Source organism: Lynx rufus, unplaced genomic scaffold, assembly GCF_022079265.1.
Source record: "Lynx rufus isolate CCGP_SWC_20201006 ecotype Redwood Valley unplaced genomic scaffold, mLynRuf1.p SCAF_7, whole genome shotgun sequence".
Lineage (NCBI taxonomy): Eukaryota > Metazoa > Chordata > Mammalia > Carnivora > Felidae > Lynx > Lynx rufus.
This window is the reverse complement of record NW_025814889.1, coordinates 48,686,961-48,747,908: the sequence shown is the minus strand read 5'-3', so window position 1 is coordinate 48,747,908 and position 60,948 is coordinate 48,686,961. Positions and strand designations below refer to the sequence as shown.

At 40.6% G+C, this 60,948-nt stretch overlaps 2 protein-coding genes across 2 annotated transcripts; both read left to right on the top strand.

The window, feature by feature from the left end:
- The first annotated feature begins 430 nt into the window (after positions 1-430).
- Positions 431-20,132, top strand: ARHGDIB (Rho GDP dissociation inhibitor beta). Its single transcript, XM_047065246.1, has 6 exons — positions 431-477; positions 10,700-10,883; positions 11,537-11,620; positions 14,417-14,493; positions 17,611-17,674; positions 19,431-20,132. Exons 2-6 carry the CDS (start codon positions 10,706-10,708, stop codon positions 19,628-19,630), a joined length of 603 nt encoding a protein of 200 aa, XP_046921202.1. The 5' UTR covers positions 431-477; positions 10,700-10,705; the 3' UTR covers positions 19,631-20,132.
- Positions 20,133-21,114: 982 nt separating this feature from the next.
- On the top strand, positions 21,115-44,653 carry ERP27 (endoplasmic reticulum protein 27). The gene is made up of 7 exons (XM_047066729.1): positions 21,115-21,488; positions 21,869-21,969; positions 23,850-23,987; positions 36,809-36,925; positions 40,921-41,046; positions 43,138-43,335; positions 43,738-44,653. Exons 1-7 carry the CDS (start codon positions 21,395-21,397, stop codon positions 43,783-43,785), a joined length of 822 nt encoding a protein of 273 aa, XP_046922685.1. The 5' UTR covers positions 21,115-21,394; the 3' UTR covers positions 43,786-44,653.
- Positions 44,654-60,948: the final 16,295 nt, after the last annotated feature.

The following is a 60,948-nucleotide window of genomic DNA, read 5'->3' as shown; positions in this document are numbered from 1 at the left end:
CAAACTTTCAAGATATCTGGCTGATGAGAAAGCTGGCAGAGACCATATAGGATGAGACGTCAGTGCTATGAAGTGACGCTGGTGCGAATTTATTGCCACTGGTTTCAAGGATACTTGCCTCAAGAAGCTTATGCACTGAAATGACTTGATTTTTAGACACACCCACACAATTATTCGTAGTGCTCAAGGCTATGGCCTCGATGCCCTTGCATGGACACTCATGCATACCCGAGTTCACACTCACACGGGCAGTCATGCTCCCACATGTCCCATTAATTGACAAGAACACTGTTCAGTTGACTGATCGAGAGATATGCAGTCCAAAGGAACAGAATTTGAGACAGCCCAGGGTTTCCTCTTCTAGTAGGTTTAAAACATTTTTTTTCCCCTCACTAACTTCCTTCCTGTTCTAACTGCCAGTACTCAGAAGTCAGAGTAAGAGACAGAGGCACCCCAGAGAGCTGTGAGCCACTGAATGTAAGTTGAAATACCTCGGATGCGGGAGGCTCTAGGTGGGCGCAGGGAAATGTGGTAAATCTCGCAACTAGGCTACGACCCTCTCCAGTTTACTATTTTTTTTTTTTAGAAGGGCAATTCCTCTTTAAAACAAACTTTATGATAAGAAAGTACCAAAGAGGCTGTTGGAACAGTTCTGCAGAGAATGGGGAAGTCAGAGCAGGGAATGTTAGCAATGACTCAGGGGAGAGAGCCCCGTGAGGGAGGGGAGGGTGTGCCCTGCAGCCCTGGGGATGAAATCCTGTGTGTCTGGGGAAAGGACTATGAGTGTAACTGCTGCGGAGTGCCCGGAGGGGTTTCCTACAAGGTAGGACTGGGCATCTAGCCGAGTTCAGAAGCACAAAGACTGTGGACACAAACTGGTGTGGAACATGCTGGTAGATGATGGGTTGCTGCTGGGGTGGAGATGTGTGGTTTCCTGTTTTTAAGTAGATTGAAAGAGACTGATTGCAAAGCAAAAAAGATAAAGACTCAAAGCTGTCAAACATTAAACTCGTTGCCACTAAAGAACTTTTCTGGGGATAGGAGGGAAACGCATAATGAAAGCCTCCCTTGGAGTACGGTGGGATTTAATAATCGAAGGGAAAGTATGGTAGAACATATTGTTATTTACTTATCAGTCATATAGAGACAGATTTCCACCATGAACAGAAACCGTTTATTAAATGCCTGCAGTCAGACGGGGGGAAAGATAGTGGGTATTGTTGCCAAAAAATAGCTCTTTACATCCAAGAGAACTGAAGGCAGACATGGAAGGCACCAAATAATTTATTAAGAGATAGATTCTGGGGCACCTGGATGCCTCAGTCAGTTAAGCGTCTGACTCTTGATTTGAGATCAGGTCATGATCTCACGGTTTGTGGGGTTGAGCCTCGTGTCAGGCTCCTGTCAGTGTGGAGCCTGCTTGGGATTCTCTCTCTTCTTCTCCCTCTCTCCCTCCCCCGCTCATGCATGTGTGCACATTCTCTCTCTCTCTCTCTCTCTCTCTCTCTCTCTCTTTCTCTCTCTCTCTCACTCTCCCTCTCTCCCTCTCTTTCTCTCGCTCTCAAAATAAATAAATAAACATTAAAAAATAGAGGTTCTACAAAAATCCAAATAGATCTGTTAGGATACCTGATCTGGGAAGCCACTAAATTTGGAGACCATTAGAAAGAAGTGTTTTAGGCATGACCTGAAATGCTTTCTTCCCTTTAGAGCACGCTCCAGTCAGCATGTCTTATAGATCTTGTCTGTAATTAAACTCTAGACCTAGGGTAATTTATCCTGGGTCTGATAAGTCCTAGGGAAGGCAGACTGCTTTCATAGAGAGGTCCCATAGTCACCCCTTCACGTGGAGACCAAGAGCCACTGAAATCGAGGTGAGCGTGTTGGATCCTCACTGCAGGAACGATCAAGCAAGGGAAATCAAGAGGCCGGTGTTGGCCCAGGAGGTTCAGGCACAGGTAGACATCCTTGATCATTGCCATTGCTTTGTTTTGTTAAGTGGACAAGAAAATATCCCTCCCAAATCCAAATACGACACAAGCATAGTAGTAAGATCATCTTGCTCTCTTGTAAGATGTGTAGAATTCTGAGAGAAGAATTCATTCTTCATGTATGCTACACAGTCCCAGCACTTGTGGAAGAGCTATGTCACAGATGTACAGAAGCTGACTGGAGTGTTCCAGGGACTGGAATTTCGTCCTTCCTTGTTTGGGAGAGCATGAATCTGTCCCTAGGGAAGTGTGCTGTGAGCAGCATCGAGGTTCTGTTTTCAGCAAAGTCACCCTGACAGAAAGATTGGCCTGGGAGCACAAAATGTAACAAACTGCAGCTAGCAGGGAGAGAAGCCCCAGGGAGGAAAACCTAAGCAGATAAGCAGATAGAGAAAGAACCAGCATCTGTCAAGTGCTTTCTTGGTAGAAACTCAACTCTGAATCCTGAGAGGACTCAGAGGAGACAGTAAGGCTCAGAAGTGTTAAATTATTTGACTAAAGTCACATACTGGTGCGAAAAAAAAAAAAAAAAAAAAAAAGAACCAACAGCTACAATGCCTTAGAAGGACATTTTAAGAAATGTCTCATGGGAGAAATTGTTTTTAATCCCTTGTTTGTAGGTCAGTGTTATGTTGTCAGGGACCCTGGATGAAAGTCCATACTGGCATACCTGGAGATGGGTCTCACGTTGCTCCCGAAACTTCAATGTTTATCCCCTCAGCAAGCACTTACTGAGTCCCCTGTACTCTGGTCACCATAGCCAGAGCTGGTAAAACGTCAGTAAAGCTTTCTTAAAGGGCCTGATCTTGTCGGCACAAGGGATTATAGAGAGTGTCTTTACTTATTGTCATGCTTAATTTAAAACTTCTGTGACTGTATTGAGTTATGGCAGTGTAGTATTTTGCTTAATAACAGCTTAATGCAGTTTTTGTTGAGGATCATTTAAAGTAAATATTTGCAGGGGCGCCTGGGTGGCTCAGTCGGTTGGGCGTCCGACATCGGCTCAGGTCATGATCTTGCGGTCCGTGGGTTCGAGCCCTGCGTCGGGCTCTGTGCTGACAGCTCGGAGCCTGGAGCCTGTTTCGGATTCTGTGTCTCCCTCTCTGACCCTCCCCTGTTCATGCTCTCTATCTCTCTGTCTCAAATAAATAAATGTTAAAATAAGTATTTGCAGAGGTGCCTGGGTGGCTCATTTGGTTAAGCGGCTTACTTCGGCTCAGGTCATGATCTCACAGTTGATGGGTTCAAAACCCATGTCGGGCTCTCTGATTCAGCATAGAGCCCGCTTCAGATCCTCTGCCCCCGGCCTCTCTGCCCCTCCCCTGTGTGTGCACGCTCTCTCTCCCTCTCTCTCCAAAATAAATAAGCCTTTAAAAATAATTTAAAAATAAAATAAATATCTGCAAAAATACTGAGCATAGTAACTTCACAGGGTAGACACCCAGAAAAGTTGAATGGGTCCACTGAGTCCTTTCTCCTTCCATGTATGAATCTGGGTTAGAAGGATGTATTGTGAATACACAGGGAAGAAATTATGTATTGGTTCTCCCACCAAGGAAAATGTTAAAGAATTCTGCATCTAGTAATATGTCCCCTCCTCTGGATTGATTTTAATGTTTACTGACCCTAATAGGGACTCTCAGGCATTTAGTTGATTCCCCTCATCCAGCTTTGCTCTCTTGGATGCTCTTCATAGAGCGAAGATGGTAGAAAGCAGCCCTGAGGAGCCTGGGAAGCACCAATCCCGCCATGGTGCTATGGAATACTGAGAAACCACAGAGGACTCCAGAACCCAGAGAGCTTGTGGTGTCCTGAGGGATGACCTTGGATTCCCCCAGATAAGCCAAATCACCAGGCAGCCAGGAAAGCAGAGCCGAACCCTTGACCAGCTCTGACATGTGGACAGTCCTTCAGGGATGGCCCAACTCTCCAGAGCTGGGGAAAGTGGGACGTGTCCTGGTCAGCAGGGAAGGGACAGAACACGGTGACAGAGAATGCTCATACTCGCATAGGTACTTCTCTGATGGAAATCCCCCTACTTCTGGTACTTCCCTCTCTCATCCCCACCACTTCTATCTAATAATATTCATGGCCTGCGCGTCTAGATACGTGAGTGATCTGGCAACTTCGGAACAGAAGTTAAATCTCCACAGTGTTTTGCTCCACAGCCAAAGGAAGTTTTCTCTATTGGCCGCCCCTGTGTCTTTTATCAGTTCTCATCATTCACAGAGTGAACTCTGGCTTCAATTATGAAAGGGAGCAATAAATAGAATCTAAAATTAAATTGCCCATGAGGAAGCTTTTTTAAAGAAATAGAATAGTGACAGTCCCATTTTCAGGTTGATCCAGTTAATAAACAATCCTTGCGATTCCCAGAACTTCTTGTCTCTTCCGTACGCCTCAAAGAAACAAAATCTATTTTTAAGAAGGAAGGAGTGGACGTTGTCAACACCGCAGATCCAAGGGAAAGCACTTGGTGCCTAGGCAGTCAGTGACCTCACTTTGCTGAAAGTGTTCAGCAAAACAGATGGCATCGCTGGGAAGGGAGCAGAGGATGAGCATGGGTCCTTTATTCAGCATCTACCATTGGCCAGGACAGCCGGGAACTTTTCATGTCTTTGTTCCAATTCTTCAACCCCATAAAGAAAGATTATTACTCCCACACTACTAGTGGAAAATCTTGGGCTCAGCTAGGTTGATAATTTACTTGTGTCATGCAATAATTCAGTGCAGACCCACATTTTGTTTTTATTTTACTTTTTTAATGTTTATTTATTTTTGAGAAAAAGAGAGAGAGAGAGAGAGAGAGAGAGAGAGAGAACCCAAGCAGGGGCAGGGAGATGCAGAATCTTAAGCTGGCTCCAGGCTCTGAGCTGTCAGCACAGAGCCCAATGCAGGGCTCGAACTCATGGACCATGAGATCCATGACCTGAGCCAAATTTGGATGCTCAATCCATTGAGTCACCCAGGTGTCCCGCAGAACCGCGTTTTGAATCTCCGACCCATCAGACTCAAAGTCCGTATTCTAGTAGGCACTGAGGATCACCTTTCTTTGACATAACGAGGTGATTTGTTTTATCTAAAGTCGAGTTTCACCTTTTCTGGCCCTCGGCTTATTTAGAACTGCATTAGTGAACCAGACAAGGGTGCTCTATCCCGAGGTGGGTGCAAATTCTTAAGGGTATTTCACTTGCGAGGTCTTGGAAATTTCACTGAATTTGCAAGCAAAACCACCAGTTTGGTGCTATGGCATTCTTGCACCATGAGGAAGCATCCTAATTTAATGTGGCATTTTAATTGAGCCTGAGAGGACTAAGTTCCTAACTCAGCACACCCTTCGTGTTTACACTGCTTTGCTGAGTAGCAAACATAAGGGTGTGAGGGTTTCACTGTGAAAACTCATCTGTGGAAGCATCAGTGAAACAGAAGATAAAGATAATGAGTAGTAAGCACACACACACAAAACCAGTATGTGCTTCAGGGCCTGACGGAGCCCACGCTAACCTCGTTAAACATGTAATTGTTCATTGTCCATTCCAGTTTTACTGTTTAAAAAAGCCAAAGTCAAAACAACATACAAACAGCAACAACGACAAAAAAAAAAAAACCCAGCTCTGCTCTTTGTGGAACAGTGGGTGAGCTGCAGAGGAAGGTGAGAAAAGACCAGCCAGAATGTTCTACACAGATGGACTGGGTTCTCCCCTACCCCACCTCCACTTCCTCTTTTCTCGTTTCAGAGGCTTCTGTAAATTAAGGAGCATTCGAGCATTCATTGTATTAGGAAGAGGTTTCAGAGACCCTTCCAAGGCAATGATTTCATTCTGCAGAGGACAAAATCCGGAGCACAGGGAGGTTCGGTGACCTGTGCCAGGTGACTTGGGCAGAGTTGCAGGGAAACCCTCTTTATGTGACACTTCCCTGCCTTGCTAAAGCCTGCAGAGTTTTGCAAAGAAGCATTTACCGCAGCCTGGGCACCCTCAAGATAGATTCCCAAGAAGACTAATGGGTTCTATAATTTTATCTTTACTTCTTAATAAAGACGGCTGAAGCAACAGATCGTTGCTCCTGGAAGCCAGACAACCTGGGCTCAGATATAATTCTGCCCCTTACACAGCATGTCATCTTGGGCAAGTTACTAACCTGAGCTTTAGTTTCCTGAAGAGAATGATAATACCCGTCCTCAAGGCTGTCATGAGGATGATGAGATAATCCTCAGGAAAGCATTTAGCATTATGTAAGTTAACTATTATAATTATTACCATCAATAAGAGAACCGGTTTTTCTTTTTTTTTTTTTAATGTTTATTTATTTATCTTTGAGAGCGCAAGTGAGGGAGGAGCAGAGAAAGAGGGAGACACAGAATCCGAAAGCAGGCTCCAGGCTCAGAGCTGGCAGCACAGAGCCCAATGAGGGGCTCGAACCCACAAACCATGAGATCATGGCCTAAGCCAAAGTCAGACGCTTAACCAACTGAGCCACCCAGGCACCCCAAAAATCGGTTGTTCTTTAGATGATACTTGAAGATAGTCTATAGAATTTCCATGACATGCTTATTCTCACTTTAGCAAGCACCCATAAAATGGGGGGATAGAAAGAGAAAACGGATATCTGTGGTTAAATATATGCACACGTATAATTTGGGAAATCATCATCAAACTATATGAGCTATTGTGGCTGAGGCTTTGGCAGAATCTGAAGTTCTGCAGAGATGAACTGTGAAATGAAAAATGCAGTTCCTTTTGGGAATTCATGCAAATCTGAAATAGTAAAACAGAGATAGATAAGTCTCTTGGGTACACAAGTGAAATAAGGTAACTGAATGACTGTGGCTTAGTGGACACATGACTGCAGGGCAGGAGAAATCTACAGATGGAGACCTTAGGAAAGATACCCTTAGAGGTTGTGTGCTCCAGCCCCCCAAACCTCAAGATAAGGAGAGTAAGATCCGCAGTATTTGAAGCATCTTCTTAGGGTGTTACAGCTGATCAGTAGCAAAGCCAGAACCAAAATCCACACGTGATGAAGTCCTAGTTCAAAGCAGAGATAATTATCCAAAATCAAGTATATTGAACAGAACTCTTCCCCTAAAGAGCTGTGCCCTTTGCACTTTTGCTCCTCTGCCAGGCTTTGTGTCATTCCCTCAGATATAGACATTACCCGGTATCTCCTTCTGCTTCTACATAAGCCAACATTTGGGGTTTGATACACATGATTCTCAGCTGAAAGCTAGGTGGAGTCAGTGACCCAGCCAGGCAAGCTTCCATTGTAACACTCAACTCTCTCTGCCTCATGTTTCCAAGAAGTCACAGTGTCAAGGTCATGTTTCTAATCTTGGACTCCAGTAAAGCCTAGGAGCCTCTGGATTGCAAGCACAATCTCATAGGTGTATTCCTTTTTTCTAAGTTGTGACTTTCACCAGATTTGTCAAGAGACCTACAGTTTCTGAAAAGATGAACCAACCAAACCACTGTGGTTGTCCATCCCCCAGCCCTCTCCACTTTGGAGAGTAACTTAAACACCAGTATGAGTGTGCTAAAGCACTGTGTCTTATAAATAGTAGGTGCTCACCAAACATTATGCTTTAAAGAAGTTTTCTTGAGAATTGCTTTTCCAGTTCTTTATTTCTTGTATTATTATGTTTTCATCTTTTTCTACTCAGCTTTCCAGATTAAACTGGTTTGTGACCATCTAGCTTCATGTCTCCTTTTTATATGCTATGTGATTAAACCAAATTATTTTGGGGCGCCTGGGTGGCTCAGTCGGTTGAGCGTCCAACTTCAGCTCAGGTCATGATCTCACAGTTGGTGGGTTCAAGCCCTGCATCAGGTTCTGTGCTGACAGCTCAGAGCCTGGAGCCTGCTTCGGATTCTGTGTCTCTCTCTCTGCCTGTCCCCTGCTCACACTCTGTCAATCTCTCTCTCAAAAAATAAATAAACATTAAAAAACAAACAAATTATTTTGATGTGGTCCTGAATTTTCTCCTCTTTACTACAGCAATTTTATACAGTAACCTCATACTATCCTCTGCTCTTACATTTCTTTTAAACAAATTTGTTTCATTTTTGTGAAGCAATTATTGTATACCTGTTTGCAATGAATCAAGCAAATTTAGACTTGACGTAAGTCTCAGATTTACTAGTAAGAATATCAAGATCTAGATGACAGATAAATTGACTTGCCAATGATCACACAGAGGTTGTCAAACCCTGCCTGAGATCAGGTCTTTGTCTTTGTCTCTCCCTTCTTCTCTCTCTCTCTCTCCCTCTCTTTCTCCTTTCAAAATTGAGATTTCAGCCTGCAAAATAATAATTCCCTGCAGGTTATGGAAATTACCTTGGGCTAGTTAGTGGGTACGTGTGATATCTTTTGATGGTCAGACTTCAAGCAGATGATTTGTTAGAGCCAAGCGATATATTCCAGAAAGGCCTTTTGAAGAGGGCCAAGATGTCCTCATCTATAGATAGGCTTCCTGATGACCTGTCCACAGGTTTGTTATGTGACTTCCATTCTGGGTATCTAGTCAGGCTCCTGGGTGTCACCAGAGGAGAGCCTGTCTCTTCTGATTAGTCTTATCTGGTTTGCTCTTCATCTCACTGCTTCATGATTGTCCTCAAACTACCTACAATCTACAATCTCGACCCACTGTGCCCTTCATTGTTTTTCTAACCCATTCATTCAGTTTCCCTGAGTGTTGTTTGGAATATGAGTTGAGCTGGTCATGATGTTTATTGTGCTGTGAGAGGCTCAGCTTTGAGTGGTGCTGAATCTTGGGCTGAAGCAAGAGTTGCCATAGGAACAAGCCTGCCTGTTTCCTTCCTGCACAGGAAGTGGACCTGGGCATTGCAATGCTGTTTGCAGACTTGATCAAGCGCATGGTGTTTGGCTTGTTATTTTGCTAGCAGAGGATCGATGAGCCAAGAGATAGTGTTTCTTTCTCTTCTCTTTCTTTTCCTTCATTTTCTCTTAAAATTGTTTTTGTTTGGCTTCACTTCCCAATTATTTTCCTTTCTGATGCCAATGATGGAGACATCGAAACTCAAAACCATAACTGGTTTTGGCCAGAGATAGCTTCATCCCCTGGGGGACTTTATAGAGGTTTGCAGAGTCATTTAAGATGAGATATGCTAGATATTGTCTCACAGTTGTGCCACTCAGGAACAATGTAGCCTTTAACATGGCAGGGAAGAGACATACTCTTGGGGGAGGACTGAAGGAAATCAGGAAATTATCTCCTTGCCCAAATACCTCCTGTGTTTCCCCCAAATAGCTCCATTGCTGCCAGCCATGGGCCTGAAATTCTTCCAGCACAGACTTCTTCCTCTTTATTAGGACACTGCATTTCCAGCTATAGGAATTTGAGCATTTCTCTTAACCTCTGACTTTCCATTTTTTCAATGATTCAATGAGGGGTTGGAATATATCACCTCTAAGTTTCCTTTCTGCTCTGAAAATCTCTGACTACACATGCCCTAAAATGGGCAATTTTTTAAAAATCTATTATTCAGTCACTAACAATTAAGTGTGAATAATTTAATTAGAATCATGCCTCAGGGCACCTGGGTGGCTCAGTCATTTGGGCATTTGACTCTTGATTTTGGCTCAGGTCATGATCTCATGGTTCCGTGAGTTTGACCCAATCTGCACTGGTGGTGCAGAGCCTGCTTGGGATTCTCTCTCTCCTTCTCTCTCTCTGCCTCTCTCTCTCTCTTTCTCAAAATAAATAAATCAATTAAAAAAAAAACAATCTCCCCTCACTATTTTAATACACAGCAAGTAAAGGTAGATTATAATGTGATAATGGAAGAAGACAGACTCCAGAGTATGCCCAGATGAGGCCTTAGGGCATAAAGTCACTAGAAATCTGGGTAGGGGAGGTACTAAAAGGGAAGGGGATCCAGAAAGGGGAGATCAGTGGAAGGTAAAAGTAAAGACATACTAATCCTTACCATTTCGTCTGGAGGAATTTAATTTTGTTATTTTATGTCATTTCAAAAGAATAGAAGATCTTTAGCTATAGAACCAAACAAATCAAACAATGGATGTTTATAAAATGCCTCCACTATTCAATTATTATGGGAGATTCAAGAGAAACACAGAACCTGGTACCCGCCCTCAAGGAGTGTTGGATGGGAACCATTCCTACACGTCAGGCAGGTATCATAGGGGTCTACAACATTGCATGACTTACCTTTGAAGTATTGCAGGAGTTCAGGGAAAGATTCAATTAATGGGAAGATGCCAACTCTTTCTTTGGCTCCCTGTGTTTTGAAACCATCATAACCGAGACTGTACAATGTTAAGAGGCTTGACACTGCAGGGGTGGTGGCTGGATTTAGAGAACTGTGGTTATTTCTATAATTATTTGAACTGGGGCTCTCTGCTCATTATTTGGGGCTGCCTGTGTTATGTTGCTTCGCTTACACATTACTCACAAATGAGCTATTTCTTTCTTGTCAGTTTTATTCGGTGAACAGGAGACATTTGTCACAGTGCAGAGAAATTCAGGAAGATCCGAGAAAAGACCAAATGCATTATATTCTCATTGCATAAAAATATGAGATTAAATTAGGAAAAAATATCCTGGAAAATCCCTGACAATGACAAAAGTCCATTAGGGCAAGGATGGTGTTACCAGTAGCCCCACAAACATTTTCCATATCTGTGAACTTTTGGCTAATGGACTATCATCCTCTCTGTCTCTAAAATAGATCGAAATGACTGAAAAGGACCCAGAAGCACACCTGGAGGAAGATGTTGATGAGCTGGACAGCAAGCTCAATTACAAGCCTCCACCTCAGAAGTCGCTGAAAGAGCTCCAGGAGATGGACAAGGATGATGAAAGCCTAATCAAGTACAAGAAAACACTCCTGGGGGATGGCCCTGTGGTGGCAGGTGTGTGTGTACAGGGGGATGGGGGGAGGTGGGAGGGCCCCGATCAGGCATACATTTTGGCAACACAGGAGCAGGTGCAAAAGAAAGAATGCCAAGTGTTTCCAGGGCTCAGTGAGTGAGGCACGATCTATATATGCTGCATAAAGTGACAACTGCAGGATTAAGTCCTTTTTGGAGATAAAGTGCAAGTTGGCATTGAAATAGGCAAAAATTACACATAAGGAAGATTTAGAAAGAACTTCAGACTACCACTCAGATGGCATTCTCTCCATTCTCTCACATTTTCTTTCCTTCTTCTCTTTCTCTTCCTTACTCCTTACTTAACCGTTCCTCTCTTCCACATACACAACAGCAGAATTGGATATAGATGGGCACTGCCCATCTAGCAGAGGAACTTACCCACAGCCACTCAGGAAATGTTTGCTGTTGATAACTAAGATGGGCCTCCAAAAGCTTGACACAGAAATAGTCCTGCTCGAGTTTCTGAGGCCATTAAGGCCAACATAGTGAACCTGCCACTTTCATCTGTATATTCGCTCCACATTAGAGATATCACTTTTCTTTTTATATTCCTTCTCTCCTACTTGAAATGTACACACACTGCACCCGCATGTTCTCTTCCCTAAAATTACATTCTTTTCTGAATCCTGCAGACCCAACAGCCCCCAATGTCAAGGTCACCCGGCTTAGCCTGGTTTGTGACAGTGCCCCAGGACCAATCACCATGGACCTCACTGGTAAGTGGACACATCTGTTCTGTTCAAAGGCGTCTAGCGATATCGCAGGGAAAACTTAGTCTCCGCCCCCTCTCCCAGCAAAAGGAAATGCCGGCAAGGTGAATGCCAGACACATGTATGCTGGCATCGGTTCACAAATCATTGCTCTCAGAGTGCAGTATTTACCATGCTTAATGAAAAGCTCAATCTCTGTCTCTAATTAATTGGAGGGACTGCAGTCATAAGCATTGGATGTATTTACTTGTATCATAATTACTTCAGAATTTTATCTCTACACAGTACCAGGGGAATTACTACCCGTATAAAGCGACTGATGATGGAAATATTAAGAAGCAAGCTGTATGCTTCTGAAATGTAATATTTATACATTGTAAACATCAGAGAAAATATTCATCTTACATCACCTAGAGACCTTACTTGAAGGCAAGAAGCAATCTAAAATCTTTTATTAATTTTTTAAAAATTTTTATCTTTATTTTTGAGAGAGAGAGACAGACAGACAGAGCAAAAGCAAGAGATGGGCAGACAGAGAGAGAGGGAGACACAGAATCCAAAGCAGGCTCCAGGCTCTGAACTGCCAACACAGAGCCTGATGCAGGGCTCAAACCCACGAATCACGAGATCATGACTTGAGCTGAAGTCAGACGCTTACCCAACTGAGCCACCCAGGCACCCCTAAAATCTTTTAAATAGTGCTGGAAATTCTACTGTTAAATACATACTATTTTAGCCTAAAGCTCTGATTCTTGTATAAGCAACCTCCCCCACTAAAGATGTACCAATTAAGATGTTATTTCTTTTCCCCTTATTGTGACAAGGGTCAAGTCCTTTCCTGGAACTTAAATCTTGAGGAGATAAAGACAGGCTGAGAAGTCAGGTATTATGGGTGATGTGTGCATCCCAGGGTAGAGAGGGAAGAGCCAGGAGGTTGAGGGTGTCCAAGGTAGATCTTCAGCAAAAAATAAAATTACCAGATTCAAAAGGTGGACTCATGAGACAGAGCAAAGCATGATTCTAGCAGTAGGCTCAGCGGCCAGGTGGCTCCCTTCTCACAGGACACATCCACTCTTTGCCTTATATGGGCTTGTCTGAGGGAGGAAATCAGAGGCTGAGAAGACACACTTCCCCTTCAACTGAAATCATTACAGCAGACACAAGTGCAGCTACCCCCACATTCTAGCATCTCTCTAGGAGAATCTCTCTTTCTCTTTCTTTCTCACCAGGACTCAGGCCTCTTCCTGTGTGAAATTGGGTAATGTTACCAGGTGCAACTGTCAATTTGTTAGATGGGGTCTGAATTAGCTCTGAGGAAATCTAAGGGCCTGATGGTATTGCAGGGAAAACTCAGTTTCTTTTACTTTCCTAGCACTGGGATGTCTAAGTTTGGTTTTCTGTCACAAAAAGGCTATTGAGGTGAATCCCAGTATAAACACACACACACACACACACACACACACACACACGTATATATAATACCCATAATATAGAGTATATATAGAAAACAGTGTGTGTGTGTATATATGTGTACATATGTACAATATACATTATATATATATATAGTATATATACAAAACTGTGTGTGTATATATATATACTATATAAATGTATACACACACACACACACACATATATATACTATATGGTATATGTATATGGTATATATACTATGTAGTATTGTAGTATATATACTACATGGTGTGAAGCACACGCACAGAGCTATGCAAAACAGCAAAACACACACACACAAACACACACTTACCCCTGAAGGTCAGATGACACAGGATCACATTGGGAGAAGAACAGAGAGTGATTATCTCCATACCTAAAGTACAGGAATTAGAGTCAAATCCTGGTTTTATGGGTCCTGAAGCTTTTATTACTTAAGGGACTCTCCTTAAGGAAAATAATATGAAATTACAAATGCAAAAGCAAAATTAAGTACAAAGTGAATATATATCTAGAATGATAAAAGGGAAACCAAGAGAAGTAAATTTTTTTGAAGCTAGAAAATGCCATAAACATCACCAAATCTACAAAAACAATTAGGAGGTACTACCATATAATATTTTTCTTATATTTATCTATTTGAGAGGTAAGGGCATATTCTTTAATCATCTTTTTGTTTGGCCACATGTGTGATATCATTTTCAATAGAGAAAATAGCAAGATCATTCAGATGTTCCTCTAGGATCACTGATTAAAACTTGTTTTTATTATTGACAATTAGAAAAGACATTGTCAGGGGCGCCTGGGTGGCTCAGTCGGTTAAGCGTCCAACTTCAGCTCAGGTCATGATCTCACAGTTTGTGGGTTTGAGCCCCGCATCAGGCTTTGTGCTGGCAGCTCGGAGCCTGGAGCCTGCTTCAGATTCTGGATCTCCCTCTCTCTCTCTCTGCCCCTCCCCCACTAATACTTTCTCTTTCTCTTTCTCTCTCTCTCTCTCTCTCAAAAATAAAGAAACATTAAAAAAGAAAAAGAAAAGACATCGTCACACACAACTCACTGTTGTTAATACCTTATATATTTTAGGGTTGTCATCAAACTTGGGGGAAAAGTACTATCACATTTCTTCCATATCTAGCTATAAGATTTCAGCTTTTCAAGTGTGTGTGCATGTGTGTGTGTGTGTGTGTGTGTGTGTGTGTAGCAACTAGTCTCAAATATTCTTTGAATTGAAGGCCATGAGGACTGTGTTGCTCTGATGAGCCCAGCAAACAGCTCCGGAGTTTAAATCATTCATCTTCTTGTGTTTCTCCTTCTGAGGAGAATAATCTCTTTCTAAATCTACTTCTACAGGGGATCTTGAAGCTCTCAAAAAAGAAACTTTTGTGCTAAAGGAAGGTGTTGAATACAGAGTCAAAATTAACTTCAAAGTGAGTATCTTTCCCTGAATGTTTTTATAAAGCTTAAATTCTTCCTATAATCAGAGAAGGAAAAAACCCAAATGCCTTGCATTAACATGCTGTCATAGTTTTTGTGTTTCCTTCCCCTTGACCTCCCCTCTCTAGACTGTCCTCTCCCCAACTCTGAGCTCTACCTGCTGAGGCCCACCCTTGCTTCATGCCTTTTCCCAACCAGAGCCCTCACCTTGAACTCTCCATTGATAACTCAACCAACAGGACTGTTCCGTGAACTCCCAACGCTCCCGTCTATGAAGCACACCCTATTTTGTATTGTACCATTTGTGGCATTTCTTCCCTGTACAGCCCAAGCGCCCTGAGAAAGGGAGAGATTATTTATCTCTTGTTTCCAATATCTTACCCGAAACTTTGTAAATGATATTTAGTGAATACTTATTGAGAAATCGATAAATGAATGAATCAATTATTAGTAAACAATGGAACAGATGGAGCCACAGTTCTAATTGCTCAATGGTTGTATAAATCCAGGAGTATGGACCTTGGAAAATAACTGGAAACTACAATTATAGTTGTGGAGCAAGCAAACAGGTAACAGCAAAAACTGAACAGGAATTGACATATAAAGAATGAACGCATACCCCATTGAACAGCCAAAAGCAAGAAGAAAAATAATCTTGACTGAAAACAAATAAGTCAGAGATGTACTGTTTGCTCTCAGTTGCTTATATTTGCCTTGGTTGCCCTTCTCAGCCATATCCTTCAGGGACCTTTAGGGCCACCAAGGAAGACCCCATCTGCCCTCTGTGTTTGCACACTGGGCTCTTCTTTCCCCTCAATGCAGGGTTGATTCAGGGTCTGTGGACAATCACTCTGTACCACGTATAATTATGCCTCAAAATAATTTGATTCTGAAAATACTTGTTGATGCCTACTCTACAATATGCACTGAGCCATGGTTCACTTGCTTGTTTCGTGTAGTATTATTCATTATCAAAGCACCCGAGAGTTTGGCATTGTATCTAAATACGCCTAGAATTATATCTAAGGCATTGCATCCGAATATGCTTAGAAGGGGTTACACATCGGTTGAATTTTTAATCATTAATGCTATTGCCTTAATTTGTCAGTTTAGTAAGCCCATTTGTACCAAATGAAGGAGGTAAGGTAAATTTTGATGGGAGTAAGATGAGAAGGAAAGGTCTGGAGCATAGGCCTCTGCTGTGGTGGGAAAGCCGAAGAGGATGCAGTGGTCGGGGTTACACATGAGGGTGATGCAGGAGGAGGGCACAGAAAGGAGTTTTCAGGTCCCACCCGCTTCAGATACTTAGCATTGTCTCAAGCAAGAGAAAACCATTCTCTGTGTGCAACCCACACAATGTTAACCAACCTGTGGCCTGTCCCAGCGTGGGGCTCCAGTTAGAAGAAATAACAGGTCAAAACTGGAAATAATTGAGAAGCGTTTTAAGTCTTTACTGACATCTGCTGAAAAGTATCCAAGAAAGTTTGCATTTATAACACCAGCAACACATTCCAAAAGTCCTCTTGCATTATCTGTCTTTCAATGGTGTTCAGTGTTCTTCTCTTTCTTCCCCCCAAAACCTGGCCTGGGGGGCATGGTTCTTCTAGTTTCTCCCCCTTTTCCTTCTGCTCCCAAGGACATGTAGTGTCTCTGACTTTCACAGTCCTCTGGTCACCAAGGCTTCTTCCTCTGGAAGTGGAGAGGAACAATGGGAAGGCGTGCAGACAGAGCAAGAGAGTTCTATGAATATTCGTACTTCTCTATTACCCATCTCAAACATATTTATATTAAATGAACCCTCTATGGAGCAGTAGAAAAACAGGAGGCTCCGTTTTGAAGTCCTTATTGGTGAGTAGCAATCACCATTCCTGTTTTTCAGTCTTTTTACCACCAGACCACATCTCCTACAAAGACCAAAGGACTAGCTTAGAGACTTCTAGAAAAATGCATTCACTTTTTTCTATTTGTATGAGCCACATCTGGCAGAGTGATCAGAAAGTTAGGGCATCACTTTGTCACAATTTCTTCCATGGAGTTGTTTTCATTCTGTATGCTTTTGATAGATTTGTATGACAGATTTTACTGAGTGACCATCTAAAACCTAAGCTAGGGTTCAGGGCTGAGCTACCTCATTGCCAATAAAACAAAACATAGCACTGATAAATTGGTTTAATTATTCTGTCCAAAACAGGAAGGCAGCCATAATTACTGTTGGAAGAAATTATTTGAAGATGCCTTCCTTCTTCATCTTGGTGAACAATTAACCAAGCCCTCCAGCTAATGACGCAATGTCCACTTTATTTGTTTGTATGAACATGAGCACAGTATAAAATTAATGGGCAATGCAGTTCAGTCCTAGGCAAAATGAATCATGGAAAAACAAAGTGCTTGGGCTATATATATTTTCATCCTACTTTAGTGAACTTTCTCTGAAAGGCTTGGGAAAGTGGTGACATCTCAGACAACATGTGAAAATAACAGACATCCAAAATGCTTGCCAAACACGAGTGGATTTCACCCATTATTTATCAGTTTAGTAAGCCTATGTTTCCATGAGGCCTATCTCCCCATCTTTAGACTCCAGTCTCAGTGACATTACAGGCACAACCATCTTTTAAAGCTGATTTTCCATTACCGCTTTTCTCCTTGTTGTTTGTTTTTCATGCTAGATAGATCATTTCTGAGGTTAGGGTTTTCAGGTATTCACATAATATTTTCCATTGGTACCTTTGTAGCCTTTCCTAAGACAAGGACAGTCTTCTGGCCAGTAGTATCAGGGAGGGGAAGCTCAAGACTGTTCTTAGGACCTTCGGAGGAAGGATAAATGTAATGAAGAACACTGAGACAATGTTTTAATTAAGCACCCCCCTCCCCCAAACCAAACAGCACAGTATTCCATGATTAGAACCAGATTGGCAACGTTGAGTCTTGTGATCTCTCCAATCTCTGCCTCACCATCACATGAAATGATAATAGTAACACTTATTCTGAATTAAATCTCAATCTTCTTCCGTCCTCAGAGAAGACTGCTAGGTAGGATAAGCATGAAAGATGAGGGAAAATGAAAGACCTATTTTAATCTGAATTGCTTGGATCCTTCCCACCTACAGGTGAACAGAGATATTGTGTCAGGCCTGAAATATGTTCAGCATACCTACCGGACTGGGGTGAAAGGTAAGGGACCCACACTTTACATTGTCCCAAACTCTGCTCCCCACTGATACTTAATCTTCTGCTTATTAACAATTTTAATCATAGGCTCATGTAAGAATCTGATTAAAAGCTATGGGCGCTCCCCCTAGGAAAAAGCACATATGTACCTCTGACCTCGACACCAGTGGTAAGGCCTACGTCCAGAGATCCAGTTTAGACTGGGTCCACCACTAACCTTCAGCATTCAGTTTCTGGAATTTAAGCTTATTATTCATAAAGGGGAAGAGTAACCAAGATAAGTTTGAATAAAGATGGAGTATATTAAAATACTCTCAAAAAAAAAAAAAAGTTCACAGGTATACATATGTCAGAGAAATCCAAGACCAGAAAGATCTATCTAGTGGTATGTGTTATGTGTGTCTTTTGGAAATGGGAGACGGAAGTAGCATGTGGGCAGTTGTGGAGTGGAGGTAGGGGAGCAGGGAGCAGCACTGAATTTTTTAAATGAAGAAATAGAATCTTTCTAGAGTTGAGAAAAGCTGTGATTGAGACATAATGTGACACTACTTGATCTGCAGCTGCTCTTGACAAATTGTACCTAACCTGTACATGCCTTGGGGAACTGCTTCCAGTTTCCTTCCATTATTGTGGGCAGGGAGAAATGACACTTGGAAAGATGACAGAAGTACTTTTACAGTTCCATCTTACCTTGGGGACTGTCTCCTTCCAGGGGTGTGAGACAGTACTGCCCAGATCAGTTCCACCGAATTAATACACAAAGGATTAGGAGAGAATTGTCTGATAAATTTGCAGGACACAGACAACCACTCAATGACTCAAACCCCACAGAAGATTATTGACCTGGAAGATCTTAACTGGTCTTTCCAATACCAAGTCTCATGAAAAAATAGTTCTGTTTCCTATTTTCCTTGGGTATAGAGACTATGTTGCCTCAATTAGGCAAGAGGACGATCATATGTCTGTAGCTGTTCCTCTAAGCTTCTTCACAACACTTTACAGCTAACTACACTTTGCCTGCCTGTCTATCTACCTAGCCTTAGTTACAGTTTCTAATGCTCTACTTAATATATATCCCAGTTATTCACCTGTTAATAATTTGGGTTGGCTATTTTCAACATTTGTGAAGACTTTTTCTTTTTTTACCAAATTATTGATTTTCCCCATCCATCCAACGATTCCATCCATGAGTATTGTTCATTCTGATCACCCTCTGTTACCTTGCCTCCCCCAACTGATATGTTCATAGAACGATAGTTTGTAGATTAGAAGAAGTTAATTGCATATAGGAAGAAACAGAGGCCCAGAAATGTTATGTGACTTAAATAGTTGCAGAGCTAAGATCAGAACTCAGGTTTCCGTTAATGTGGAGTTTTTTTTTATGGTATAATCTGCTACATCTACCATAAAAGAGTCTTGATCCCCATAGCTTTAAGGCACAGATTTCCCAACTCTCCTGATAGTATCAGCTGTGATGCTTTTTAAAACACTGATTCTTGGGACCACCCATGGAAGATTACTTGTCCATAGTATCTAAGAGTGGGTCAAAGAAAACTGTATTATTAAAAGGTACTCCGATAAAAAAAAAAATATTTTAAAGAAAATAAAAAGGTGCCCCATGTAAATCTGACATTTTGCCAGTATTGGAAACTGTGGCTCTTGGCGTTGATCACTGTGAGCTGTGCTCCGAAATTTCCAGTTTGCTGTGTTTGTTTTCTCTTTCAGACTCTTACCCTAATGAACTTTCCTTTCTTCCTAGTGGATAAAGCGACATTTATGGTTGGCAGCTACGGGCCTCGGCCAGAGGAGTATGAGTTCCTGACTCCGATTGAGGAGGCTCCCAAGGGTATGCTGGCCCGAGGCACTTACCACAACAAGTCCTTCTTCACCGACGATGACAAGCATGACCACCTTACCTGGGAGTGGAACCTGTCTATTAAGAAGGAATGGACAGAATGAGTGCATCTGCCCTTCCTTTTCCCCACCTTGCCACTCAGAAGTACCCTCTCTGTCATATTCATCACCCTGTCCCTCCTCCCTGTTCGGAGCTAGGTCCTTTCCCCAATACTCCCCACATTCTGTTATCAATGCTTCTTGTCCCGCAATGTCTCTCAAAGTGGTCCCTGGCACAAGATGCTTAACACCCAGACTTTAATCCTGCCCATTCCTTTCAATCCTCATCATGGCCAGAACTTCAAAATTCTTCATTTCAATACATGGTCATTTAGTATTTCCTTCTATTTTTCCCATGTGAGCAACTAGAGGCCAAGAAATAGGCAAACTATCACTAACAGCCCTTTGCCTTGGGTTCCAGTAGCTCATTCCCATCCCTGCATTCTTCTGTGGTTGCTGCTGGCTCAGTGAAGGTCCCTAATCACGTTGCCTACCAGTTGGGGTTCTTCTTTTATGGGAGACACTGTAAACAACACAAGAGAATAAATAAAACAGTTGTATGATCTGACTGAGACCCTCATTTCCCTGCCTTCTTTCTTTGAACAAATATGATAACTACATTGTTTACATTTGTGAGTTTCCTCAGAGCATATGTGTGGGCTGGACACAGTAGAGACGGTATTTACATCACAAGGAAATGTTTAGTCTCCCTGTTCTAGTGCAATGAGCAATGAATATTCAGAATGTGAATAGTAGAAATCCTGAGATATTTTATTTTATAGTAGTACCATATGGAACTTTCTCCTGAGCTTGAGACCCATATATCCTACTACCTATGGGAATCCTATCTTGGATTTCAGAGGGCACATGTGGGCCAAATCAGCCACTGCTTCTCTCCTGCTTACGACCGTCCAATATAATCCCAGTTGCTTAGAGAATAAGATCCTACACTTATTGTATAATGCCCCCTACAATCTGGCCTAAATTCAATTACTAATAATTCTCTCACACATTACATTTGCATCTCCGTGTTTGGGCTCTTTACATGAATGGGCTCTTTACATGAAACTCTCCTTCCACCTCTGTTGCCTGGAAAAATGCTATTTACAGGGGACTCTGCTTAGGCATCCCCTGTAGGAAGAAAACCTTCACTGAACCCCACCATTGTGCTAAGTGTCCTTAAGTCTGTATTTTCATAGTATCCTATGAGTTTCTCAATTTTTAATCACCTCCCATTTTATATTTAAATGATCTGTTTATTTGTTCATCTTTCACACTAACAATCTGGGAAAGGCTGGATCAGATCATACTTATCTTCGTATCCCTAGTACTTAGGTCAATACCTGCAGAGAATATTTCCTTTTTATTTAATCTAAATGAACAGACTTGGGGCGCCTGGGTGGCTCAGTCGGTTGAGCGTCAGACTTCGGCTCAGGTCATGATCTCACAGTTTGTGGGTTCTAGCCCCCCGTCAGGCTCTGTGCTGACTGCTTCCTCAGAGCCTGGAGCCTGCTTCAGATTCTGTGTCTCCTTCTCTCTCTGCCCCTTCCCCGCTCACTCTTTGTCTCACTCTGTTTCTCAAAAATAAATTAAAAATGTAAAAAAAAAAAATTTTATAAATGAACAGACTTGACTTTCTTCTGGCCGGTTATGTTCTGAGATCTTGTCACTGAACCTGGTCTTTAATCTCAGAAGTTGAAGGTTCCCATAGAACCAGCTGCAAAGTTCCCAGAACACTAACAACACTATGGCCAGTTAACTGGAGTAGGCTGCTGTGAATTGGCCTCCCATAACAGGTCCAGGGCTTGGAGCAGGAGCAGAAAAAGAAGGATGGAAGCTGACCAATGCAGATTCCTGTTTCTATTATTTCTGTTCATGTGCCAACTATCTCCAGAAGTTGCTGCAGAAGTTCAGGAATCCTCAGGTAAAAGAAAAAAGCACTTGGGTGACCATAGGGCAAAAGTATTGTGAAGGAAAGGGAATATGGTAGTGATCTGGGTGTTGTTCCTCCCAATGTAGAACATCTTCTAGGAAATGCTGGATAAAGATTTGTGTTCCATAGTAGAGACAAGAGAAGCCTAGCATTATTCTTCAGAGAGAGACCATGAGGTGAAGTCACCTTCCTTATAAAACAATAAAGCCTTCGGATGATGACAGTGCCCCTAGAGACTGTGATCTCCTTGGCCTTAGTATGGAGAGAAAAAGTATGGATACCCTCAGCATTTAGAACTGTTTCTTCTGCATGTGATACCCCAAAACCTTCTGCTTCTCCCTCTCTCTCTCTCTCTCTCTCTCTCTCTGTAGATGATCCTGGTGCTTCCCGGGAAACTGTGCAGCTCACAGATGTCCCAGCTACCATGGAATTCATTGCTGCTGCTGAGGTGGCTGTCATAGGTTTCTTCCAGGTTTGTCCAGTGACCCCATTTCTGTTCCCCCAAAGAACTGGAAACATTCTACCTCAGAGCAGACATGAGAGTCATCTGCTGGCCACTGCACTAGAAGTCAAGGGGCACAGACTTCACTTTCAGCTTATCAATCTAGACCTCTCAATTTCAAGACATTCCCAGTCTCTGAATTATGTCTTTCTCACACTTGATTCAAGACTTCTCAGTCTTGGGGTGCCTGTGTGGCTCAGTCAGTTGAGCATCCAACTGTTAGTTTTGGCTCAAGTCATGATCCCAGGGTCATGGGATCAAGCCCCTCATTGGGCTTCATCACTGAGTGTGGAGTCTTCTTGGGATTCTCTCTCTCTCCCTCTCTCTCTCTCTTTCCCTCTGTCCCTCTCTTCCCCCCATCCCCCCCAAAAAAGAGTTCTGGATCTTCTCATCTATAAATGCTTTCAATGTTAAGTCAGTGTCTGGATTGCTGAGGCAGAGACCAGAGTAAACCCAACCTCTATCATCCAGGGAACACATAAGTCAATAGTTAATCTCTTTCTAAAGCCTTACCAAGTAGGTAGTCCCTCACTTGTCTTTCTCTTTGTTTGTTCCGAAATGTTGAAAAAGGATGACATTTTGAATATTTGAGGTATTAGCCTCCATCTTCCAGATTGGCTGCCTGACTAATGAAAGCAGCCATAAATGAAAGGGCACCATTCCAGCATTTTTATCTTTCTTTGAAGGTAACATCTGGTTATTCTCACAGATCAAGCCCCTACTCTTATTGCAGACCTTCTTATCTATTTCCACTAATTAGTCACCATCACCCTGTCAATTCTGTGTACACAGCTGGAAATAGCTTCAGTGAGATGCATGTGGGGAAGGAAGACAGGGGAGCATGTTTCTCAGTGATGAGAGATCTGAGCGGTAGACAGAAACGGCCACCTTCAGAAAGGCAGGGAGAGGCAAAGAAAGTGGGAATAGAGGAATTTGCAATAACTTAAACAGCCACCAGATGCCGTCCGTCATTTGATCCATGAGTAATTCCACTCTAAGGGGAATTAAAAAAGGGCAAGCCTAGATTAGCAATTGTTCATAGCCTCGGATGAACTCCACACACCCTGTCCAATTACCCCAGACGCAAGGTTAGTCAGCTTCTTTCTTTTTGCACATCTCTTCCTCCAGACCAGAAAGATGTCAGAAAAGAATATGCTCCCTCCTGTTTATTGCCTGGAGCTGCTATAGGCAAAGGTCCTGTGACAGCAGGGAAAATGATGCCAGCTTGCTATAGAAGGACTGGATCATCACTTAGATGTGGTTTCCCTGCTGTCTGCTGCAGGCCTGAGTTCTAGAGTTGGAACAACACAGAAACAGTATCTTCATGGGCAATACCTCAGGCTCAATGCAGGGGAAGAGGATTGTTCTTCCACATCCGGCACAAACTTTTGTTAATAAAACCTCTAAGTTCCATTTTAATTTCCTTTATTATTATTATTTTTTTCCTTTCAGGACCTTTGACAGTACCTATTTATTTCTGCATTCCTTCTTTCCTCCACAAATTGTTCCCAAGACATTTGCCTCCTCGGGTATATCAATGACAGTGCAGCCAAACTCCACAGGCATCTATGATTTTGAGGCCCTTCTCTGCTAATAAACTGCAAGTTTTATGGTAAGGCCAGACAGGAGTTTCAGGCTTACCTACAATTTTGTAGTTACCTATTAGCCCACCAAGCCTGGAAAATTCAACAATACCACTGCAAATTTAGAGGTAAATGTTGTTTCACTTGACACTAAATCAAGTCTATTATTTTTTTATATGAGTGAGCACGTTTCTACTCCCTATTCTATTTCTATGTGTCTCCTCTCCAAAGTAATCTCTGTGGGTTTTTTCCCCCTCTTGTTTTCAGGATTTAGAAATCCCAGCAGTGTCCCTATTCCACAGTATGGTGCAAAAATTCCAAGCCGTGTCATTTGGAATCAGCACGGATTCTGAGGTTCTGGCCCACTACAACATCACTGGGAGCACCATTTCCCTCTTTCGCCTGGTAAGTTGGGTGGGCTGCTCGAGCCTTCTTCCAGTTTTTCCTTTGGTTGTGGATTCACAAATTTGTGCAACTAGGAAGGGCTCTATGACTTTAACACTAATGATGGTGCCAGGGACCATTAAGTCAGGGACGATAATGACAAAGATGGTGGATCAACTCAAGCTTCCCAAACAGGTGCTGTCATGAGTTGGAAAGAAGACTGGACTGAGAGTCAAGAGGTAGGATTATAGCACTGCTTTGTCACTGACCAGCCATGCGACATGGGCAAGTCACTTAGCAGTCTTTAGTTTCAATTCCTTCATCTGTAAAATAAAAGAGTTTGACCATATCATCTCTAAGGTCATTTTGAGCTCTAAAATTTTATATATCACTGGGAGTTCACTTACATTTACCAAACATGCATTAAACAATATCTGTGTCATCTGCAAGATACGGATAATAAAAACATGTTAAATATGTCCCCTGCTCTCAATAGATCTTAAAACATAGTAGAGAATGTAATCATAATTTATAAGTATCTACAATGCAAAAAACATCACTGTGGATAAAGTATTATAATGGTTAAAAGGATAAATGCAATGCAGGAATTCTGACAAAAAAAAAAATGAGGAAGGAGGGGCACCTGGGTGGCTCAGTCAGTTAAGCATCCAATTTCAGCTGAGGTCATGATCTCGCATTCACAAATTCAAACCCCACATTAGGCTCTGTGCTGACAGCTCAGATCTTGGAGCCTACTTCAGATTCTGTGTCTCCTTTTCTCTCTGCCCCTTCTCCACTTGCTCTGTCTCTGTCTCTCTCTCTGACTCTCTCTCTCTCTCTCAAAAATAATAAATAAACATTAAAAAAAACTTTTTAATGAGGAACTGGACTGAACTAGAATTTAAAGGGTAGATAAAATTTGGACGAAGTAGAGGAGCATTCACGTCCAAGGTGGGGAAAAAATTAAACTTAAGAAACAATGATCAAGCCACTTTGGATCTCAGGGTACAAGTTTGGAGAAAAAAAATATAAGACAGAGAAGTTTGATTGAAACCATATTATGGAGAAACTTGAATACCAATTTAGTGGGTTTGCATTTAACTGGGTTGGCACTAGAAAACCCTTAAAGCCTTGAGATCAGGAGAGTAACATGAACAGGAATGTGTTTTTAGCAAGATGATTTTGGCAGTGATGGCTGGGATGGATTGTTAAGCAAAAACACAAGAGTTAGAGAGGACTTTGGTTAGGTTGACAAAATCAATCATGTACTGAGGGTCTGCAGTAGAGAGGTAGCAATAGAAAGTGAAGAAAAGGCAGGTCCTGCTGCTGATTAAATATAAAAATTGTGGAAAGGAGGCAGTTTAAAGGCAGGGTATGTAGAAATAGTGAGGGCATACACAAAAAATTGGGTTTTCTGATGCTTTAGTTAGTTGTTGAGTTTGTATTGTTGGTGGCATATCAAGATAAAGATGTTCAGAATCCACTGGAAATGCAAAATTGGGACAAAAGATAAAGTTTTCAAGACTTCTGCACAAATGGCCTTCTCCCTCCAGCCTCCATCCTTATAGGATGTGTTTTTTATTCAGTGTCTTTTAAATGTGTTTTATATTCAGTGTCTCCAATTTTCTTTAAGCTCTTAAATACACTGCTATCTTATCTATGCCCCACACCCCCTCAAAACTGCTTTTACTGAGGTCAGCATTGCTTCCATATTTCCAAACCCAATGAACATTCTTTAGGTCTTACTTAAGTAAACATCTCTGCCATGTTTGACATTGTTGACTGTCTCTTCAACATTCTTTCTTTCCATTACTTCTAGGAGCCTACTTCTGGTCCTCTTCTGCTTTTCTTAGTCTCCTTGAGACCTTCTCTGCCTCCATCTACACTGCTTTCTGACCCAGTGCTCTTTCTAATCTGGTTTATAGAATTCACGTTCTGTAGAAGCAGAGACTATTTTGTCCATTACTTCAACCACAGAGCCCAAAAAAAGTGTCTGTCATATAGCAGGTGCTCATTAACTGTTTGTTGAATGAATGAATGAATGAATGAATGAATGAATGAGTTTTCCTTAGGTAATACAATTCTTATTGTTGACTATCATGGGTCTGCTGAGGATTTGAAGTGCTTTATCTCTAGCCTGGACCTCTCTCATGATTCGAATGCTTGTTGTATATAACTATTTGGATACACTCATAAGCACTACCATCCCAACATGTTCAAAACTGGATTTATCATCTGCACCTGCTAAATTTTATTTGTTCCTCTAAAACAACTGTATTGAATGGTTATGTTCATTTGGTCTAAGTTTTGCCCATTGCACCTCCAATCTTATTGAATCTATATTCCCCTTTACTTTTTCTACTTTATTTCCTAGTCTCTTAGCATCTTTGACATAAACAATTTCGATAGCTTCTTACTCTCCCTTTGTTACTTCATATCCAGTTTCTAGATTGGTATCACAATGCTGTATTTCAAATGGAAATTGGGCCATGGTACTGCCTTCTTAAAACCTCTTCAACATTCCCCATTTCTTACAAGATGAAAAACTGGCATATTTAATGTTACATATAGTCTTTTATGACCTGGCCACTATCTGCTTCTCTAGTCCCTTTTCCAACATGCTCCTACCATAGGCTTTATCCTCTCACTTCCCAAGTATACACAGTTTGATGATACAACTCCATGATTTCACTCACACAGGCTGTTCCTCTGCCTAAAAGGCCACCACCCTCAATGCCCCCTTTCACCTAGCCTCACCCAGCTAACTCCTCAGATTCCAGTAAATGAGTTCAGACATTGTATCCTACACAAAGCCTCCAAGGAATCTTCAAATTGGCCCGCCTATTCCTCTATACTTTGATATCTCTATTTATATTTATCACTTTATAGTGCATGTCATGTATCTTTGTGTCTGTCTCACCTACTACTCCATTAGACCATGAGCAGTTCAAGGGTAGGAACCACGAATTGTTCACATTTGTTTTCCAAAGCCCACAGTATGCCTCTGGTCACAAAGACCCTCAGAAGTACTTGAGAAACTGACTCACCTCCAAAAGCACATCGGAGTCCCTTCACCAGTTCTTTCCCACTTGGACAGTAGTTGCAGGTGTGCATTTCACCATTGTGAAATTGGATTAAATGAAGCTCTTCCAATGAAAAGCTTTGGTAGGAAAGATGGAAAGTTAGGCTAATGTCTTTTGCGTGACTGTTGGACCACTGGTAGTAACCCTACAATAAAAAAATTCTAATCAGCTACATCTCCACAAGTACTTCTCTCCCAGTTTGTTATTTTAAGTCTCATAAAGAACAGATTTTTTTATTTGTTTTTAATGTTTATTTATTTAAGAGAGAGAGGGAGTGGGGGGAGGAGCAGAGAGAGAGGGAGACACAGAATCCGAAGCAGGCTCCAGGCTCTGAGCTGTCAGCACAGAGCCTGACTCCAGGCTCGAACCCACAAACTGTGAGATCATGACCTGAGCCGAAGCTGGACACTTAACCGACTGAGCCACCCAGTGCCCCTCATAAAAAACTGATTTTAAAAGTCTTGGTACTAAAATAAATAAATAAATAAATAAGTAAATGTCTTAGTACTACCAAGATACACATGTGGGAAAGAAAAAAACAAGTGCTGTTGCTTCCAATGTCTCTACAGATTTTATAACCCCTAATAGGCACATTAGCTTTGCTTACAATCTATCCTTTGTGAAGCCCCGTAGATGACTTCCCAGAGCTGTTCATGCTCCCTTAGCATCTGCTTGTTGTTTACCGCGAAGGGCAGCCCCACTCTGAATGAACTCCTGGGAACCCTGTGGATGAGATTATTGCTGTACCATACCAAAAACAAACACACCGGTTCCGCCCTACTCCACTGGCAGGTCTGGGAGAGGTTCGGCTTGTGCTGCGCCAACTTTTAGATAAACATATTTTTCTCAGTTTATACTTTCAAAAATTTGGTCCATATTTTAACAGGATTATTATTCAGGAGTTTGGGATGACTTTTTTTTTTTTTAAAGAACATCAAGACCATGCATTTTTCAATGAGGAAATGGGAACCTGTTGCAAATTTCTTGGTACCTACCTTCATCTTAAATGTATAGTTCATTCTGTTTGTTTTTATGTTTGTTTTTAGTACCTAATTTATCATAGACACTATGCTAGGTGTTTTTCAGTGTTCTACCATTTAATTCTCGCACAAATCTGACGCAATCATTATTATGGTCCCTGCATTATCAAGAAGGAAGCTAAAGTTCCATGAGATCAATTCAGTTGTCAAAAGTGTATAGAGTAGGGGCACCTGGGTGGCTCAGTCGGTTAAGCGTCCACTTCAGCTCAGATCATGATCTCACAGTTCCTGAGTTTGAGCCCCACGTCAGGCTCTATGCCAACTGCTCAGAGCCAGGATCCTGCTTCAGATTCTGTGTCTCCCTCTCTCTCTGCTTCTCCCCTGCTTATGCTCCCTCTCTCTCTGTCTCTCAAAAATAAATAAACGTTAAATTTTTTTAAATAATTAAGAAAAAGTCTATAGAGTAAACAGACATCTGATTCATACCCAGCATAGCTGTCTCCAAATCATGCCATTTCTGTGATACTAGAGTGACTTTCCAAAGTACTTAACCCTGACAAAAACCTTTGTTTTTACTCCTAGATTCTATCTATTCTAATGCCTCTCATGCTAAAGCCTACTTATTTAGAGCACTTGCTCCTAAACGATTCCTCAACCCCACCCCCACCCTTGCCTTTGCACTACTTAAACCCTAGCATCATTTCTCCAGATTTACTCTAGGCATTACACATTTTGATAAAGAAATCTCAGGATTTAGACACAGAGTTTTCAATGGTAAGAACATATTTGGAGATAAACTGGAATAATGATAGGTGAAAACACAGTAAGACTGCAATGAGTTGACAGGACTGGGTGCTTTGAAATGTTTGAGCAATAAGAAGCCAGCAACTGTTATATTCATGGAATACACCACTCTCCAAAAACAGGCAGGACAACTATACGAACGTGATCAGGAAGAATTGAACTAAGTGGAACAATAATAAGTTGTGTATGACAACTTGTTTAGTGTGTACGACAGCTTGTCTTTTGTGAGGGTGACTGTAGGGAGACCCTCTACACTCTCTCAAGTGCTCTCATTGTTGCCCTAATGGAGGTATAATCCTGGGTTGAATAAACCATGAGCCTGTTCTAAAATGGAATTTCAGATATTATTTGAATGTTTATCCCGCTTTGGGTTTCTTCAATCACCTCTATTTTAAGAAATATAATTAGCCTAACTTTGACCCAATAGGATAGTAATGGAAACACAGTAAAAGCATTCTTCCATTCCTTACATGGTTATGTGCTGGCTGCTTATTATACGAAAAGCACCTTGGGGCACTGGGTGGCTTAGGTCAGTTAAGCTTCTGACTTGAATTTGGATCAGGTCATGATCTCACAGTTCATAGGATTGAGTTCCATGTTGGGTTCCATGCTGACACTGCAGAGCCTACTGGGGATTCTCTCTCTCTGCCCCTCCTCTTCTCTCTCAGAGAGAAAGAAGGAAAGAAAGAAAGAAAGAAAGAAAGAAAGAAAGAAAGAAAGAAAGAAAAAGGAGGAAGGAAAGAAAGAAAGAAGGAAATGAAGGAAAAAAAAAGGAATGCACCTTTCCAAACAAAGAGAATCAAAAGGAATGAGTGCATAAAAATAAACTAATAAATGCAGGAAGTAAGGTATGTCAAATTATTAAGTTTTTTTTCTAAAGTATAGTTTTATGAACTATATGGCAAGCTAAATGGTTCATAAAAACAAACCCAGGGACATGAGGGATTTTGTTTAACAAATGATTTCTCAGTGTTATTCAAGATATTTAATACTGTAACTGTGGTGTAAACTACGACAACTTTAATATATTTTATGAAGTGCTGGGTTGTTAATTAAAGAAATACATAGAAATTCAAAAGAATATTGCTGAAGTACTAATGAACAGAAAAAAAAAACCTGATTAATCTTTTGGTATGATAGTAGTATCTAAAACAAAATAATCCACTTCAAATATTCTTTGGGGAGTCTCAAAATTATATTGTAAGGTGGAAACTCTTCTGGTTTACAGTTTCTGTTTTTCTTCTGGTGCTTCTTTCTTGGGGAAGAAAAATAATATGATATCTCAAGTAAAATTCTTTCCAAACACTGGGGAAAAAAATATATTAAAAAATCTTTCCCCAGCTCTTGGTTTCAGGATCAGATTTTCTGTCCAGGGCATTATGCAAATACTTCCCTTTACAGAGGGAGATTTCCTGTTCGAATATTGTTTCCAGGAGCCCTACACATGATGTTCCAGAGTTTATTAGCTTAAGAAAGAGTGACCCAGTCGGCCATGTTTTATTAAAAGAAGCACTACAAACTGGAGAGACTTCAGGAGAGTGGTTTTTATTAAAACTCTTTGCTACTTCGAGAATGTTATCACCACTTAACATCCTCCGCCTCCAGTATGCTGCATTCCTTAAGCCCAGAAACACCTGGAATAACTGGGCTTCCTGCTCTCCCTGTTCTGGGAAATGGGAAGGACTGCCTGGAAAAGAGCAGAGAGGGAGGGGCTTCCTTACCGCAGCACAGCTCTGTTAGGTGAGGCCCAGCTGCTAGAGTTCCTAGACAAATAATCAGGAAGTAGTCAGACATATGAAATAGTAAAAGGACCCTGATTGTGATTATAATAATGATGAGTTTGATGTTTGCAATTAGCAAAGGCTTAAGTTCGAAGGACACATGCCAGCTGGCAAAGCAGGCCTTAAGCAGCCTCAAAGATCCTGTGGGCTCGTTTTCTTTCTTTCGTCACTCTTAGTGCCCTGGGAAGGAGGATAAGAGAGGCTGGGCCAGGACTCCCCCTAGGAAGACTTTTCCTTTTGCTTTTATATTTCTGCCCCAAACCTTCCCCTCAGTTCCACTTTGTGAATATTAAAACAATTAAATATACAGAGAGAGAGTTCACATTTTATTTTTATTTATTTTGAGAGAGATAGAGCATGCGCAGGGGGGAGGGGCAGAGAGAGAGAGAAGAAGAGAGAATCCCAGCAGGCTGTGCACCAGCAGCAGCGCAGAGCCCAACTCCGGGCTCAAGCTCACAAACCATGACATCGTGACCTGAGCCAAAACCAAGAGGCAGATGCTTAACCGACTGAGCACCCAGGTGCCCCGCGACTTCACATTTTAAAATATCCTATGGTTTGGGGGCGCCTGGGTGGCTCAGTCGGTTAAGCGGTTGACCTCAGCTCGGGTTATGATCTCAGGGTCCATGAGTTCAAGCCCCAGGTCGGACTCTGTGCTGACAGCTCAGAGCCTGGAGCCTGCTTTGGATTCTGTGTCTCCCTCTCTCTCTGCCCCTCCCCTGCTCATGCTCTGTCTCTCTCCGTCTAAAAAAAAAAAATTAAAATATCCTATGGTTTTGATGAATTTTTTTCAAAACTCTTATTTTGAAATACATATTTTTGTACCTCAGCATTTATTTATTTCTTAAATTTGAGTTGTGCAAAACAGTCATAAAATAATGAAATCGCTATCTGAGTGAATGTCAGCACTCCTGTGCCTCAGTGCCTAATATACAACAGGCACTCAACAAATGATTCATTTGCAAATGTATTACAGGATTACAGAATTAATAATAGATTACAGAATTAATAATATTAACCATACTGTGCCTTGGACTTCTTAAAGGTGCATATTACTTTTAACTAACCAATGGGAAACCGCCTTGAACAAAAGAAGAGAAAAAATATGCAACTGGGAGTCATCATGCGAAGGGCATAATGAGCAATCTTGGATTCCTAGTGTTTAATTTACCTTTAATTTACCTTTAAATGAATTCCTTCCTGCATAAACTAAAACGACACTTATCTCTGACTTTGCTGGGTTGACTCAGAGAAAGGAGCTTGGGGGGTAAAAGGATAGTTCTGATCCAGACCAAGAGCAGATTGGGTAGGACCTATATGAGAAAGCAGACATAAGGGAAAGGGGTTGAGATGTCCAAGGGTTGGTAGTTCAAGGATCTCAAAAGTGATTCAAACTATTTTAAGAAACAGAACTGTTCAGAAGCTAGCATTTGTCTGTAGGCATAGTTGCTCTGGGTGATGGAAGTATTATCTTGTGCTTTATGGACAGGAGTAGATTGGGGGAGGGGAATGGAAAACTCTGGGGATAAGAATTGACAGTATGAAGTCCTATCTTTTAATGTATCTGAGTATGGTGGAAAGGTAGCTCTAAAATGCTAATCTGGGATTACAGACTAGGTAACCAAATAATCCCTTTCACCAATAACAATTTATTTTAAAATCCAGGCAAATAGTAAAGGGGGCAAGAGTCTTTGGAGAACTAGCAAGAGAGACAGAGTGAGAGAGAGAGAGAAATAACTAGACTAAGATCTAGAAGATAAAACCCCAAAAGGAAAACCCTGTATTGGGACCGCTTTTTGTCTAGGGGGCTCTTCTTACCAGTTTTTGAAGAAGCAGTCAAGAGTCTGAGAAGTGTAATAGCTTTTTTGTAACACTCAAGGAACCTGAAAAGTAAATGTTGAAATCCAGGGCCCAGATGAGGAAGTAGGAGGTAGATTTAGTAAAAACAGCCTTTGCCCCACTTTGAACCCTAAAGAACGGTACCCTAAGAACAAGGATTTACCATAAGTAAATCATCCTTCCCAAGGACTACAACAAATCATCTCAATCCCTGAAATTGGATTAGGATGATCGTATATGAATATAATATATATACACATACCCATGCACATAGATATACACACATATACCTCTACACATATATAATTATACATATGTATCATATATATAATCTACCCTTAGCCATGCCATAGTATAATAGCTGACTCAAAGAAAAAGAGAATAATTTTATTTTATTTTTTTTAATGTTTATTTATTTTTGAAACAGAGAGAGACAGAGCATGAATGGGGGAGGGTCAGAGAGAGAGGGAGACACAGAATCTGAAGCAGGCTCCAGGCTCTGAGCTGTCAGCACAGAGCCCGACGCGGGGCTCGAACCCACGGACCGTGAGATCATGACCTGAGCTGAAGTCGGACGCTCAACCGACTGAGCCACCCAGGCCCCCCAAAAAAGAGAATAATTTTAAATCAGAGAAAAGAGGTTGCCCTCAAAGCAATATCAAAAAGGCAATACTAAATTTCACTGATGACTTCTCAGTGGAAAGAATGGAATGTTACATATAAAGAATTATATCTTGCAAAAACAGAAAGAAAATAATTGTGAACATAGACTTCTACCTCCAGCAAAAATAGGCTTGAAAAATAAAGCTGAAATAAAGATATTTTCAGAAACCAAACTGAGAGATTATGTCGCCCAAAAGATCTGACTCATACTAAAAGGTGCTTTCTAGACAGAGGGCAAAACATCCCAGATAGAAGCTCAAAAGTACAGGAAGAAATGAAGAAATCTCACAAAAAAATATGAGATTTAAAATTATAATACACAATAATAATCATCTGTAAGCCTCGAGTGTGGGGTCAGGGTATATAGTTGGATGGAGGAAAACTGTATTAAATTGTTCTAATCTCTACATTGTGCAGGAAGAGACAAAATTGCCAGCTAAAATTAGACTCTGACAACTAAAGAATGCATGTTGTGTAGTGCATGCTGGTTATCTTCAAAAGAATGATCGTAGCTTGTGTAACTTCTAAGCCAATCAAGGGAAGGAAGGAATAATATAAAGTGCTCAATCAATTCAAAGTAGTCCAGAAATGGAAGAAAGTGGGATTTGGAACAGGCAGAAACAATGGGAAATGCATATGGAAATAAATATATTAGTAATTACATTCTATAAAAAATAATGCAATGCAAAGACAAGGATTGGCAGGCTGGATTAAAAAATACAACTCTGAGCTTTTTACAAAGGACATATTTTAAAACATAAGGACACATGTAAAATAGAAAGATAGATTGAAAGTAAAAGGATAGAGTCTAATACATGGCCTAAGAATATATAAGCAAATCTAACAGGGTTATAAGAAAAAATGGTTAAATTCACAATCATGTTGGGAGATTTTAATACTTTTTTTCCCTAAAGTTAATTTATTTATTTGGGGGTGGGGGAAGGACAAAGAGAGAGGGGAAGAGAAAGAATATTAAGCAGCCTGCGAATTGGCTTTCAGAGCCTGACGCAGGGCTCGAACTCAGGAACTGTGAGATCACGACCTGAGCCAAAACCAAAAGTCAGTCGCTTAACAGACTGAGCCACCCAGGCACCCCAGAGATTTTAATATTACTCTCTTGATAAAATAAATTGGTTAAACAATTCAATAAGAGTATAGAAAATTTGAATTATAAAATTAACCAAATGAGTCATTAGTTTATACAGAATACTATGTTAAAAAACTGCAGATTATGCATAATTTTAAGGACATATATAACACATGCAGAAGTTGACAAATGCTATAAATAAAATGTAGAAATTAAGCTACAAGGTTAATACTGATTACAAGATTAATATTGATTCATATCAATACAAGATTAAATTAAGTTCTTAAGAGCCAATAGGTTAGAGAAGAAATAAGAACAGAAATTGGAAAACATTTGGATTGAATGATAGTGAAATCTACATATAAAATTTATGGATACATTTATAGCCCTGTAAGGAGGAAATGTGTAGATTTTAATATATATTTTAGAGAAGGATGATGATAAAAATCAAGGATCTAAGCATCCATTTTAAAGTGAGAGAAATAAGTTCCAGGTAGATCTTAGATCTATTGTGAAAGATAAAATAGTAATGTTTATGGGAGATAAGGGAATTTCTTCATGACTTTGGTGCAAAGATTTTTAAACAAAACAAAACAGGGGCGCCGGGGTGGCGCAGTCGGTTAAGCGTCCGACTTCAGCCAGGTCACGATCTCGCGGTCCGGGAGTTCGAGCCCCGCGTCAGGCTCTGGGCTGATGGCTCAGAGCCTGGAGCCTGTTTCGGATTCTGTGTCTCCCTCTCTCTCTGCCCCTCCCCCGTTCATGCTCTGTCTCTCTCTGTCCCAAAAAAATAAATAAACGTTGAAAAAACAAAACAAAACAAAAATACACACTAGTTACCAAGGAAAATATTGATAACCTCAACTACATTGAAATTACCTTCCGTTCATGAGCAATAGCCAACAAAAGGGAAGGTCCCTGTGAAGGAAGATATGCCATACAGAAGCAACAAAAGCCTCACATAACAAAGTGTATAGAAGCATCTTCAAACCAGTGAAAGAAAGATAGCTCAATAGAACAATAAGCAAATGATTTGAATTGACACTTCGTAAAAGAGGACATACGAGAGGTTACTCAGGGAAATGCAATTAAAGCCACAATAAGACATTACCACACATTCAACAGAATGAATAAAATTATAAAGGCTGGTAATACCAAGTGTTGGACCAATGGGAGCTTTCAAACAATATAGGTGTAAGCAGAAATTATTATCTACTTTAGAAAATAGTTTGGCATTTTTTTAAGTTTATTTATCCATTTTGAGAGAGAGAGAGTGTGTGTGTGTGTGTGTGAGTATGGGAAGGGCAGAGAGAGGGGGAGAAAAAGTATCCCAAGCACAGAGCCCAAAATGGGGCTGGATCTATGACCATGAGATCATGACTGAGCCAAAATCAAGAGTTCGATGCTTAACCAACTGAGCCACGCAGATGCCCCAATAGCTTGGCAGTTGTTGTTAGTTGAAAATACACACACTCTCTAATGAAAAATCCCAATCCAAGGTATATGGACAACGGTTATGTCCCATGAACAAGAATGTTCACTGCAGCATTATTTTAATAATCAGAAACTGGAAATAACCTAAATATCCATCAGTGTAAAATGAGTAAGTTTTGCATATTTATACAATGGAGTATTATATGCCAAGGAAAATGAGCAAATTTCAGCTACATGTGATGACATGAATGACTATATACAGAATGTTAAGCAAAGAAATGAGATATGTGTACATAAAATATACTGTTAATTTCTATTTTCATGAAGTTTTAAAAAATAAAACTAAACCATAGGATTAAAAAGTGCATCTTTAAGTGCATCTAAAGCTATAAAGAAAAGGATGAAAATGCCCACCATAAAAGTCAGGTAATGGTCAACTTTGGCAGAAAAAAGAAAAGGGCAAATTATGGATTAGAAGGGAAGACAGAAGGCATCAGGAGTTCTGGCAATATTCTACTTCTTTACCCAAGTGGTGGCTCCACAGTTGTTTGCTCTGTGATAATTTTTTAAACACTGAGTTTTACATTTTATGTTTCATGCTTTTCTCTGTATGTGCATATTATTTCACATTAAAAGGGTACATACATAAATCTGATTATGTAAATGTAAACCCTTGACTTCAGGTTCTTAGAGTGTAATCTATTTAGCTTGACTTCAAGGCCCTTCAGAAGTTTGCCCCAGCCTACCCCACTAACCTTGTCCCTCTGCTACTCATACTTAACTAGAATTACTGTTATAGTTATGACAAACTAACTGCAGCTTCCAGAACATAGGATCTCTCATCTTTTTGTCCATTGTAAATACTGTTTTTCGAATTAAAACTCTCTCTCCATCCTCATTCATCTAACCAAATTTTAGCTATTTTTCAAGACTTACTTCCTCCTGGAAACTTCTCTGCTCTTCCTTTAGGTGATATATGGGCCCATGATTCCCCTGTGGTGACATTTCTGTATCCCACAGGACAGTGTGTTCTTTGAAAGTGGAGAATATTTCTTATTTCCCTTTATGTCTTTTGAGTTTTAGTGCCTGACACGTGGTAGATAGTCCAGAAATATTTATCAATGAATAAATAAAATCAGAACAGTGACAATTTTATCCTTTTTGTGTTACCCAGGTGGATAACGAACAATTGGATTTAGAGAGCAAAGACATTGAAAGCATTGATGCCACCAAATTAAGCCGCTTCATTGAGATCAACAGCCTCCACTTGGTGACAGAGTACAACCCTGCGGTAAACAATAGTCCTTGGCTCCAGACCCTTAAGTCCCTATGTCAGGGAGGGTACTTGTCTCCATACAGAGATCTCTCCTTCCAGGAGTTGTAATCCTTTGACCAATAATAACAGTAACTGATATTAACTGAACACTCAGCTGTTTATGTTGCAAACTTTACTCCAACCCTTTAAGTTTGATAGACTTGTCCCTCCTCAACAAAGAAAGAAACAGAGTTAGAAAACTTAAACACTCATCAGACGACTAGTAAGGAAGAGAGCCAAAATGTAGAGTCAAGGTGACCGAGTCAAACGCTTCTGAGCTTTGCTGTCTGAGAGTGTTCGCTAAAAGCAACTCATCTAAGCAACACTCTAGACCACACTTCTCAAACAAAATTGTAATCGATGCTGAAGATCCACTTTTCCAAAGGCATCAGGGACCAATCCACTTGCAAAATACAATTTAATAGAAAAATTAAATATTAAAAAATAAAGCCCACTGATCACATACTTGGATGTTACAGCAATGTAAAATTTCTACAAAAGTTTTTAAAACTTCGTCCTACCTCCTTGTGGACCTGTAACTAACAATTCTTGGTCTGGCACCCCCTACACATGCCTAGACCCTCATGGTGACGTAGCTTTCTTTCTAGGTTTATCTTCTTATGGTGTTGCACACTGCATGCCACCTGGGTGAAGGCATCAGCCCACCCATTCCGATCATCTTCTGGTCGTCTAACATTCTACAGCGTACACAGTGAATTAATTACCTTCTATGTCCTGTCTTTTCTTTTCCCTGGTGTAGCGTATTAATTTCCAGTGATCTCATCAGTTCTGAAATGCTGTGCATTCTCTAATAATGGTACTTTAGAGCACATCATGGTTTTTAGAACTCACAAAGCCAATTCACACCCATTTTCTCACTTAATGTTCACATTGATTTTTTGAGGCCAAAGAGAGAAAATTACTATGCCCATTTTATCAAGGAGCACATTTAAGATCCAAGTGACTTATTCAAGGTCACTAAGTCAGAAAGGTAGAACCGAAGGCAGAAATTTTAACTCCTGATGGATTAGCTCATATTGTCTACTCCCATTTCACAGGAAAGAAAAGAGAGTTCAGAAAAGGGAAGTTCCTCAAGGCCATATGACTAGCAATTTGAGCTTCCGAAACAGCTCTCTGCACTTGTCCCTGCTTTTTTTTCATGACTAGTCTGACAGAATCCTGTGGTTTTTCCATTGCCCCACACAGCCTTCAATAGGAAACACCCCTTTTCCTGTTGACTAAATTCCTGTCCATCTTTCACACCACGTTTGTCTTCATAGAGTGGTGACTCCATTTCCACCTCTGTTAAGATTCCAAACACACGCACCCCAGGGGTATTGGCAGCAATAATCAAAAAGGCAGTTTTCTCCTAGACATCATCATTCTCATGATTATATTTGTAGAGGTCAGGAGTGCTTGTGGGAAAAGAAAAGATGATCTTAGAGTCCCTAGGTTTATGGCCCCAGGGTCCTGGAGTTCTGCAGGCTAACTAAACAAGGACTGGCCTTCCTGAGTTCTTGTGCCTAGTTCATCTCTTATCTTATAAAGTAATGGCATATTACTTTAATGACAAGTACTTTAATTACTTTCACTCCACATTAGTAGTGAAGGCAAATCACATCAAGAAGAAATTAGGTAAGAATTTCTTTAGAAAAGCAAGTTCACCTTTTGTTGTGACTTCTACATTTCCCAAAGGTGATATTTTTCTCATTTGGAGACCTGCCTCCTCTACTATAGCTATTTCTCATCTGCTGTTGATGCAGAGGTTTGCACCAGTAACAATGAGGAGGCAGAAACTCACAATCATGTATTAAGCCAGCTGTATACGTTTAATGCCCACACTTGATACTTAGCTTCAAGGTGGAAAATCAGACTGTCTGTTAAGATTAAATTAATCACTTCTGATATACCCAAGACAGCTGGGTATACCCAAAAAGTAAGACAGCTGTACTTTTTGACTCTTTAGCTTTGATTTCTTGACTTCCCCAAAATTATTCTCCAACTCAGCTCTAGGAGGATACATGCATGCTTTAAGTTTAGGTAGCAGGATCTAGTAAAACAAGAGACTCTTATTTAACATCCAATCTCCCAAATTTAAAATCTAAGAACTGGCTTTAAACTCCAGGTAGAGGGGCGCCTGGGTGGCTCAGCTGGTCGAGCAACCTTCAGGTCAAGATCCCAGGGTCATGGGATTAAGCCCTGTGTCAGGTTCCATCCTAAGTGTGGAGCCTGCTTAAGATTCTCTCTCTCTCCTTCTGCCCCTTTCCCCTGCTCATTCTCTCTCTCTCTCTCTCTAAAATATAAATTAATTAATTCCAGGAAGAAAGTTTTGGAAAAGAGCTCATTGAACACTCCTTGCCTACTTGGCCAATACTGCTGGAAAATCTCTACGGAGTAGTGTGTAGTTTCCAGAAGAATCCGACCTAGCTGGCTCCCCTTCTCAGCATCCTGGGACTCTGTATTACAGTTCATTCATCCACCATACTCTCGCTTCCTGTACACATGCTAGGTCTATAGAAATGCTTTCTGTATTTAAGCAGGAGAGGTGAAAAGGGATAGGATTTATTTAAAAGAGACTCTGGAGCACGGTTTCAGGAAAAGAAAGAAAAAAAAAGTGAAGAGAGCCAGTGCCATATTTTCATGCTCTCTCTTCTCCTCACTCTGGCTCATGGCTGTACTACTCCCCTCCGTCACTGATAACTTCATGGGAAATCACCATCTCTAATCAGCAAAAGAGGGCCAATGCTTCTGGCCTCCTGAAGAGCTTATCTTATTGCTGAGGTTTCAGGCAAATGGCTTTCATTTGAGTTGGTTTAGATGGGGTTTTGCAATTAACTATGTATATAAGGCAGGACAACCTGACGGTTAAGAGCATGGACTCTGGGGTGCCTGAGTGGCTCAGTTGGTTGAGCTTCTGACTCTTGATTTTGGCTCAGGTTATGATCCCAGAGTCGTGGGATGAAGCCCTGTGTTCGGGCTCCACACTGAGCATGCAGCTGCTTAAGTTCTCTGCCCAACTCCCCCTCCCACTGCCCCTCTCCTCTCCTCTTGCTTTCTATCTCTCTAAAATTTTTTTAAAAAAAGAGCATGGACTCTGGAGCCAGACTGCCTGGTGTGAATCCCAGTCCACAATTTATGTAACTTTGGGAGAGTTTATGCCTTAATTCCCTCATGTATAAAACTGAAACTTTGAGGATCAAGTTGGTTATTATATGTAAAGACCTGGAAACAGTGTCCAGCACATAATAAGCATTCAAAAGTGTATCTGACTGCTCTTGCGACATGGAAAGGGACTGAGAAGAAGTAACTGATAAGTTGCATGATATATTCGTTGTCTATTGATGTATAACAGATTACCCCAAAATTTATCAGCTTTTTTAAGCAGTAAAGTTTGATTATCTCACACGGTTTCTGTGGGTTAACAATTTGGGAGAGGCTAGGCGAGGTGCTTTTGATCTGGGGGTTCTTGTGAGGTTGTAGTCATTGGTCAGAGAGGTAGTCATCTGAGGGTTGGACTAGGGCTATAGGATCTGCTTCACATACCTGGCAAGTCAGTGCTGGCTATTAGTAGAAGACCTTCATTTTGTGCTGTGTGAATCTCTTCATAAGGCTACTTGTGTGTCCAACACTGGGACTGGCTTTCCCCAGCATGAGTGATAGAAGAGAGAAGGCAGATGCCCCTATGTTTTTGATGACTTAACCTTGGAAGTCACACTCTGTCATTTCTGCAATATCCCAATGGTTGCTCAGTTCAGCCTTTTTCATCATGGATGATAGGGATCTACACAGTTGCATGACTGCCCAAGGGGAGACTTATGGAGGGCCGAGATGGAGGCTAGTTATCATTTGTGTTATGGGTGGATAGTTCTCATTTATATTTCAGCCTACCTGTTTACTGGGTTGCCACTAATGGTTTGTTGTTGTTGTTCCTTGTCTATTCCATTTAACTATAATACACTTCAATTTGCCAGACTGCGATTGGCCTATTTAATAGCATGATTCAGATCCATCTTCTACTGATGATGAACAAGGCCTCCCCAGAGTATGAGGAAAGCATGCACAGATACCAAAATGCTGCCAAGCTCTTCCAGGGGAAGGTAAGTCTGGAATGACAGATACCCTTTTGAATACTCAGTACTAGGACTCTAAAAAAAGCAGATGGGTCCAGGGAGGTTAGATAAATAGGGAAAGTGAGTATGATTAAGAGATCATGAATTAAGAACTGGGACATAATAAGTCACATTACTCCTTTTTAAAATTAAAGATGTTGCGATTGGGGCGCCTGGGTGGCTCGGTCGGTTAAGCATCCGACTTTGGCTCAGGTCATGATCTTGCGGTCCGTGAGTTCGAGCCCCGCGTCGGGCTCTGTGCTGACAGCTCAGAGCCTGGAGCCTGTTTCAGATTCTGTATGTCTCTCTCTCTGACCCTCCCCCGTTCATGCTCTGTCTCTCTCTGTCTCAAAAATAAATAAACGTTAAAAAATTTTTTTTAAATAAATAAATAAAAATAAAGATGTTGCGATTGCTGTATTAGGTATTTACCCAAAAGATACAAAAATACAGATTAATAGGGGTACATGCACCCTAATGTTTATAGCAGCATTATCTACAATAACCAACCTATGGAGAGAGCCCAAATGTCCATCGACTGATCAATGGATAAAGGAAATGTGAATATATATATATATATATATATATGTGTGTGTGTGTGTGTATAATGGAATGTTAGTCATCAAAAAGAATGAAATCTTGTCACTTGCAATGATGTGGATGGAGCTAGAATGTATTATGCTAAGTGAAATAAGTCAGTCAAAAAAAGACAAATACCATATGATTTCACTCATATGTGGAATTTAAGAAACAAAACAGATGGATATATGGGAAGGAGGGAATAAAAGAGACGACAGGGAAACAAACCACAAAAGACTCTTAATGATAGAGAACAAACTATGGGTTGCCAGAGTGAGGTGGGTGGGAGGTGGGCTAGATGGGTGGTGAGTACTAAAGAGGGCACTTGTGATGAGCACTGGGTGTTGTATGTAAGTGGTGAATCACTGAATTCTACTCCTGAAAAACAAAAACAACAAACAACAAACAAACAAAGAAGGCTGATGAATGAGTTTCCTAAAAATAAAAAAATTAAAACTTAAAAAAGGTACAAATATTTTCAATATGAATAAAATGAAGCAATAAAGATAAACTTTTTTGCTTGCAAATTCAAAAAAAATAAATTAAATTAAGTTAAAGATGTATTTCATACTATTAAAGACCTATATAACCATATCTTCCCTTGGTGGTAAGTCTATTTTTTTTCTGTATTGAAAAGTGAAGAAAATAGAGACCCAAAGATGCTGAAAATAAAAATCACTTTTTAGTCACAATTTATTTATTCTCTGCCATTGCCTCTTAAAGTTTTAAACTCAGGACTTATTTCCCATATAAAGCACCTATCATCCCTGGGGCCTACTAGATGTCCCATAAATGTTTATTTCTGTCCCCTCTCTACTTTGTACAGTTCTGTTTGGTATGACTGAAATAGTAAAACTTCAACCACTTCAAGGCTACTGCATTAAACTAGAGACATTTTCAATACTGACATCTGTCTGGTAGTAACATAAGTTGACTTTCTGGTGGTTGTTTCCCTAACACTGGCAGTTTTCAGTGTTTCTAAATGTAGACGATCCTCTAACAAGAATATTCTAAATATTTCTACTTTGGGTAGAAGGTTTGATTTAATAATATAAAATAGTTGACATTTATCAAGCATTTATCATATGCTAAAAACTGTACTGAAAATACTAGATGGATCCTCTCATTTAATCTCCCCCAACAAAAGCCTATTTTGCCGATGAGAACACTGAGCCTCAGAAAGGCTGAGTAATGTGTCAAAGTCACACAGCTAGAAAGTACCAGACACAAAACTTAAAATGTATCATCTGCTTTTAACCATTAGGCTATCCTTGCTTATTTAGCTAATCACTAAAGTTGCTTCCAATTCTCTGTTCTTAAAATTAAATAAACTTGATCAAAGGAGTAAAATACCAAAGCAGTGAAAAATAAGAAGCAATCCATTCAATTGGATGGCACAGACCATAAGTTCAATCAGTATAACCTGCAACAATCGTGAAAAGTCTCTTTCTCTTCCGGACCTCAGATAGATGTTTCCCTTTCAAACCTCTCCAACTGCAGATTCTTTTTATTCTGGTGGACAGTGGTGTGAAGGCCAATGGGAAGGTGATCTCATTTTTCAAACTAAAGGAGTCTCAACTGCCCGCTTTGGCAATTTACCGGACTCTAGATGAGGAGTGGGATACACTACCCAGAGCGGAAGTTTCAGTGGAGAATGTGCAGAACTTTTGTGATGGATTCCTGGGAGGGAAACGGCTGGTAAGTGGGAGACTTCAGGAAGAGCAAGTTGAGTGTTACTCTCTGTGTCTTCTCATTTCCTGTTGAATAAAAATTCTTTAAGCTCTACTGGATTTGACTAAGAGCAAAAGTACATGAGGATATGGTGGACAGGATCAGGAGGCTTGTTAGGATAGAATCGTGAGAATGGAACTACACATGCATCTTTGGAAGATGTCTTGCACATGCAAAGGAGCTGAATTTGGGGTTTTACCATTCTGTTTGCATTATTAATGGGAAATAAATAAGATTCCCATATATAAGAGGTCGTGAAATAAAAATTAAAGATGGATTTAGGTCTTCCAGGAGTAATTACATAACTCATTTTGCTAATCTCTCAAAACCAAGAGCCCCAAATCTAAATAGTGTTGTGATGTTTTTCAGAGAGAAAATCATGAATCAGAAGAAAAGACTCCAAAGGTGGAACTCTGAGCTCTCCCTGATACTCCCGCATACTACTAAGAATTTACACGATATAACAAAAGGGCAACTCAAACTTCAGAGATGCTAACCAACAGGATGAACAGGCCTTAAACACACACACACACACATACACACACACACACACACACACCTCCATTTTGTTCCTTAAAATCTCATTTACTCTCCTTATCCTTTCTTTTAAATTGTCTACACTCTCTCACTACCCATCCGATCTTCTTCTACGCATTCGTACTGTGTAGTCCCATACACGGCAACACACATCACTGAATGGAGCCTTTAAGAGAAATATTGTGATATTTCTTTGAAGGAGAGGCATTCCTGGAGGGAGGATATTCTGATTTGTCATTTAATATTGAATCTTTACACTGCACAGGACGTACATGCAACATAGTTTCTGCTCTTTAGTGGTTGTTTAAGGGTTGAAACTCTACCTTCCTCATGAGCACATGTCCCTCTCTAACTCCCAGCCGAGAACAAAAGGAAGGTTTAAACACCTTTGCAGAACTGCATTTTTGCCGGGGTGAACCGGTGTTTCCAAGTCTCTAAACTCAGCAGAAACAGACTATGTAAAAACTCTATGCTTGTGTAGCGTTCCTAACTCCCCATGTAAATCAACAACCGCGTAATAAATAAAAAGCAATAATGTTATAGGAAAAGACTGGCATCTCTTTGCAGGCCAAACCTTTTGTAAATACCCAGATGCCCAATTAAGCAGTAGGCACCTCACCCTTCGGTGTCCACTGTTTAGCGTCCGGCCATGAGCCACTAATGTGTTATTGTTAACTTGGTGGGTGGGACGGAGAGTGGGTAGAGACCATCCTCCATGAGGATTGGTATAAATGTGGCAAAAGAGCTAGGAGTCGAATTATGTAAAAGGTTGGGGAATAGGTAGGGAGGGGGGCACTTGGCTCTGGGGGGGGGGTGTTGGGGCTGACTAGGAGCGGATTATTGCAGGTAAGGTGTTCAATCCAGCCCATGTGAAACAGAGGGAGAGTTTGGCTGAGTGTCTCTGGCCTACAGGCTGTTTCTGTCAACACACAGATGCTGCATTGTTCCCAGGAGGCCCTTGGCTCAGAAGGAAAGGGCCTAAGTGCCGAAGAGTTGAAAAACCACAGTGTGCACCTTAAGGATTGGTCCAAGTGCGGAACAGGGAGTGAAAGACTTAGTTGTTTCTTTCTGTGGGGAAAACTCCACAGCCTCTGAGCTGGGAGTGGACAGCTGGCAAGGACACTATGAAAGCAGCAGTGTATGGCATGCTCCCTCAGCAACATGAGACTGAAGGATTGTGAGGAGGCCGTCCAGTTCAGCCATGGGGAGGAAACCACCCCGTCTTCTCTCTCGAGGCTAAAATATATTCCTAGGGTAGGCACATCCCAGAAGCCTCTCTTTGATCCTGTAAACCAGAGCTCTTGACGTCTACAGTCAGGAAATTCTTCCTGATATTCAGCTGAAATCCTCTGGCCACACAAACCCGTTTCTTCTTACCTGCAGTCCATGGAAATTCTTAATAGCTGCCAATCACCATCTCCAAGTGGCACCTCCAATTCTTATTGGGTGTTCTTAACCTCCTTATCCAGTCTTGTTTTCTTCCTACCTACAATCCAACTCTTCAGCTAATTTGCTTTATTTCCAAGTCACTTAATTGGCTTTATTATTTTTCCCTCTTCCCTCTTTCTCAAATTTCCTTTTTTTTTTTTTGCTTAAAAAATAGCAGATTCCAAACCACTGTGAGAATTTGGTGAATGTCAAAAGATAAATTCCCATGAATTCACCCAATATTCCACACTGGTCAACACTGACCGCATCTTTATAGTGCATTTTGCTGTTTGATGACATGCGACAGAAATTTTATTATATATTGTCTTTTAATGCTTATCTTTTATCTTTATTGTATTGAATTGTTCCTTCAGTTTATGGTTTTCCAGAACTGGGAGAGATTTTTGCCTGTCTGTTTCACAGCCAATCTGGTTTTTGTAGCTCTGGCAACCCATGACCAAAGAAGGGAACTCTTTCAGAAAGAAGAAATTTCTAAAATTTCTCATTCTTCATTAAATATCAGACTTAGTATTATAAAGTTCTACAGTCTCTAGATCTTCTCTGTCTTTGGATAATATCTTCCTAAGACTCTGCATTCTTTCCCCAAGGTCATGTTATTGTTGAAACATCTAGATATATGTTAGCTACTTTTCACGATGGACTCATTCTTTAGCCCTAGCTGGCAAGAAATTGCCATACTTTCGTTTAAAGTTTGAAGAAAGTGGTGATGTCGTACAATAGAACTTTGTAAAAGGATACTAGAAGATAGAAGACTTTGATAGAAGAAGTAGAGAAACAGGGCATGATGGAAGGAATGCCAGGAAAATTGGTGTGTGAGTTTCATGTCTTCTGTGTATGGGACTCTGTGACCTTGGAAAACCCTATCTTTAAATTTCAGTTCATTGAGGGCAATACAATAATTCACAGGATTTTTTGAGACCCCAAGCTGATAATACGTATGAGGTAAAGTGTGTCATTGCTTTTGTTTTTTAACAGAATGCTATGCTGCCTTCTCTGGATAACAGCTATTTCTCCAATCGTCTGAACTTTTAAAAAAGGAGAGACTTCCTTCAGAGTCTTAAAAGAATTAGCACGGGAGGCCTCACACTTGAGATAAGAGAAGTATTTGAAATAACTATTTTAAAATATAGATTTGGGGAGCACCTGGGTGGCTCAGTCAGTTAAGCATCCGACTCTTAGTTCCAGCTCAGGTCATGATCTCACGGTTCCTTGAGTTCGAACCCCACATCGGGTTCTGTACTGACAGTGCGGAACCTGCTTGGGATTCTTTCTCCCTCCCTCTCTGTCTCAAAAAAATAAATAAATAAATAAAATTAGGGGCGCCTGGGTGGCGCAGTTGGTTAAGCGTCCAACTTCAACCAGGTCACGATCTCGCGGTCCGGGAGTTCAAGACCCTGCGTCAGGCTCTGGGCTGATGGCTCGGAGCCTGGAGCCTGTTTCCGATTCTGTGTCTCCCTCTCTCTCTGCCCCTCCCCCGTTCATGCTCTGTCTCTCTCTGTCCCAAAAATAAAAAAACGTTGAAAAAAAAATTTTTTAAAAATAAATAAAATTAATTAATTAAATAAATAAATAATAAAATGTAGGTTTTATTGTTGCTCAGGCATGGTGAAGCCAACAGACCAGGAGGCAATTGACATTGAAAAGGTAGTTTGTTATGGTTTCCAAGAGGGGGGGGGGACATGCCATACCATGGGGAAGGACCAGGGTTGGTCAGGAGGCAGAGGGACCAAGGGGAAAATATAAGCAATAGCCTTTATTGTGCTTTGTGTGGGAAGGAACAGTCAAGGCCAGGTAAGTAGGCTTAAGATTGGCTGCTTTGAATAATGTCATCTGTCCCTAGCTGTCCGGAACCTAGTCCTGAGGTGATGAGAGCAGGTGAATAGTGGATCAGAGTGTGAGAGCCCAGTGAGAGCTCAGTTAAAGCAGGTTTGGGAGGGTATGGTCTCTGGCTTGGTTGGTTTGCATATGAAAGACAGCCCTGGGTGAGTTCACCATCTTTGCGAATTAGCTAGCCTTATGAGGAGCAGTCTCTCCAGCGTCAGCAAGGCCCCAGACGTCACATCAAAACATCAGAAGCACATGGTTAACACAATACTCTCACATTCATCTGTCATAGGACTCCTCTCCCAACTCACCTAGTTTGGTCCTGCTACAAGGGAAGGCATGTTGTTTTCTTTCAGGCCCCTGTTTATACATGTTTACCTTGAGTGGATGGGGGCAGGGTGGGTGCTAAGTGGTGTATTGTGAGGGAGCAGTTTATTGATTCATAGTCTCATCCAGCTATTTAAATACTTACTAACCAAGTATAAGTGTGCCAAGCAAAATTGCTTCCTAAGAGAGAAAAGTTAGCTGTACAATAGGGACGTTTCAGTTATAGTAACAACAGGTAGCAGGGAGGCCATCAGACTGATTGTAGGTCATGGCCAGGAGAGGGAGGAGAAGGAGGACAGGAGACTGGCAATAAACCAAGAAGTCTCAATGTTAGGGGAAGAGTAGCCACAAAGAAAAATAGTCTGCCGCAAAAGGGAAGAGGCTCATCATGGACAAACTATTTCACAATGCGTTTGGAACCAGCCCTATTTATTTATTCTACCTTTCTGAAAGTATCTGGTTTTCTAAGCAAAGAAAAATAAAACAGGGAGTGGGATGTATCTGACCCATGCTCCTAATTACAGTACTTTTACATTTCTAGAGCTTAGAAAAAGGAAGAACTTAATTAAAAACCTGTTTTGAGTTTTGAACCTTTGGAGAAAAAGTACTCTAGAAATCAAACAAATGAATTTTAAAATTCTACCCCTGTAAATTTGAAGGGGAGTCCCCACCCTTCAAATCATTTCCACGATAGCCCAGTGTCTCCCTCTTTTCTTTCCATTCTGTCATTGTTTCCATGGGCTTGACAATGAAACACCTGAGTTACACCAGGAGTGAAGGTAAGGAGGGGACAGTGAAGGGCGAAGGAGTTAAGTTACTTCTATAGGTTATGAAAAGTGTGGAATCCAAACTTGAATGCTTCATTATGCAAACAGTTACACTAGTCTTTTTTTTAATTGAAGAACAATTGACATAAAATATTGTATTCGTTTTGGGTATAAGACATAATGATTTGATCTTTATATACATTATGGTCACTGCAAGAAGTCTAGTTATCATTTGTCACATTACAATATTATTAACTGCATTCCCTGTGCTGTACCTTACATCCCATGTCTTATTTATTTTATAACTGAAAGACTGTACCTCGTAATCTCCTTCACCTACCTTGTCTCCCAATCTACTCCATCCTTTATATGTAGATAAGTGAAGTGAATGGTATTTGTTTTTCTGTCTATTTCACTTACGTAATTAATAGTCGTTAGGTCCAACCATGCTGTTGTAAATGGCAATATTTCTTTCTTTTTCATGGCTGAGTAATATTCCATTTTACATATATCACATCTTCTTTATGCATTTACCTACCAATGGACACTTGGGTTGCTTCTATATCATGGCTATTGCAAATAATGCTGCAGTGAATATAGGGGTTCATTTGTCTTTTCAAATTAGTGTTTTGGTTTTCTTCAGATTAATACCTAAAAGTGGAATTGCTAGATTGTATGGTAGTTCTATTTTTAATTTTTTGAGGAACCTCCATACTGTTTTCCTTAGTGACCACACCAATTCACATTCCCACTGACAGTGCAAGAGCATTCTTTTTTCTCCACATCCTCATCCACATCCAGTTGTTATTTTGGTTCCACTAAGTCTTAATAGCAGGATACAATTCTACATTAGGCCCACTGGTCTTAATATGGGAACATATGGTGTTAGCCTAGGCTTGAAGAAGAAAAAATAGAAAAGATCTGACATAATTCTAGCAGTGGTGACGTAAGAACTTTGAAATTAAAAAACATGTTGTGTTAGAGGTTATGTTTCCCAAGAAGAAGACTCTGAGACTAAATTTCCTTGCAGGAAGTTTATTGGAGAGTACCCTAGGGACCTGTGGGGAAATGAGGAATGTAGGATTGGGCAGAAGGAAAAGTTGGGCTATGACACAGTCACAACAAGGGCTCAGATTAACTCATGGGCATATTTAGTGCTGGGATGTACTTGCAGAGTTGTCTAAAACTGGAGAATGGGGCCAGGCCTTTATACCCTCACAGTGATCGTTTGATGCAGGCTGCACACAGGAAAGGTGTGTGATCACAGGAAAGGCAGCTCACCTTAGCAGAGGGAAATCTCTGTGTTGGAGGTCGGTGAGTGGGATTCAGCTAAGAGCTGAATCGATACAACCAGCAGCTGGGGGGTCATGGTCTGAATGTTTGTGTGTCCCCAAAATGCATTTATTAAATCATAATGCCTAATATGATGTTAGTAGGAGATGGGGGGTCTTTGAGAAGTAATTAGGTCAGGACAGTGAAGCCCTCATGAATGGGATGAGTGTTTTATAAAAGAGACTCCAGAGAGATTCCTTCCTTTTCTCCCATGTGAAAATACAATTAGAAGTCTGCAACCCAGAAAAGGGACCTCACGCGACCATGATGGCTCCCTGATCTTGAACTTACAGTCTACAGAACTGTGAGAAATAAATTTCACTTGTTTATAAGTCACTCAGTCTGTGATATTTTATTATGGCATCCCAAACAGACTAAGACATAGGTGAAGAGTGTGTCTGATCTAAAGAAGTTGGGGGTGATCTATGTGGCTCACCATAGTATCTACTGTAGCAGATGGAACAGTGTTTTCTTTCAGATTACCGTAATCACTGAACCAATGCAATGCAAAAGAATGAATTTATCAAATAAAATACATAGTACCTTCACTGAATCAGGGTTGGGGCAGAACATATGACCATGTTGTCTTCACTAAAAGGATTAGAGTAGGCTTCCAGCGGCAGTACAACATGATCACTCACTCATTCATCCCTTCATCAAATATTGATTGAGTACCTCTACCATGAGATGAAGATGGACCAGAAAACAGATGAGACACCCAAAGCATAATGTTAACTTCACCTCTTCCCATCCTCACCATCTGGTTCCCCAGATGGGTTACAGGACAAACACGAAGTTCACTGGGAATTTGAGAAGTGGTCTGAATTTCTAATATACTTAGTAGATATTCAAATATTTTGATGATGGTGGTCATAATGCATATCAACAAAGAGAAAGTGAAAACTTGAACAGTAATTAGTGACTGTGCAAAAATTGATGTTAGGCTTAACTCTAAATAGTGACCGTGATGCTTATTTGTACCAACTAAATTTTGTGCACCCAATCATATTTCTTGCTACATATCTTTTCCTTTTTTATCCAAAGTTGATAGTACCTTATCTTGCTATCTCCACTTCCTGCTGCTCACTTCCTCTGACACATCAACCTTCTTGCTAATAATTACCACCCAGTAGTCCATCCTTTATTGCTTTCCTACAAACTCATGGCCTCTGTCTTTACTCCTTTCTCTATCTTCACCTCATCCTAGGGTGTTGCTCCAGGTCACTGGATGGGGCAGAGATTGAATCAGGTTGAGTTATAGTATCAAGGCTGAGTACAAAGGAGTGTGGTCAGGGAAGGAAGTATCTGGAGGGAAGTGGTATACACTGAACAGTATATCGAAAGTTTTGGCCCTGTCCGGAAATCTCTACACTCTACATCAGGATCATAAGAATCTCACTGCTCTCAAAGGGCACTCCCCCACACTTTGGCAAATATACCACAGAAAGAGTAACCCTCACTCCACCACACTTTGGCAAATATGCCACAGAATGAAGGTAGGAAATAATTACTTGTGATCTAATTCCTTAGACCTGCAGCCTCTCTTGGACTGACTCATTCTGTTCACTCCACATGCTTCTTTCCTTTCACACCACAAATGATATGCCAGGGCTGGAGATGGAAGAAGCTAGTCAGTCAATAAAGGGAAATATTAGGTGTTCACAGCAGGCAGGTAGTTTGTGGTAAGGTACGTATTTACATGACTGTGAAATGCAAGAATGGTAGTGGCCAATAATGTGATGTTGATCTGTAAGGTGAGGGCCAAGGGTCAAAGAACCACTGCTCTCTTGGGGTCAGCTCGTGTTTGGGAAAGAATGGTAGCCAGTGAGGTTAAGGCTGGATATAATTATGGAAGCCACACCAAGTGTTAAAATGGCAATTTACTTAGGGCTACAGTTTTAGAACTGTCATCAGCTTATGACCTTCTAGTTCTCCTTCCACCTTCTTATTTTCCAATTTGCTAAATTATAGAATATTCAAGTTCATCAGGGTTTCCTGAAGGAGAAATTCACCATTTTCCAATCTGTGTGATTTTAAGTATATATCAGTATCTTAGCATAACAATTTCTGAAAAGCTCAAGTCACGAAACACAATTTCCACATAGTTCTCAAATGTCTGTTTTTAAGCACGTTTTCAATTTCCAGTAAGAGATAGACATTTTAAGAATAAACTTAAAAGGACTTTGTCGCTAGATGACTAATGAGTCAATGAGGAAAGCTGTGATAACCATCAAGCAGGATCTTAAAAGAGATGCATTTGGAATAGGCCATATATCAGTTACAGTTATTAGTCACCAAAAACAACAGAACCCAAACCACAGCAAAGGCTGTTGCGTTTGTGGAGCTAATATTAATTTCTCACGCACTTCTAAGAATTCTTGACCGCGATTCTGTAAAGGACACATCCCTTAAATAAACAGATACTAAGAAATGCATCAAGATAAAAGATTTCATTTTTTTCTCCCTCTAGAGAGATCAAGCCTCTAAGATCGGAGAGAAGTGGCCATAGTTGTAGGAAAGTGAAAAGTTTTAAGTGAATGGGAAATCTAAGGAAAAAGTCACTTCTCTAAGCAACTATCTTTTCCATCTGTTATTTCTCTGCTCTGCACTTAAGAGACTATTATGAGGTTTCATTTATTTAAGGCATCTCGTCTTTTATAATCTGTCATAGTAAAATGATTGTCCATAAGAGGAGAAAGGTATGGAGTACTGTTCATCACAAAGAGGACTGTCAAAGGATCTGCCTCTTTAGATGTGAAGATTTAGATTTTAAAATAATGGCATCCAGAAAAAAGTGACTCTTAGGATTCCAAATGCCATACATCTCTTCAAAATTGACCCAACGTGTTGAAGCAAATTAACTAACAAAGGTAGGAGCACCTGCACTTTCCAGCATCCATTTATTGTACAACTGGTCTAATTCATACTAATGGAAGGAGCGGGGACAGTGTGGCCCTGCCATTAGGAAAGCTGAAACAGTTCCGACTTCTCCATTAAGTTTAGCACGTCCCCCTGGGAATGTGACTGTCTTATTTTCCCATTCCCATCACTTTCCCACTCCATTAACATGTGAAATTGAGTTAATTTTAATTTTCTATCTCCTCACAAATACATAGCAAAGATAAAATGAAGTGAGGAATGGAAAGCACTCTGAGATGTAAAAACACACACTGATTTTGGCCTGGACCCAGAAACTCCTCTGAACAAGCGCTCTACAAATACACACACACACACACACACACACACACACACATCCCTGATGCTGAAACACTTCAGCCTCAATGGCTAAGAAAGGGAGAGAGCTGTGCAATCCTCCAACACACAGTTAATCTAATTGATAGACTTGGCTCTGTGAGTTTGTGGTCAAGGGTGTGCAGACTGAAATGTCTCCACATTTATTTTCCCAGCCCAGAAGAGCCAAGAATGGAACCTCCTCATCTGTAGGTGCCACCCGACGCACAGGCATACGTGGTTCGAATGTACTTCTGTCATGGGCACAGGAGGACATCTGACTTCTCCAAGTCTCAATTTCCTCCACACAAAATAAGGGGATGAAGGAAATGACTGTAAAGGTTCTTTTCAACTCCGACATTTTGGGTTTTGAAAATTGAAGGAAAAGGAGGGCAGAACTGACTAGCTCACGTCCTGGGCGCCAGGCCAGACATTCTACCTCCCCATTGTCTCCTCATAATGAAAATAACTTTGGTTCAGTTAAGGCCAACACAGCCTACATCTCCCACTGGTTTGTAAATCAGCCATTAGACTCAACTCAAAAGCGGCTGATTCTATTTCTGTCTGGCTTGCAGTGCCAAAGCTCAACCCCCAGTTTGTTTGGTTTTAATAAATTTATTCTGTTGTTGCGGACATTGTGTAAAATGGAAAAAACAAGTCTAGACTGGTTTGACTTCAGGAAGTTTGGGCAGGGTCTCTTTATTAAAAATAAACATCCTCCCTCTTTCTTCCTTTTCACTCTTTTCTCACAAATCTGTTCCCCAAAGCCCTCAGAATCTGGGGCTCCACTATCTGATTATTGCCCCAGATCCTTGAAGAACATTTCAACCCCTTCATGAATAATATCACCAACAATACAAGGAATTCTTTTTTTTTTTTTTAACGTTTATTTACTTTTGAGACAGAGAGAAACAGAGCGTGAATAGGGGAGGGGCAGAGAGAGAGGGAGACACAGAATCTGAAGCAGGCTCCAGGCTTTGAGCTGTCAGCACAGAGCCCGACGCGGGGCTCGAACTCACGGACTGCGAGATCACAACCTGAGCCGAAGTCGGACGCTTAACCGACTGAGCCACCCAGGCGCCCCAATACAAGGAATTCTTAACAGAAGCTAACAATAATACAATTTGGACACGATAAAAGATGAATTACCTGAACCCTGGTAGGATCTTTGATCTTCCGTTTATAAAAGTTAGCACATGAATCCCAGTGAGGGAGACCCATTTTTATCTGCATCTTGCAGTCTATTTTTTGGCACTCACTGCCCTTCTAGCTTTAATTAAGGATGATGGTCTTCATCACTTCCTGTTCCAACAGGGCACTCAATTCTGTAACGCGAGCCAGGATTGAGATTGCCTTCAGTTCTCTCTCTTCCACCTTTTAGAGATTTTCCTTTCCTCTCAAATCTGCCTCTTCCTTTTCTCCTCAGGAGATTATGTGAAGTGCTATTAAAATGTAGGGGTTTGTGATTAGTGAAGTTCACAAGGGACTTGCCAAAGAAACCACACTAATAATTATTTCTAGTTCTTCATTTGGAACAAATATCTGGAAGAGCCTGGTGGAAGGCAATGTATCATGACAGTTAGGCACATGGGCTCTGGGGTCAGACAGTCTGATTCTACAACTTATTAACTGTGTGAACTTCTCCAAGTTTCTTAATTCCTCTGTGTCTCCTACAGCGCAAAATGGGAATAATAACAGCACTAACCTTGTAGGTTTATTGTGAAGATCAGATGAAATGGCACAAATTAAGGACTTGGAACATCACTTGGCAACAGAGTAAGCATCAATTACTATCCCTGAAGAATATCCCAAAGGGAGCAGACGCACACTTCACAAGCTTTCTTTGTTTTTCCTGTTCTCTTCTAGTTTGTACTAAGGTACTAACTATTTCTACACAGAATATCTGCTGCGCCTTTCCTAGTTGGAAGCCTGTCATTAGCCACCAAGGGACCTACTCAAATGGGTCTCTCTAGAGGTCCCCTTGGGCCTCTGGGCAACCTGAGTGCATGATACTGGCCTTAACCAATACAGCATTGATCATATCTTGTTGCCACTATTAATTTACTAACTTTCCTTTAAAAGCATATAGCATACACAGAAAATTGAAACATAGTTTAGAGATCTCTGGGATACATCCAAAAACCTGTTTTCTACATTTCTTTCCACCACCATGTCTATGGTAATCTGAAAATGTATGAGCGTAGAACAGTGACAAGTCAGAAAGAGAATCCACAGAATTTGTCTTTTTAGTTTAGAAAACTAGCTTGGTTGCCTCCAAGAATAAATTTGTTGGAACCTCTAGATTTTCTCCTCTTAAAAACTTCAAAACCATATATATACACATATATATATATACACACATATATATACACATATATATACATATATATACACATATATACACATATATACATATATGTATACATATGTATATATACACATATACATGTATATGTACATATGTATATACATATACATGTATATGTGTATACATATACATATATGTATATATATGTGTATGTATGTGTGTATATATATATACACACACCACACACACACAAGGAAGACATACAAATTAGCCCCTGATGAACAAATTAACTTTTTGGAATTTATCTATTTACCTAAAAAGATTTTGGAAAATTATACATATAAATTAGACATTTTGCTGATGGAAAATTAAATCAGGGAGGTGGGAAGAAGTGTTGAAGTATGATATAAGAAAACTCTTTTTTTTTTTTTTTTTTTAGTGAATGGTGTGTGGCACCTGGGTGACTCATTCGGTTAAGCATCAGACTCTTGATTTTGTCTTAGGTCATTATCTTACAGTTCGTGGGTTTGAGCCCTGTGTCAGGCTCTACACTGTCAGCACAGAGCCTGCTTGGGATTTTCTCTCTCCCCCTTTCTCTCTCTGCCCCTCTCCTGCTTGTGGGCACACTTTTTCTCTTTCAAAATGAATAAACTTTAAAAAAATTTTGTGAATAAGAAAGAAAAAAAGAACAGTGAGGGCAAAAACAAACAAACAAAAAAGATGAAAACCAAAAACCAGTAAAGAACCTGGAGCTTTTCCCATGTGAAATGAGGAGACATAAAATGTGGGCCTCCTCCTTTCTGATAGCCACCTAGCTATTAGCTACCTACTGATCTATCTATATATCTATTTCTCTCTCTTTCTCTGGTTCCCATGTGCAATGGCTCTAAGAATGGCCACAGAAGCTCCAGGAGATAGGTAACATAAACTGTGCAACCAATTCAGATTAACCAACTCAACAGATATTCAAAGGGAGCCTGGAGTGATGGAAACCAAATCTGAGTTTTAGTCTCAACTCCAGCATTCACTGGTTCTATCTTTGAGCAGGTTAACCTTTCCAAGCCCGAAATGGGTGTAACATACATACCTGGAAAGGTTTTTATGAAAATTAGAAATAATGTAGGTGAAATATCTAGAATATAATTGGTACTTGATATATAATAGATATTATTATTCTTATCATTACTATTATTTTAAGAAATCTCTACACCCAATGTGGGGCTCAAAACCATGACTGCGAGATCAAAAGTCATAGGCTCTATCCATCGAGCCAACCAGTAGCCCTTATTATCATTATTATTACAAAGTACATAAAGCAATATAAGTAAAACATGGTTATTACTCTCAGAAGGGTTTAAAAGGACTAAACTCAGAAAAAAATTCAAAAAAACTTGTTGAAAATATTGGAGAAAAGAGAGAAAAATGCTTAAAGAGGTTAAAGGCTGCAAAATTTACCTCCTAAAACAAACATACTACAGTGACTGGGCATTTTTATTAGGAAATAGATTTTGCTCAGTTAGTCTCGGGCCAAATAAATACTGTATCAGTGGTGACACATGACATGGGAATTGAGCTGGTCCAAAAGAAACAAGCAGAATTTAAGTAGATAGAGAGGAAAGCATTCTAAAAGAGGGGAGTGGTGTGGGGCAAAGGGACACAGGTGTCTGATAATCCTGAGCCTTTACACACCCACTTCCCAGAGCCAGTGGAAGAAACTTCTGACAACAATACTTTATTCAGAGCTATAAAAATATTAATATTTTTAATATTCTCGTATCCTAGGCTCAAAGACCTGCAGCTAATCTCTTGACTTCTTGGTACATTTTCCATGTACAGCCTGGAACTCTACCTTAGGACCCAACATTTAACGTTGTTCCTCTGGTGCTATCTCTTGCTCCCCTTTCCTTGATAGTAATTTGAACTTGGCCCTTACATAGTGTCTTTTTCTGGTCCCTCCAGATGATTACTCAGCCTGATCCCATGAGGCTATTACAGCCCAGATTAATGCCGAGTACTTGGTCCCTAGAGAAGGAATGGAAAAAGACATGGAAAATACAAGATATTTGTAAATTAATTTGACTAGGCAGAGCATTTGGGAAGATGAGTGGTTAAAAACGTTGGCAAAATCTTTTGCAAATTGTAGAGTTCTTTCCACACTGCCTCTCTCATAAAACACGTTGTGTTTGCCAAATTATATTAGCTGAGCAGGCCCATGGTCCACCAAAGGCTAAGTGACAGACTGAAACTTTGGGTCTGAGGTTATGTCAGGTCACTGAACTAGGCAGCCAAAGTCAGCATCTCCAGAGTGGGAAGGGCTTTCTCTTGTCTTCTTAAAGGGGAGTATTTATGGCCAAATTCATGTTTTTTACAACAAACCCAATTGTAAGCCATCATTTAAAAAGTGATTTAGCAATATTTTTAGTGTGACTTGGTCAAATAACAAATATGTATCGATCGCCTACTCTGAGCAAATCATCCCAATGAACTTGTGTGTTTAAACTCTCTCTCTATAACTCTATTTTGTTGATATTGTGCAATACATTTATTGTTTGGTTTTATTATTATAACTCATGAAGGAGTTAGGAAATAGTAAGCAAAAAAAAAAAAAAAAAAGACATCTCCTTCCTCCATCCCTGAGTACAAAGCAGCTCATTTTATGGAGAAAGACAGGTGGGAACCCATTTAGGGAAAGGTATATTTTCATTTACTTTGAAAAATACACGTGTTTTATTTGAGTGGGCTCTTGACTCCCAAATTTGCATTTCCGGCTCAGATCAGACACTGAACACCAACCACATGCTCTACATCTCTATCTAGGTATCACAAAAACATCTCAATTCATTCTCATTTCTCCCTAAAACTGTGAACTGCTCCAGATCAGCAGCAATTGTATAATCTAGAAACAAAGACACCGTCTTTGACGCACGCCTTTGCCTCTACATTTATTGGTTCAACATGACTTTCTAAGTAACTTCTATGTCCCTCCTCCTTTCCCTCTTTCCAACGGCATCTTATATTAAGCTACCATCACCCAGCACTGAGTTTCTACAATGGTCTTCCAAACAGATCTTCCTGAATTAATTCTTGACCCTTTTCAATCTATTCTCTGTACGGCAGCCAGACTCATGTTTTTAAAACAGTATTTTATTATGTCTTCCTTCTCCTTCTTAAACTTCTTCAGTGGTTTTCAATTAGTTTTAAGATTTAAAAGTGTTAGGGGCGCCTGGGTGGCTCAGTCGGTTAAGCGTCCGACTTCAGCTCAGGTCATGATCTCTCGGTTTGTGAGTTCACTCTCGGTTTGTGAGTTCACTCTCGGTTTGTGAGTTCGAGCCCCACGTCAGGCTCTGTGCTGACAGCTCAGAGCCTGGAGCCTGCCTCAGATTCTGTGCCTCCCCATCTCCCTGTCTCTCGGCCCCTCCTCTGCTCATACTCTGTCTCTGTCTCTCAATAATATATAAACATTAAAAAAAATTTTTTTTAAATGTTAGACCTTTGGCATTTTCACCTGGTCCTGCCTAATTCCCAAGACTTATGTCTTTTTTTTCCAGTTTTATTGAGGCGTGACAGACAAATAAAATTTGTATTTATTTAGGCTGTACAATGTGTTTTTAATGTGTGCAAAATAATGACTTAAATATGCATTGTGAAATGATTACCATAGTCAATTAACTCATCCATCCCCTAACATAGCTACCTTTGGGTGTGCGTGTGTGCAAGGAGAACACCTAAGATCTTATGCCTTCGGATGCACAAAGCCTCATTCCACCTTACAATGTATATAGTTACTGTAGTTCAGTTTTTCTCTTCCTATTTTCACTGCCCCTTTTATGCATTTAATTCATATTTATTCTTCAAATTGCAGACCAAACATTCTTATTCAAGAAATTTTTCCTAACCTCTTAAATCAACCTCTAGATCCATTGTCATGTAGTTTCTTAACTTGAAATACTTTTCCTTCATAACATTTATTGAAGTTTATAATTATGCATTTTTCGCGATCGTCTCATTCAATAAGACTGTGTGTTCCACAGGATGGAGATATATCCATCTTGCTCATTCGCATAGCACCACACTGTGATAAACAAGTGTTGGGAGTAGATGGGGGTGGGCTGGTCCAAGGGAACATTTAAATATAAGTAAGTGAGGGTGCCTGGGGGGGCTCAATAGGTTAAGGGTCCCACTCTTGATTTCGGCTCAGGTCATGGTCTTCACAGGTTGAGCCCTGCGTTGGGCTCTGTGCGGACAGTGCAGAGCCTGCTTGGGATTATCTGTCTCCCTCTCTCTCTGCCCCTCTCCTGCTTATGCTCTCTCTCTCTCTCTCACAAAATAAACGTTAAAAAAAATTTTAAACAGAATTTTTAAAAAATGAGCAAATGAGCTTCACATCTTGCAGTACAGGTACAGGCCCTCCAAGCAATTCCTATAATCTTTCCATTTCTTCTTAGCATTTACCCCTATCTCATATAAAATTATTTACTTATTTTTATTAGTTTATTATTTGTCTCCTCTGCTGCTAGTACCTACACATAGTATTAGCTTGACAAATGGATGGTGTGAACAATGAATTAAAGTGAATGTTACATTAAAAAGAAAAATTTTAACGAATCAATTCGAAAGAAATAACTCATGCCACAAAAATGAATTTGTGCCCCAGGGAAGAAGGAAATTATGTCTATAATTACAAATCAGTATAAATGTGTGAGGGCGGTCAGTGTCTCAGAATAACACGTATGACTGGAAAGTGGAAATGAATATCTGGAAAGGGAGCTCTGGAGAGAGCACTGGGCATAGGAAGTGGCTGTGGGAATTTGCAACCACGTGGATGGAACTGGAGGGTATTACGCTAAGTGAATAAGTCAGTCAGAGAGAGATAGCAGATGATTTCACTCATATGTGGAATCTGAGAAGCTGAACAGATGAACACAGGGGAAGTGAAGGAAACATAAGATAAAAACAGAGAAGGAGGCAAACCATAAGAGACTCGTAACTACAGAGAACAAAATGAGGGTTCATTGTGGAGGGTGGTTACATGGGTGACGGGCATTAAGGAGGGCACTTTTCGGGATGAGCACTGGGTGTCATATGTAAGAGATGAATCACTAGATTCTACTCCTGAAGCCAAGACTACACTGTATGTTAACTAACTTGAGAATAGAAAATAATAATAAATAAAATAAAGGAAGTGGCTGTGAGATATGTGGTTACATTATTACAGACGTTGAATGCATCTCCGTAAACCTCTGTTGTTGCTGTTGCTATTTTAATAAGGGGTAAAACTAACAACCAGTAGACAAAGGAAGGATGTGATTAATTAATCTTTGGTTGTATTCACCCCATTTCATCACCTCAGTGAAGAATGAGCTTCTAATACCTGTTCTGCTTTTTTTATATATTCTAAGCAGCCTAAATATTGAAACCCCACTATGGCAGACCCATGAGCTAGGTGAGAGTGTTGGGGCCATTTTTCTAGGCTTGATTGAGCTTTGAGGCTTTTCAGAGGCTAGAAACATGAGCAGCACAGACTGACCATGGTGACTCATGCCAATACCTCATTCTTTCCATTGAGAACTTGTAAAAACAAATCAACAAAGCTTCCTGGCTCTAGAATCTGAAGTAGGAAGTGCAGTGTCTATGCCCTGCCACAGACTGGACCTGGCTAACTCCTGATGAGGCTCTACTGCCTTGAAATGCAGGACTGCCTACATTTCTGCTACTGTGACATTTGAGTGACTAACTGAACCATTTTACATTCTTTTTTTTTTTTTTTAACTTATTTATTTTGAGAGAGAGAGAGAGAGACAGAGC

Coding starts and splice junctions, on each gene's coding strand:
- ERP27 (XM_047066729.1), top strand. CDS start 21,395: ATGGAAGCTGACCAATGCAGATTCCTGTTTCTATTATTTCTGTTCATG. Junction 21,970..23,849: donor CTGTCATAGGTTTCTTCCAG/GTTTGTCCAGTG, acceptor TCTTGTTTTCAG/GATTTAGAAATCCCAGCAGT. Junction 41,047..43,137: donor CCAAGCTCTTCCAGGGGAAG/GTAAGTCTGGAA, acceptor CTCCAACTGCAG/ATTCTTTTTATTCTGGTGGA.
- ARHGDIB (XM_047065246.1), top strand. CDS start 10,706: ATGACTGAAAAGGACCCAGAAGCACACCTGGAGGAAGATGTTGATGAG. Junction 14,494..17,610: donor GAGTCAAAATTAACTTCAAA/GTGAGTATCTTT, acceptor TCCCACCTACAG/GTGAACAGAGATATTGTGTC. Junction 17,675..19,430: donor CTACCGGACTGGGGTGAAAG/GTAAGGGACCCA, acceptor CTTTCTTCCTAG/TGGATAAAGCGACATTTATG.